The sequence below is a fragment of the Hoplias malabaricus genome, chromosome 4 (genome assembly GCF_029633855.1).
Source record: "Hoplias malabaricus isolate fHopMal1 chromosome 4, fHopMal1.hap1, whole genome shotgun sequence".
Classification (NCBI taxonomy): domain Eukaryota; kingdom Metazoa; phylum Chordata; class Actinopteri; order Characiformes; family Erythrinidae; genus Hoplias; species Hoplias malabaricus.
This window is the reverse complement of record NC_089803.1, coordinates 35,806,393-35,878,481: the sequence shown is the minus strand read 5'-3', so window position 1 is coordinate 35,878,481 and position 72,089 is coordinate 35,806,393. Positions and strand designations below refer to the sequence as shown.

Genomic DNA, 72,089 nt, shown 5'->3' with positions numbered 1-72,089 from the left:
ATGTCTATTTGTGCAATCACATTGTAGTCTGCCAAAGCTGTGTGTGTTCTGTTCTAACCCTCCTGTGTAGTCCAGTGGGCTACAGTGTGGTCTAATTAATTTTAGGCCAATTTTCAGCAGTGCCATAATACCAAGAATCCACTGTGAGCAATTTTTATTATATATGATCTTTTGGAAATTGCAGTTTAACAGAAAAATGTAGAATGTTTACCATTAGAGAGGGCACATTGAATTATTATGACTATTTCTATTTAAAAAATTAATAAAGCATTTCTAGACAGCGGGGGCTCACAACCAAGAAAGATAAAGGCCATAGTATGTAAGATATTAAATTGCTGTACTCATAAGACATTGTCCTGGAATACTCTGCTCCTATACAGTAATGGTCAGATCTCAGAATTGAATATCTGAAGCCCAGTCACAGACATCAGAAAGCCTATGGGGCAAAATCACAAAACTGTTAAGATCAGATTGCTCTTTCTGTAATTCTTTTTAAAAGTGAATACATACACCACATCTCCCTCCACCTCTTCAAGTATAAAATAGACACTCTGATCAAATTTCTATGTAATTTTTACATTCTTGCTTTTCAAATAGCCTAGGCCTTGTTGTGATTGTTGTGACCAGTCTTCCAAGTAGTGTCCAGAAGGTAAGTTCATAATAATTATTCTCAAAGTGGTTTTGCTTTAGTAGAGCATAATTGTGTAAGTTGGCCAGTTGTCAGTAACAAGATGGTGGTATGGTATTGATGAAATAGCAGACTGGTATGGATGTTTCACAGTACCACATTAACAAGGGTAATTTTTATTTTTTATTTTTATACTGTAATATGCTATATATCATTATCTACTTTCCTCTCACACTATGAAGCACCTCTCCCTTCTTCCCAGCCCATTCTGTCTGACCTTCCCAGTACTGCTTGCATCTTCATAATTGAGGTCACGGCTGAAACAAAAGCAAAATTATGGGTCTGGTTTGGCTTGGTGCAGGAGGAGTGACCCTGGCATGCGGTTGCTTGAGCCAGACCGGGGAGAGGTGAGGTGGAGAGAGGAATTTGTGTGAATCTACTGAGTATTTGAAGAAAGCACAACCACAGCTAAATTAAATGTGTTATTAACAGAAGGTTGATCTAAACTGGTTCTGGCGCAGGACTCAGGAAAAGCCACATATTCCTAAAGACATCCCATTTTTCCTCATTTGTTGAGCGACTCAGAGGGCAGCGGTGAGGAGCCCTCCCATCCCCAGTGAATCTGCTGTACTTAACACATCATAAAATATTACTTTACCCATCAAGCATGGCATATTACTGTATCCTAATTGAGTTGTCACTCCAATAATGGCTTTTGCTGCCCATAGGAAAAAGCTTACCAAGACATTTCACAGGGATGACAAACCTACTACATTTTTGAGATGCCATTTTAAGGAGGAATGTAATCCTTTTTGGGAAGCAGCAAGGTCACAGCCACAAAAGAACATCCCATGCGATTAGTGCCAGAAATAGATATGATTTCAAAACATCAGGAATTCACTGTAAATACTGTATTTAACTTACTGTCAGATGGCAAAGTAGAAAGAGGTTTTAATGAAGACCCTTGCCACACTAGAGATTTAAAAATGCATACCCATCCCCTTTCTTAAACACACGCTTAAACACACAGACAGATGGTATAGTGTCAGAATGTGTGGTCTTCCAATCCTATTTGTATCCTGTGGGTGACCACAGCTCAATTAGCTCGCTACACTTCGTGCAGGAGGAAACCAGTGAAATTCCCAGCGGATGGAATACCCTCCACATGTTTACATCTGTCCGGGAAAACCAGCTGATCCCCAAGGTTTTGAGGTGACTGCATGATATGAATAGTATCAAGATCATTCCATATGACAATGATGTTTAAGTGCTTTTAGTACAGCCACATTTGTGGATTTGTTTTATTTTATTTTATTTTATTTTATTTTATTTTATTTTATTTTATTCTTCTTCTTTTTTTTTTGTTTATTATTTATTTATTTATTAGTTAGAGTAGCTATATAGCCTTGAGTACTGAAGCCCACTGTACACTTTGATGAAAGAACTATTGCAGATTATTAATTTTCACTTTCATTGCAGATTTCATTCATTTTTGATTGCCACAGCAGTCCATGTACATGGTCAGAAGAAAAAACTACTATATAAGTATTTTTATTTTGTTTATGTAAATATATCATTCAGATTCTAAATATTACACTGCAATAGCTTTTCTGGCTCAAGGGGCAAGTTTCAGTAAATTAACTAAAGACCTACTGAAGAGACTGTCAATGCAGTGACATGGGTGCCACCAGAGTGACAGTCAGATCAAATTTTTTTCTGAATGTAAAAGAAGAACCTGGTGTTCATTTATTAAAGTGGTGATGGCTGTAACAATAGGATCTCTTATCATTCTTGTCCATTAAAATTTAATTAAAGTTTCACAGCATTTTCTCCCAAAACTGCATATTTGTTATTATCTATACCTTAGATATAAGTTAGATATAACATAGATATATAAAACAATAAGCCTTAAATAATTAATTAAAGTATTTTTTCTCAAGAATTCTGAAAATTTTTTTCATTAAAATGTAAACAAAGCCATGCAGAGAGGCTTGATTTTGGATTTTAGAAGAAATATTTTAAAATATGTTAATAGATATATGTATGCTCATGTCTTCAATAATTTTAGATCAAGGCAGTTGTCATAGTCTATTGCGGTTTTGTGTTGCCTTGGTTAAATGACTTCTGTGCCTTGAAAAAATAATATGAATCTAGACAGCATATTTTTCCTGAAAGTGATGGAAGCAAACATTGTAAAAGTTTAGTGCTTCAACATACTACACCACGAGTTATTACATAATGGTTATGAATATACTGTCTGATGCTTAAAACGTTGTCTTATAATAATTGTGTGATCAGGTTTTGGCCCAAAACGTGTTTTTTTTAATACGAGCAGAATGGGAAAATACAAAAAAAAAAAAAAAACGTTGAAAGGCAAAATTGTACCCAAAGAAAACGTTATACTTTACCATTATCTTATCATTACCAATATTGCATGTAGAACCAAGAAGACGCGTGTAGGTTTACTGCTGGTTTTGGACTATCAACAAAATGGCTATAATTTTGTTGCAGACATTGATCCCCCTGCTTCCTATTACCAGTATTAGAACGAAATCAGGGTCTGTTTCTCTACAGTGAAGCATTTCATATTGAAACACTCTACAATGCTTGTTTACATCTCACTGATTGAATTATGCTGAAATTTGGAAAAATTGCTGGAATTCCCCTGTAAATGCTCCTTCTGGTTTAACAAGGAGATTAAAGTGGAAGAGCCATGGTTGGCTATTTTTTAATTGCGGAAAGTGTGGTGTCATGCCAGAGCTTTGTAAACATTGTGGTCGTGTTAATCAAAGCCATTTCAGAGAAAAAAATGGCATATCCAGTGCCATCCCATTCTCTATCCCTTTCAAGCCTGCAAACCATAGAAATGGCAGTGTTATCAACTGGGACTTCAGAAGTAGCCATAGTATTTGTTGTGACATGTGAGTCTAACAATGTGTTTACATTTTAAACAGAGTTGCTAGAGGCAGAAGAACTAACATTTGATTTTGAGGCAACCATAAAGCCACATCATTTTGAAGCGGAGGCAGAGTTTAGCCTGGGTTATATTTGTGTGTCATGAAGATCACAAAGTTTAAACAGACAGCAAAATTGCTCTATAGTTTGTGCAGTTGTAACATTAATAAAATTTGCAGTTGAATTTTATGTTCTAATCCAGTCAAGACATATCTGTATTGTATTACAAGCACAGATAGGACATTTTGCAGATATGAAAAGTTTCAGAAAAGTTTTTTAACTATGAGGGTCTGAAAATATTATGAGAATCCATGTTTTAATATTTGTATTAGCACCTAAAATGTGTTAGTTTTTTCTGTAGTGTTGTGCATTTTAAATAGATATTTTTCACAGAGGGCCACCTAGTGAATAGTGTGCAGAATATTGCTGCTTCACTTGTAAGGCTGTAAAAATGAGTATTAAGTGCTTTTGTTAGCAGGGACCATGTCTAAATTATATTGTATACATAAATATATGAATAAATGTCTGCGTATGTGCAGATTCAAGGAAATGAGTTGCAGGCTGAATGACTAAGATGGAGTATGGCTGAGTGTTGATCAAGGCATTCATCTGTGGGACAGAATCTCTTCTTTCAAAAGTGTGTGACAGTTGTACTCCATGAAAGATGTCCTGTCAACAATTATTATGCATTACTTACATCAGTAAACCATGAGGCATTGGTGTAGCCACTGTTGCTGTGTCAGTAAGAACCACCAAGACACCAATTACCAAAGAGGAGCAACTGGAGTAAACAATTGTGAATATGTACTAAAGCAAAGAGAAACTAGGCAAGCCTAGTTTTGCCGGACCATCATTAGCTACAAAGCCATTGTCACAGAGGTTTTTCTACCATTTCCAAAACAGAAAATGCCCAGAATACAAACTCTTGTCATTGAAAGGTCTGTAGAAGCATTGGTGCTTCATATCAATGTCTTTGTTTACATGTGGTTTTTATTATGTGTTTGTGTTGTACAGAAAATATGGAGGCCAGGACTAATAAATGCAGAAATGAAAAAAGGAGCACAAAGATTTGTTCATAATATATAATAGAGTTCCAAGCCTTCCTGCTGCGTTTGTGAGCTAACCAACATAGAGCCAACGCTCTGGCCAACGCTCTGGGGTCGCATCAAACATAGCCTCAGAAACACACACAAATGGAGCATGTTCCTGTATTATTTTCTACATTAGCCACGGCTAATGTTAAAGAACCTACTGTTCCTTGGTTTCTGTTTTTTTTCTGGTTGACAAGCCAGTTTATATCGGTGGAAATGCGCCGAACGGTTCCAAATTTAGTTCATGAACTGGAATGTGAAATATGGCTGAACTAACAGTTCCTACTCTCGCATGTACATTTCAACATAGGAATCAGTCAGTCAGTAAGCGAAAATGCCTCTTCTATGCCTGCCCAGTAGGAGGTCTATCAAAAATGATGTCCATGATTTAAACTGGTCATTGGACTTGGACTCTACCAGTAAATTCACAGTCTGTGGATCATCAGCTGTCCTTCAAGCAATTTTCTGTCCTAACTCAGTGGATTATTTTGGCGGAGTTGTTGGTGTTGGCTGAAGAGGGCAGCCTGAAAGTGACCAGAAAGCCCTGACTGCTGACCACCATCACTCATGCCGGTCTGAGGCCAGTGAGCATGGGCCAGAACGTGCCTGGAGCAAGATAATGTGTGTGGTCCTCACCGGTCCGAAGTCAGTGCAGGCCTTGGGCCAAATACGAAGGAAGATTCCAAAAGTAATGACACTTTCTCAGGTTCAGAAATCATAATTTTGGAGAGTCATAAAGATATTTCAGCTGAGTTTATGAAAAGGGACCTCAGGCTATAATTATCCAGGCCTGTGTTTGCACCTCGGCCTACCCTGCCCTGCATGACATGGACATGGACATTATACTTTAAATATTACACCATGTTAGACCTGAATAAAGATTTAAATTTCTGGCAGCAAGGACCTGAATGTTTTCTTAGGCGGTAGATCTTAAGGCTTTCATCAGATAATGAGGAATATTCCAGAGTAGACTTAATAACCAAACTGCATTCATCTTGATGTGTCTTAATGAAAAGTTTATGGTTGGTAGTTACATAATTGCTTACCCATGCTATGAACCAGCCCTCAGGATGTCAGCAACTTGTGCAGTCTGAGAGACAAAACCAGCCTGCACTCAATTGTGGTAAAGAAGAACTGGTGCGAGTTTCTTTCTTCTGAAACAAAAAAAAAAAGGCTACAGTAGTTTAGGCAGACAGGATTTTCCAGCCACAGAACAAAACTCTACTTAGAATCATTGTCCAGGAATTTGAGAAATACCAAAAACCCCTGAGTCGCTTTAGAGGACTCATCTATATGGACAAACAGATGCAGAAAAACAATCATTCTCTTTAATTGAGATGGCAGATGTTTCTACTAGAGCTTAGACTTTCAAGGACAGTCATAGAAGGTCTGAAAGACAAAGCGTCTGGGAACAGACCATGACTCTCCTGTGTTGGTGTTCTCATTTTAAAATGGGGGTCTAGGACTGGAACCCACAACACTCAGCCAAGCTCTGAATGGGTTTGAAGTGGGTCATACATGCAGCTGCGGAGCAGCCATCTTCAGGGTCATGCTCTGTTTTCCATTTATCAGTGTTGTATGTTTTGAGGGTTTTTTGCCATAAGACAAACAGCCCATAAGATTTAATGCCTCTACAGGAACCAGCATGATGAATGAATATTCATTTATGTCTAATAATGAACAAAATGTTCACATAATTACAGCCATGAAAACGGTCATATCCATTGACTCATATATATTGCATGTATTCCAGTGATTCTAAACACATTTTTGCCTAAACGTGTAAGTATGCAGAACTGTGGCAAGCATAATTGAAGTTTCCTTTCTTGTGAGTTCTCTTTAACTAACGTCCACTCTTTATGATGTTAGAGGCACCCAAGGTATGGGTGGCTTGGTCCAGAGTAGGTCACTTTGTTCTTTTGTTCAAGAGGGACACAGGAATGTGGTTGCTCCAAAGCCAGTCTGAGTCAACAGAGTGCTAGTTCAGAGTTCCAATGCCAGACAACAGGGAGGAAGTGATGGAGTACCCGGCCCCAGTGAGTTTTAATAATGAGGTTAAGCATTAACTAGTCTGCCCCTGTGCAAACCGGTACCAAAATAAAAACATATTGATGGATATAGTTTGGCTTCAGCACAACAAAAGAAACCTGGACAACTTTACAAAAGCGGCAGTATATCAATAATCATTGGCCGTGGCATGCCAAGGCTTTGTTTTGGCGAGGCAATTATTCATGGCTGTTTGTTGGCTTCAAAGGGCCTGGGGTTCACATATAGCAAAAATACAGACCATGCCTCTGTCTCTGTGTGGTGACTGGATCAACCAATAAAGACAAGGTTATGGTCCTGTGAATAATGGCATAGGGCAGCTAAAGCTAGAGCAATGGAAGAGAAAATAAGAGAGAGAGAGAGTGAGAGAGAGAGATTCTATCAGTGATACAAGCCTGGGTCTCTGTCAGTGTACCAGCATTGCTACATTGGACAGCTTCCTCTCCCAGCATTCTTAGCCAGCCTGAACTCTTCTTGAGCTCCAGCTTGAGGTGAATTCAGAGACAGTGTGATGAAATATATTACGCTCAACTTTCAATGACTGCTTATCCTTGGCTGAATAGATCTGCATGTATTATACCTTTCAGTACAGAGTAAAATTCAAATGACATTACTCGTGTTTTTTCTTCCCCGTTTAAATTCTTCCATCTCAAACCCAAATTACACTCTCTAAAATGTGCAATTAATTCACTGAAGTTGCTTTTTTTGAAGAAGAGAACTGAGTGATTAATACAATGTTACGAGACGATTTTAAATCTGTTAACTGTTAACTGGCAGGATTGAGTTACTCATATGACCAGTTTATCTTACAAATATGTTTTATTTTTCTCTGTGCTTCTTTGTTTTACTATGTCATATGTCTCAATGCAGACTGTGTAAATCTGTGCAATGAGAAAGCACAGTACAGATTAGCATTTCCACTATTTTAACATCTTGCTAAAGTGACATGCCTGTGCTGTAATTGGTGGCAAGGTGGTGCAGCAGGTTGTGTTCTGAGGTTGTGGGTTCAAGCCCCTTCTCATGTCACTGTCTGTGAGGAGTTTGGTGTGTTCTCCGTGTGTCTGTGGGGGTTTCCCCTGGGTGCTCCAGTTTTCTTCCAAAAGTCCAAAATCACCTTTGAGTAGTGTCCATAGGTGTGAACGTGTTAGTGAATACCTGAATGTGTGGTGCCCTGTGATATCCAGACTCCCCATCCAGGTTGCTGAACATTTTGTGTTGGTCATCCTCTAGTCCTTTATCAGTGAACACAGAACACTACCCACAGGACTGTGTTGGCTGGATAATTTTGGACTATACAGGGATTAAAAACACCTGCAGAAGTTCCACTTGCACCAACATAGAACAAAACACCACAGTCATGTCAGGTTGTTTACCTGTTGTGTTTCTTTGAACTTCATAATATATTTTTCTCTAAAACTATTTTAAAACAGGAGTAAAATATGATATCATTGTATAGGAGTAATATGATATATTTTTTTCCTGTTCTGTAATGGGGATGTGCAGGGTTGGTGTTAGGCTCATTTTCTGGTGGATCAAATTAAATATGCTGGCCATCTTTGACCCACAGGCCACAGGTTGTATTGTAATATTGTAATAAAACAGCTCTAAAACAAGAGTGGCAAGAGTACTGGCAATAAATCCCAGTTCCTTCTTTTGAATAGTTGTAGTTTGTCTGGTACCATAGGCCATGCCCCCACCTACAAAGAGCAGGAAAAAACAAACTTCCACATACACACTCACTCCTCCTCACCACACAGCAAGCTCTATTGTAAATAAGTGGCAAATCACTCCACACTAGCAGAAAGTGCAAAACAGCTGTACTTAAAGCTTGCAAAGAAACCACAGCAGGGGAGAAAACTCTTGCACCAAAAAGTGGCCTAGCTCTTTAAGCATAAAGTGGAGAAAATAAACATACAGCAGCTAATAAAAGTAAAATAAAACAAAAGGAAAATACGTATTAACTCTCCATATAAATGTTTAAAACCATGGCTGGCATGGTGCTCTCTCTCTCTCTCTCTCTCTCTCTCTCTCTCTCTCTCTCTCTCCTTTCTCTCTCTCTCTCTCTCTCTCTCTCTCTCTCTATATATATATATATATATATATATATATATATATATATATATATATATATATATTATACATATATATATATATATATATACACAGTTATGTTATGGAAGGTAAATACTGTTGTTCATTTGATTCACAGTTAAGCCAGTAGTTATGAGTGGTGTAAAAACACGTCTAAGCAAGGGCTTATCTTTGTGATCTGCTCAACAACTCGCACTTGCTCCTGGGTTCAGCTGGGTCCTCTTGCCAGTAATTGTTTTGGATTTGTAATGGATAACTTAATGCCATTTCACTCACTCACTGCACCAATTGCAGAAGGGTAGGTTTTCTGGGTAGGTGCACAGTCAGTTTAAAACAATTTCACACCTGACATGAAATATCAAAACAAACTGTATGTAATAGACTCACTGAAAGCGATCGTCTGAACATGGCTGTACTGTTCACTGTTCTGCCCAGGCCCTCGATTTCCTACACTGAAAACTGGAGCCGCAAGCCCTCCTGAGACAAGACACACAACCCCAGGGAAGACAACTGGGTGTGTATTTACCGGCACAGACAAAACAACACTCTCACACTGCTGAGTTTTCTTTTTACACAAGAAAAACTAGAACTGTAGGGTCAAAAGGTTTGGTGATGTCAGAATAAGTGAGAAAGAGAGAAAGACCAACAGCAGGGTGGATCTCAAACACATTACTGAAATCCCCCCAAAGCGCCTTGCTTTTTCAGTACATACACAGTGTATCATTGCAATTAAAACTTATAGAACCATTCTCTTTAGGATGCACTGTAGGGAGAAAAACATAAAATTCAATAACTGCTGTTCCAGCGAGAAAAAAACCCCCAAGGCATACTTTTGGGAAGCATTAATTCGTTATTCTAAACAGACCCCCTCTTTGTATCTTTTGAAGTGCCATTTTCCATTATTGCACATTCACAAACCTTTTTCAGCCAGTTCGTCATCTGAAACATGGCTTTCTTCAGTAAGCAATGTGCTTTTCATTCTTTTAACAAACACACTTGTTTTGAATGTTACCCTCAGCCATAAAAGACAAATAAATATGTGCCATAAATAAAGTAATTTTAAAGTCATCCGTCAAGTCCTCAAATGAAAAGCAACTTTTACAATCTGATGTCACACTCTATTTCTAGACACTTGTGACTGTGTGAGGTGGAGGGCCTCATCTTTCCACTTGATTATTTAGTATTTGACCACACAAACCTCAGGGACGTCAAAAAAATGTCCTGTGAAATGAAGGGCCAGCGCTCTGGCCTTCCATTCAGAGGCTGCAGGAACATCAAAAGAAAGCCAATCTTTTCAAACACTTTGAATTTTCATGAGTGTGGGCTATGCCCCAGTAGCCTTCACCGCCTCTCGTGATGGGTCTAGTGTGTATTCTGGCATGCATGAAGCACAGGGCTGGTTAGAGCTGAAGCTATAAGTTATGTAGAGGTACATATTTTATTGGAGTGCATCACATTTGGGTCAAGGTGGAGCCCTTGGTCAGAGCTCTTTCCGCCAGTCGTGGAAACCTCTATGAATTTCACTGATCACTTAAAGAGCAACATTGAAAGTGTCATTCAGGGTTCTTCTAAACTGTTTCACAAAGATGTAAATAGCCTTTCATTTGACATGGAGGGTAGTGTTGTAGTTCTTGAGTATAGAGATCTATTATCACTCTCTTTAACAACCAGTGAAGCCAAAAGAAAGACTTAGTGCTGTGTGTGTCTGCCCCCTATTGGACTGCCATGAAATATCATCACTCATTCAAACCCTTGCTAGATCACATGATATAAAATCTCATTCATGTAAGTTCTAACACCTCCATCAGTACTGACTCTGCTCTGTACTCACACTGTACTCCTGTCATCCTGGTATTCACAAAGTGTTTCATGTAAATCAGTTTCTTCTCTCTTCTGGACATGGTTAATGACAAAGTACACAATCCAGTTCTTGAGTGAAAGTAGAGATTCACTGTGTGCGATTTAAGTGTTATTACTTACTTAAGTTGAAGTAAATTTATAAAATATAAAAGTACTCTAACTGAACAATTTAATTAAAAAACTAAATCTGCACAATGTAAAAGACATTTAATTCATTCTACAATAATAAAGTTCTCCAGAGCTAGCTGCAGTTTCTAAACTATAACTGATCAGGGAAGGATTAAGTGAAAGGCTTGTGTTATGACTGGTTTGATTTATCGGTAATATGGCTACATCAATTATTTTTACATATGGTTGGAAACAAACAAACAAACAAACAAGTGATTACAGCCAATCCTATTGCTAAAAGATTGTGGATCACTCATCACAAAGGTAAATTAGCCCAGTACCAAAGGCTTTACAACACTCTGGCTACTCCTGAGCCTTCAATTTCATTTGAATTCTTTCTTTTCTACCGTTCATTACTACTGCCTGTGAAAAATGTAACTATACAGACTGCGTCCAGATATATGGTCAGTTGAGTATATCATTTTAAAACACTTCACTACTCTAGATTTAAGCAGAACCATTCTATTACACTTCTGAACAAGGACTACACAAAAAACGCTAATAATGTAAAACCTTTGTAACCATATGCTTTGATGGACATAGCTGTGACTTCACTGTCAAGTATTGAGGAGGCAGGACACACGAGTGCAGCATGTGTCTGAAGCACTTCCATCAAGGCAGCATTTTTGTGTTCAGCATAATGAGAAACAATGCTTAGTAAAACCAGAGAGAAGAAATACCCCCGCATTTTTATTAAAAGAACTCACTTATATCTTAAAACATGTGTTGCGGTAGAGGACAGGGGCTCTGGCCAGGAAAAAGCACAGGGCAAGGAGTGTGAGTTTGTTTGTGGAATGCGTGTCTCTTTTTTTTTTTTGTGTGTGTGTGTGTGTGTGTGTGTGTGAAATGGGCCTTTTTCCCAAGTGACCCTGGCAGGACTGGCCCTCACTCACCCTCATCCCTCCTTCCTCCTCCTCTCCAATCCATCTCTCTCTCTCTCTTTCTTTTTCACCTCTCTCCACAGCCAAAGAGCCTCCCTTTCTCCCGGGGTCTGACCACCACCCTGCCACAGCACAGTCCAAATACACAAACGCACACACACACGCCTACACACACATGCCCTGACCACCATCTGGCCACAGCAAAATCCCAATGCATATACACACACACAGTCACACGAACACACGTGCAACCAGCAGGTTTAACTGCACTGTAGTTACATTACTCCGACTCTGATCCAGTGACAATTTGATTCCCCCCGTGGCAGCTACCAGAGGCTTGAGGCATGGCAGAAGGATTGAGAATTTGGCTCTGTTCTACTCCACATGTGGCCTTTTTTTTTTTTTTTTGGTAGTAGCAGTGGTAATGGAAGGGGGGGGGGTCTACTTCTGCTGGCTGAGGTCATATGCATTTGTGGTTTACTGTTTAGTGTCATGTTACAGATGTAAGAGACGAGGGTTTCTTACAGGAGAAAAGAGGAAATCTGAACAGAACGAAGCATCACTGCAGTAGAATGAACTGTGTAGTCCCTTGCCATCTTGAAAACTCTTAGTTCCAGTGACCCAAAGCAAGTACATATTATCACTGGCTTATGTCCAGATGTACTATGTACATACATGACCACACACTATATATCCTTCAAGCATGTGATGTCACCTACTCTAATGTGCCCCTTTGTGCACACACAGTTTATAATCCTAGAATCTTAAACGAAAAATATGAAATGAACGGAACATTAGAGCATATGCACATGAGCCTAAGGACACCACACGTAATACCAAACGCTGGCTAAAGGCATGTAAAGGTTCCTGGGACTAGGCTGTGGAATTCTTTTCTGGAGTCATCCAGGATCTTAGTAATGAGTTGGAGTGGCATTTGTGATCCAGAACTAATCATCCAATATCAGCACCTGACCTCATTGATGCAACTGTGGCTGAAAGCAAAAAAAATAAATAAAATAATGATAATCCTAACAGCGATATTCCAGATTTTGTGATATGGTTTATGAAATACTCCAAGTTAAGGACATTTTCCCTGGTATAGTTAAAAGAACCCCTGGCATAACCATGCCATAAAAATGCCACAATAAATGTCACATGAAGACAAAATTTGTCAAGATATATAGTTTTTCTTTAATGTTTGGTACCTGCTTCATCCTGATCAGAGGCCTATCTGTGTAATTATTGGGCACTAGGCAAGAACACACCCTGGACAGGGCACCAGTCCATCACAGGGCTTCACACACTCACACCTGTGAAGACCTGAGGCTGATATTGAACCCACAACCACAGAACCCTGGAGCTGTGTGGCAGTGACACTGCCTGCAGCACCACTGTGCCCCTCCTACAATGTTATATTACCAGTAAAAGTAATCTTTTGAGGATGGTTAAATTATGTAGTCTGAGATATACCGAGGACTTTCTGCTGCCCCAATGTGTTTAAAGCAATGTTTCTGTCCCAACCACAGTGATGATTAACCAGCTGTTCAGGCCAGTCCCTCCATCTGCTCAAATGAGCTGGAGCTGCTTGCCTCATGTCCCCTGACGTTGAGAAAAGACAGTTTCGCTTCAGTGGACTCTGCTGGAAAGGATGTGGTCACCCATAAGCTTTCTGACCCTTCTGTGCTGTATGCATTTTCCAGCTCAAAAAATACCCTGCTTCATAATATGAATTATGCCATGAGTTTATATACAACAGGAGCTGATGAACTTATCCTGGCACTACTGTATGGCTTAAATTGACCAATGAAAGAAAGAAAGAAAAAAAAGACTTTTATTTGTGAAGGCAACCAAGCCAAGTTACATGGAAAGGTTGATTTACTAATGACTTGAAACAACCCAACCTAATTATGGTCAAATCATAAGCATGCAAAATAATTGAATTACTCATTTCTACCAGGGAAACTAATGCTATAGACCCATTTGGATTCGGTTTGTTTTAGCATGTCGTGGCAGTAGCTTACAGAAAGGCAAAGTTTGACTCCTACAGCTTGGAAATAAAGTATTTAATTACACACTTTGTGTTTCATACAAACATATTAAAATGAATAATTACTGTGTACAAAAGAGTACAATCAGTGAATGCTTGATCCACTACTTGTTCATACAATGGTTGTCTCGGATCCTCTTTCCAGAAATATAAACTCTCAATCAACTCTCAGTGCCTTCACTTTTATACCCAAAGGCAAATGCAGCAAAGACATGCAATACAAAATTCTAAAAATATATTCATATTTAAAAAAAATAAAAATCAGGACATGTGCTTTTTGTTCATACTATGAAAAGCAACAGAGCAGCAAAAAGGTGGCTTCTCACCTAAGAAGATTAAAGCATGGTGGTTTCTATGTCAGGATGAAACATGTGTGCATGCAATCTTCATTTCTGACCTGTATTCATATTTTTGTTGTGATAAATTGCTTGTGGTGAAGTGATTTATTTATATATTTTAGGTATCCATTTACAGATTCACAAGCAAGAATACTCACAGAAATCTGCAGCCAGTGATGAATTTGTAGATGTAATGGCATACAAACAAGGAGATTACATGAGTTAAAGCTTTAGACATGGACACCTAAAATTAGAACTGATGGTGTGGTTTATTTAAAACCAGAACTCAGAAACAAAGATGTGGACGTTGATGATGTTCCGATGAGAGATGACTCCATTGGTGACATAATTCATCGCCAGCTTCAACACTGTGCTCACTGGGCCAACCAGAGGCTTCACCTGTCTGACAACACCTGAATAGAGCACAATCACATGGTCAAAGCAAGGAAAGGAGATTCAAACTAACAAACATTGTAAATATATTATTATTATATGTTGTTTCACAGCAAAGCCTTTGTGAACTGGTAACTTTATAAATGCTTAAATAAAAAAGGGGGCTTTTCAAACTTGTTGGTGCAGGTACCTGCTCACCTTAAGAACACATTTTCATACATTAATAAAGCAAAACCTTTTTATTTTCCTTTTTTTTTCTTCAGTGTACTGACTTCTGCCTATATTTACATAAGTTTCTGTTTTTTTATTATTATATTTATATTATTATATTACAAACAATATTAACCCGTCATACCATATTTTACCTCTCTCTCTCCATTTCCTTAAATTATTGTTTTATTATCAGGCGAGACTGCTCAGCTAGCTCAGACAGCCTCCCAATTCCCTTATTTCACTGACAGTAATGAAGGAAAATATGTTCTACTTTCCACTTTATATTGACTTGAATGTATGTTTATTAACTAGATTTTACTGTAAAAGATATCGAGATAACAAATAAGTAAGATAAGGGATTTTGGACTATTTCTATGGTGATTCATCATGAAATGTTTTGACAGTGTATAAAAGATGGAGTAACAAGGATTTAATATGACATCAGCCAATGCACTAGTTATAATTTAGAATTTACAATATATTTCCTCTTCATACAGGAACAACAAAGAACGTATAGTTCAGCTTGAGTTCACGACTGCATCATAATGAACAGTTATATTGCAGCTGTGATGTAAGGGCTCATGAAGCTGATAAGAATTTAAGTAGAATGACTTTCATCAAAAATATATGATGTAAGAGAGCCTTAAGTACATTATTACTGAAACAACGGCAAAGACCTCTGCTCCTTGAGGACACCAGACACCCTCCATCATGGAAAGAAGAGAACACACCCATTCTGAGGATGAGCCAATGAGCCAAGAATGTGTCGGAAAAATCTTTTTAAAGTGAACATGCGATTGTAAGGAGGAGAAAATGCACTGTTTATCCAGGCTGTCAGCAACTTCTCTTTTTTGTGGACGACTGGTGACACTATATACCTCTGTCCTGTTGCACAGACTTCATCACTCTACACTGAGCACTCCACTTTTTTTCTTGCTCCTCTCTCACTCCCTCTCTCTCTCTCTCTCTCTCTCTTTCACTCTCCATCCCATTCTTTCTGTTCTGAACAAAAATTCTTATTGTAAAGGAAAAATATATAAAGTAATGGAAACTACTATAGCTGTAACATTATTACACAGTACATAATCTACTAAATTACTACAAACAACTGAAAGAGAGTAGGCTAGTTAGAAAGTAGGTAGCATATTAGCATACTGGAAGGCAGATCTTCTCAGCTCTGATGTGTGTGGAAAAGCTGGGTAAATGAGGCCCATCTGTTGCAGTCACACCATGCACTCAGGCAGGCATTCCCCCCCTGTTGTCATCGTCAATTCTCCATCTTTACTGAGCTGTGAATGAGCACACTGCTCTTACTGGGCGCTAGACACGCTTGACAAAAATCAAGATCTCTGGAATTAGAATCCTCTACTTCGTGAACATTCTTCCCGTTATAGTCTTGAAGCACTGCATCATTTGCTAAGACAATAGCACAAACTTTCAAATGTTATTTTGAGGCCATAATAGCCATTTTTGCTCCACAGCTATAACTATGGACAGAAAATTATAAGGTTTGAATTAAGAACAGTTTTGGGATACTGAGGATGAAAAAATTGTACTTTTGAAATCTTTTATTTAGCACATTTATATTTCACATCTTAACGAACATACTAGCTTGTTGGTTGGTTTGCATCAAGGAAAGTAGTTAATTGAGTGGCTAACTAAAACATAGAAAAAATATGTAAATACCTACTTTTAGAGAAAACTAGAGAAGGTTGTACAGAGAGATAATTGTATCACCAGCTTAGTGACAGCTTACAGCAGTGGTCACCAACTTTTTACATGTAAGATCACCTTTTTAAATCTAACAACCTAACAGCATAAACGCTTAGGCTACTTAAAACCAAATCTATATATGTCCCCATAGCCTCAAATAACAAAATGAATTGTGGGATATGAACTCAGTGCCTGAGGCTGCACACTGACTGCAAGTGCTTTATAAACAGTCGTTCTGATAAGTTGTAATATATCGATACCTATACTACCTAGCAACTCTGCACATGCTCAGACCCACAATTTTTTCATGCTTTTCGTGGTGAATCTGTTTTCCTTTGGTGCATTACACAATCTTAGTTTACTGTATTTCCTTCAGTGTTCCAAAATAGTAAATGTTGACAAATGTAAAAAAAAACATATAAAACTATTTATCACTGCAATTACCTTATCTTCCCCCTCATACAGGGATATAGTGTGTGCTACTTATTTTAGCCTATATAATTATCCTACCTACTGTTTTATTTAGTCGGCTTTACTAATAATATGGTAGCACATTTCGACAAGCACATCTTGATAGAACACCAGTATAGAGTGTGACTCTCACTTCTGTTGTATATTGTAATCTGCATTAAATATTTGTATAATACCACAACTCTAAAAACTGCTGCCATGTTGGCCTAGACAGAGCAGAAACAGTGCAGAGCAGCAGTACTGGTCAGGGACATGAATTCAAGTGTCAGTATTCACGGACACATGCCTTGTTTGACTGCAGCTTTATATGTCCCTGCTTAACTAGCTATCGAACCACTAACCGATACAGAAAGCTGTAATGTAAATGGAATAACTGAAGCAGCCATATGCTTTAACGATCGTCTTCCATGGCCTTGGATATTGATTTGTTTATTATGATCAACTGGTTGGCGACCACTGGCTTACAGACAAACTTAAATATTGGTAAAAAAAAAAAATGGACACACTTCATATAAATATGATGATATTATTTAAAGGCGAGTTTTAATTTGCTTCTCTGCATGTAACAATAATATTAACGGGCTTATGCTCATAACTTCAGAAACAACAGTATGGATTGCTGTGTCTGTTCTGATTTTAGCATACAAGCACCTTCATGATTAGTTATATTCAGTCATAAAATTATATCTGTGCAGTTATCTGATTGAACAGTGCTGTAAAGGGATATAGAACAATACATCCAACATTTGATTACTATTCAAATTGCACTTTTATGGAAATAGAAAGTTGTAGTTATGGTGGTTGGTCACAGAGTGACCTTAAGCTTAAGCTAAATGTGACAGATGAGCTTAAAGCTTAGTTGGACCACATCAGTGTAGGCTTTCAAAACCACAGAACGGTCAGGGATCAGAGGGATGAAAGGGTGGCCATAGAGGGACAAAAACAAACCTCGAAACCTCTAAGGATTTTTCCTCTGACCAAATCAGACCTCATAAAAAGGTCAAACTGTGAACTTGAAACCGTAAACTACATGTTTAATGTTTTGAAATGACCCTTTAATGCTGGCAGAAAAGCCCGTGCTCAAGAGGGTCTCCCCTGCTGTGCGACAGTAACATCAATCCTTCTTGAACGCAGATACAGCCAGTTTAGTGAATAGTTGATTTGCCTGGGATGAGTGTCTCTTCATGCTCGAATGGTCATGCTAATCATTTAATGGTTATGTATATGGAATTCAAAGTCTATGCCATTACTTCCTCTCAACTAATTATTTACCTCCCCATATAGTCAGACCATATGGAGATACTGCTCATGTGACAAATTTGGCTGCTTGGTGAGTTTTAACACAGTAGTTTAATGTCTTTTTGTCTATTAGCTAGGGTGACCAGATCTGAGATGGTGAAAAAGAGGACATGTCTCCTGGGGCGGGGGGGATTTTAGGCTACTTCACCATGCCCCCTTCTCACTCAAGCAAACCAAATGGAGTGGGGGGGGGGGTGGGGGGGGGCTAGTTTGTGAACGAAACACTTCTCAAAATTTTATATAAGCCCTAGAAAAACTAAATCCCGGACGTTTGTGAAATTCCGCCCAGACATTTTTTTATGTCTAAAAAAGAGGACATATCCGGGACGTCTGGTCACCCTACTATTAGTTACTATTCTAAATGTAAATATAGTTTTAATGACAGTTTACTTGCATCATGGTTCATATTACTCATTTTTCTTGAGGTCTGTCTCCACAAAGGCCTACCTATATTGTCCTACTTAGCCCATGATACCATAGAGCAGTTTTTAAAACAATGCCTGGTTGTAGTATAAAATACTTGCCACAGATAGAATTAGGTGAATGCCAGGAAGCGTTTGTTATTTTCAATGTCTATACACGCTTCAGTATTGAAGGCTTACAAGTAAACAGTACAATTTTTGGTTTTATGGTTACAGCAGCTAAGGGAAGAAATGTGTGACAGCATCTGTAATGAGAAGGTTTAACACTACGGACAAATGTGAAGTATGAGTCGCCTGACCACTGTATTGGATAATGATATGCTAGCCAATGTGTTATCCACTAAAGGGTGTTGGAAAAAGCCCAAACGACAAATACCATGGCTCAATCTACAATTGGAAGCCCAGTAAGCTTACCCCCAGTGGGACACCACAGTAGGGTACAGAAGGCCTGGCTAGCTGGACTAGGAGCAGTGTGGCTGCTTTACACAAATACCACTCAGCAACTGTAAAAGGGACATATCTTTTGCCTGTTCATTCTAAAATGCCAGAAGCGTGGTTTGGTGTCTCAAGCTCAATTAGCAATGAATCATAATGACTAACTCCACTGCACATGCAGAAATCAGGGTGTTCAGTGTTCATCAGCGTGCTATGAAGTTTTGCTATGAATGTTTGTTCGTCTTGATCACAACATGAAACCAGATATTTCCTCATATCAGTGATGTAAAAATGAAAAATGATGCAACAGTTTTATAATGTGGATAATTTGGAATGAATATATAGTATATAATATATATATATATTTTGGGGGTGTTTTCTGTTTGCATTGCTTTATGTTTTGATTAACATGTCACATGCTGTCCCATCATATAAATGGGAGATTTGTAAAACATGCGTATTATACCATTCATCTGTATCATTTAAATTACTTTTACTGTCATGTTTTATATGTTACCATATTTTGGGTATTCCATGCTAAGAAACTATAGGTAAGCAGCAGAAGGGAGGAAATACCCTTACTACACACACACAAGCACACACAAGCACCACCCACAAACTCAAATGTCTAACACGCTTGGCTAAAATTCCTCTGGTGTGTGTGAAGGACAGTAGCTACTGCCAGTGACACATACCTGAACACAGACAAACCGTCTCTTCATTCACTTTCCACTACTATGCCAATTGAATCATAGCAAATTATTTCATTATTTGGAGTCAGTTCAGACCACAGGTGCATATCCCTACCAGATGTTTAATGCGGTCAGGAGTTTTTATCAATTTTTTTTTTATCTTGGCTTTTCTAAGCTAAATAAGCTAAATGCAGGTTGACATGTAGTCAATCTGAGAATCTGTCAAGCAAAGATGCCACTGCTTTAATTTCTCCAACAATTGTTCCTTCAGAGGTTGGCAAATTCCCCTCATGTTAGTGAGGGAAAACACCACAGATCACTGTTTCTTCTAGCCGGCATTTTTGCAGGGGTTACATCACTGTGGGAACCAGCCAAAGTTTCATGCAGGCCACCAAAGTGTGATATGAGCGCCATCTCTTAGTCTGAGGGAAGATGGCCTGATACAACAGACAGTAACTCTGGATTTTCTAACATAGTATCAGAGGGGGCACTACTGAACATAGATTAAGTAGACAGATAAATTGGTTCCATAGTATATACAGATGATGCATCCAAATAGTACTTTGTACGTTTTATGCATTGCAAAGCAACTCCCAGCATTTCCTACAAGCTCTGGGCACTTTTATGAAGGCTTGTTATAGATTTACTGTTCAACATATAGCATTTAGGCCTTAGAGGACTAGGCTGTCCTTGCATTCTTTGTCACTGATGAGGTGTATTTATGACAAATATTACAAATATAAAATGTCTTACCTTCAATTTTTTATTTATATAGTGAATTAGGAATAGTACAGAATCTTTAATTTTTTTTATATTTTTTAATTTTATAATTTATAACTTTTTTTTTATTATTATTGTTATTTTAAAATGTTCTAATTCCTTAAACCCAACTGTATTCAGAAAGAATCTTTTACAGAGTTTACTTAAAAAACCTACTTTAAAGCACTGTCCATATTAAATGTGACTAGTCTGGTAATGGTCTTTTAATCCTGAGTCAGACTCATCTAGGGCTGGTACCTCCGCCAGGCTGAAATGTGATGTGTTTGTTCTGACCATTGCTGCTGCCAGTGTTTTCACTCAGATGTGAGGGCCATGAGAAAGCTGGCTATGGACAGTGATGGATGCGTGAGGAAAACTGATGCGCTCTCTCCCTCAGTGTGCTACTCAGCGTGAGGGCAACCCAAACAAACAAAGCAGCAGAATACCTCTCAGCTACATCCATCTGTGACCAACAACTGTCACTACATGAATTTCTATAGGAGTGTCTTTCACATTAACGCAGGGAACACTCCTGAAGGTCCAATTGTGTAATAACCTCCAGTAAATTACATTTGCATTTCTTTTTGTTTTTCTGTTAATTGACTCATTTACATATGGATAACTGCATTGACATCACAGAGGTTGAATTGCCGAAAGTAAAATGAGTAAAATGTAATGTTTGTTTCCAGTTAAAATATATTTCATTAATTTTTTAATGTACAAATATAACTTTATTTTACATCTTATCTTATGTTTTGTATTTTTCTTGAAACATAACAGGTTTCTCAAAGGAAGAAAGAATAACTAGGCTGTTTATGGTTAGTGAATCTCTGCCATAATTTGGACAAACCACTGATACTGATAAATTTACATATATAAGTGTACATCAAATTACCTCTGCACTGAGAACAAGTTTGTCACAGTTTAATGCACACTTACTGTTTATTTGCTGAATAGTGCATACACAAAATATTTAAACATAAAAAATAGCATGGAAAGCTATTCTAAAAATCTCAGAATAATTCAGATAAAAAATCTCAGAATAATTCTGAGAATATTCTCGGAATAATTCCCTGCGTGTAATGGAGCAGACACACAGTGTAACTGTGGAATGCACTGTGTTGCTGAAGTCATGCTATGATATAGATTTCAGGAATAAACCCTCAGTTCTCTTCCACATCAAGACCATGGTGTGATTAGTATATAAACCCTGAATCAATGCACGAACCCATGGCATGTAGTTTCACATGATACAATTAATGATCACAAAAATGATGGATCCAGAGCGAGTGGAACTCCGGCGTGGTCACGAGGCTCCATCGCGTTATGGCTTGGACTCGTACAAAAAACTAAAGCCTTATGCTTCACAGTCAGGGGCATGTCGTGGATGCGTTTAATAAATAATTCTGTTCACTTCACTGACTGCTTCTTTCACAACTCACTCATGGTGCACATGTCTGTCTACATATTATAATAAATAATAACCCAAACACTGTTTCTCTACATATTCTTATTATATTTTCGAAATTATAGAGACCTTTTATACAGACCCTCAATTATTCCGAGATTTTTTCTCTGAATTATTCTGAGAATATTCTCAGAATTCTCACTTTATTCTCGGAATCTTGTTTTTTTTTTGTTTGTTTGTTTTTTTTAACGCCGTGGCCCTAAAACTCTGTTGTACAATACACAGATGCTCAAGCACAAATTAAAAAATTAAAGAAGTCAGTTACCACAGTCATCTAGACTAAGTAAATTCATCTGCTAAAAATCTAGACCATCTGAATTTGAATCACGTTTGTCTGACCGACACAGGACTTTACTGTCCTGTGCTGTGACTATTCCAGAACACCGGCTTATATTAATTACCTAAAGTCATCTTAGTTTAACAAACAAATTTCAGGCAATAAAATTCTAATGATATTGTGCAAGAATTGCAGTGAGTAATTGCCTTGTCAATGGAAAATTATTTCATGCATCCCTTTGTCTGACATCTTGGAAGCGTTCTACGATTTTTCAACATTATCCGGGCAGCCCATTCACATCTGAGTATGAGCAAGCATTGTCTTTATAGTGACACAACTCATAAATGAGATTAAGTCCTTAGTCTCTTCAAATACTCAAGAGATACAGGATGGAAGACATTCTGTGCAAGCCTACAAATTTGTCCCAGATGCTTTCTCATGACTGATACTGCTCAGTTGTTTTAGAGCTGGGCAGTGTCTGACTGCTTTGGCCACTGTAGGGTTCTCCTCCTTGTGGAGACAAAGGGCCGCAGCTCACTCTGCTTGAGCGCTGGGACTTTGCATGTGGGGAATTGTTCTGGAAGAGTCGTCTTCAGCTAACAAGAAGTTCTTTGCAAGTAATGTTAAAAAAGGCTTTCATGTGGTACCCCATTTTACAGCTCGAGTGCCAAGCCAGACACAACTGAGGACTAGAGGGAACAATATGAAACAATGAGCAACTGCATGAATCATCAACAAGTTTTTTTGCGTGCACACATGCGCACACACACAAACACACACACACACATATGTCTCATGACATGATGTTAGCATTCCACCGAACCATGTCTGCCTGCCGTCTGCATTCCTTGTGTGGCGCTGGTCGGAGATGACTATACCAAAAGCATAATTCATGCTCATTTCCGTGTCCAAGTGTTAGCACACTGCTCAGTACACAAAAGTACAAAGCAATAAACATCTACAGAGAGCATGAGATGTACATATTAATGGGTGTAGGGATGTTTTTCTAAAAATTATTTTGTCAAATATAGTAATGTTTGTCTTGACCAGAATTGGCACTACACGGATGAGCTAATAGTACAGTATTTAATGTTTTGTAAGTAACAACTGAACAATTTATAAGAAAACCATACAATATTATTATATCATGACATCTCAACTTATACTAGTCACTTTCTCTACCACTTTAACGGCCATTTTACTTTATTCATCTACTGTGTGAATTACCATGTTCCTTTAAAAGATTTTGTCTGCATTCTGGTCTCCTGTCCACATGCAAATTTGCATTTTAGGTCACTGAAAATGTAGGTTTTCAGAAATGCTAAACATTTTAATCAGTGGTGTCATGTTTATGGGCAATACAGTGCTTTTTCAAAAATGCTGATGTCATAAGTGTGCCTGTTTGTGGCCGAAAAAAAGGCACTCATACAATGGCCAATACCTCCTTTAGAGATGCATATGTATAAGGGGTTCTCTCTGAAATTAGACAACATTCTGAAACAAACAGTGACTCATATACTAAAAGCTCAAGTGTCTATGTCCTCTGGGTTTTTCTTGTCAGCCTCAACCACATTCACCTCAATACGCTTAGTATCCTTTGCCCTTCCAATTCCTCTTGTACGAAGACATAACAACAATAACCTTTGGTCAGTGAAAACCTTTCTGTGATCTTTCCAAACATCCTTGGATAAACAAAGCAAGCACAAGTCAGAGTCATGTAAAATCAGTGCTGCCACAAGAGAGAGAAAAAATAAGTCCTTATACTTAGTGAGTGAACAAAAAAAGACTCATTCATCTAAAAAGATGAACAGAACATGAACAACTTTCCTCCAGAAGGGCAGTGTAAATGCTGAGATGACCACAAAAGATGCAAGAGACTCTTAAGGGCTATCATCAGTTGAACCAACACTGGAAGACTGGTGTCACAAACACCTAAGTGGAATAAGCATCTACACGCAGTTTCCAAGCTTTCCAGTCGCTTTCCAGTCGCTTTCCAGTCTTGTCTTCTTTCTCTCTCACACAGAGACACATATGCAACTGGTTTGTTAAAGGCGGGAGAATCTTTCGTAATGCAAAATTAGGTCGGAAAACCACTCAAGACAAATTCAGTTTCCAGATTGGGGCCCCAGGATTCAGTCTATATTGCCTAGGCATTGTTAGCCAGATGCCAGAGTGCCACTCACCCACAATCATACCATGCTCCGAACGCTTAATGATGTCGAAGGAGTTCTGAATGTTTCCCTCTTGAATGTCATAGATGATTTCTGGGGAGCCAATATGTGGATAATGAGTTGGTGTAACAGATCTCAGGAAAACAATTTCTGTTAAGAGAAAGAAGAACAAAAGACATACTATAGTGAGTTCCATTGCATAGATGTATTGTATACCATAGTTTATATATGATATACAAAATGAGAGTTTTTAAAGCATTGGATTGTATATGGGATAAAATATGATATCATTTAAGATAAAGGAGATTATAACAAGGCCCAGGATGATAATATCCAATGAAAACAAAGGCTGATATATAATATTAATTACTGGTGATGATTAAATCTGATTCGCTCACGCTGCTCCAGTAGCAATGAGAATTATTGGCTCAACTTGCTAAGCCAATGGCTTCCTAAGCCATTCAGAATCATAATTTTGTAAAACTTTTACTGTACCCTCTGGTTTGGTGAAGTCTCTGAATGTGGGCAGGGAGATGACTGTGTGTGAGACTGAGTGAACAGGGTCCAGCACACAGGAGATGTCATTGGGCTGGCAGGACTTTATACAGCGGATGGTATCAGAGGGATGAATCCGTGCCGTGCTGAAAGAAAAGGGAAAAGTAGGCCTTCACAATGCACTGCACAGGACCAAACTGATCTAGTGCAGATACTTATTCTGTCGTTATCAATCTTGGTTTCCTGCAACAACACATAAGAACACGATTCCTGATTGCAGCTGATGACGGAATGAAAAAAATCCTTTTAAAACTGGGGGCACAAAACAGCGGGGAGCCTTCCAGTGCAACTCACCACAGAACCCTATGCCCAGCAGGCGAGTGAAATGTCCACTACATAAATATTATCTGCACAAATAGTGGGCATTCTTAAAATGGGACTTGCACGTTAGACAATCATGTTTTGGGGGTAGGAATCAGAATAGAATCAAACAAGAGGCCAAAAATCACACCAGGAAAGAGACTTTGGTGGTCAGGTTTCCTGTTAGCCACTCATAGTTTCGATGCATTTTGCCTGTCAGGGTGAAGCCCTGACACTGATCTAAAGCCTGTTCAAGAAAATATTTGGTTTTGTGGAGCGGTCCCAGTGTTCATATCCAATAATCTCATGTGTAGGATTTATGGGCAGAGGGAGTTTTATATCCTTGGAGAGCTTGACTAGACAACTCCCCTGTCTTTGCAGGGCCTGTGTAATGGGCTTATTTAAGACTTTGTTTGTTTCTCAGGATAATCCAAGGCAGCTCTGGTAGTAGAAAGTTGGGACAGTGTTAGAGAAAATGGCCATCAATGCATGTCTCAGAGGAATAGGGGGTCCTCCTATTGAGGCTGAACAGTTAAAGCTTTATATATGTTTGGAGTGCAGTGTTAAAATTGCTGGGCCTGGGGCTCAGTTTAAGTGGTGTAGCAGCTAAGCATTGTCCCTATGTCATCAAGATGTTCTGAGTGTGATCCCTGGTGATGCCCCAGCCATGTAACTAGCTCTCTTTTTGTGGATAGTATGGTCTTCTGCTTATGATGCTAGCTAGTACATTCATCATCGGTCAGCTGATGTGATAGAACTGGACAGCTGGCATTTTCTTTTGGACTGGGGGAGACTCACTGAATGGTGGAATTGGTGACACTCTCATAAAGCTGTCACTGGTGGTACCCTCAGGGGTATATATTCAGTACCTTTAGTTAGGAAACATAGCTGTAACATATTCTATAACTACTGTAGATTGGAAGGTTTTGCTGGTTTCATGCACCCCCTTTTTATTTAAAAAATTATTATGTTCTTTTATTTTGCACTGTTCAACAATAAAAGATGGCAAATCTTCACAAAACCTTCTGGGAGAGCGACTTTAAAGTATTTATAGGGAACAAAACCAGCATTTAAAACCACAGTTGTACCTTTAAAGGTGAATGTTATTGTGCACACTTTGTATCTTTAGTGATTATAATGCATCTGTACAGTACCTTTTTTATGAGAAAGTGACAATGAATAATTACAGAGAACATTCAGCAAAACCTGGGGGAAAAAATTAAAAAACATCACACGAAGTACGCAATTTTAAATAGAAACTATCCATTAATCCATAGAAGCATCTAAACATTTTGATTTTGGTAAATGACAACTCAGCTACAACTGGCATGATACCAGCATACTTCCAGACACTCAATCTTCTGAGCTGATGCCATCCTGAAACGGTGTGTTTGTATGAGCTATGTGATTAGTGCAGGCCTTCCTTGGATCATCTTCCATTAAATAGTTTGTAACATGCACATATGTAAAAGCATGTGGTTCATTGGCTTTTAACAGACAAAGGAACGTGCTCAGTGTTCCACTGGTGTGAGGCTGTGATGTCTCAGAGCCACTGTGATTAGTTATCCTTCCATCACTGCTTTCTTTCATCGAGCTGCAAGGAGCTGCAGCTAAACCCCAAGGCCTGGATTGGGTTACGGGCCTTCTTTCATGCTGAGAGGGGAGAAGCCCCTGACAGAAAAGTCAAGCCACCACTGGGCATGGACTTGTAATTAGCAATTAGCGGGCGGGTCCACGTTTTGCTTAGAGCCCAGCCAAAACCACAAGATGTTCTCCTCACTTATAATAGCGCGCCTCGTGCACGGCACGCACAGGAGAGTCCAGCGGCTTCTACAGAGAGAAACGTCACAATGGACCTTGAGCTGGATTCACGAGGACATAAACTGCCACTTTGAAGCCAATGTCTGTAACATGAAAAGTTGAAATCAAAAGGCAGGTCAAAATCATTGGGGGTTGATTATGGCTCACAACACACAGGGCCATCAACACAAATTCTCCATCTCTGCTTCTTGAAGAAAAAAAAAATTTTTTTTTGGACAGGAGTCCTTATGGTCAAGCAGGAGTTGTTTTTTTTTCTTCCCCTCTCTGGTAATTATTATTTATAGTCAGCGTGTTGATAAAGCCCCAACACAAACTCTGCGGGCCTTCATTCTTGGTGCACAGTGGTGATGCTGCTGCGCCACAAATTGGTGCAGACCACCGTCCAGAACCCAGAGGCCCATAACTCACTGTCAGAAAGTAAGCGGGGGAAAAAAAGGGGAGCACAGCCATGTTTTTTAAAAAACTGCATTTTAAGGACATGGCCCTGGCTGACAGTGAGAAGAGCACCTCTCTGTGGTGTGATGGCCCTACACCCCAGTGAACCTGAGTGCTGATGTGATTTATGGTCCTCAGAACTCAGCCTCAGCTCTTTTTCACTCAACAAGTCTTTCAAGTGCTCCATCACTTCAGACAGGCCTTTCCTGCTCCATTATCCTGGATGAGTGCGATCATTATTGCTGAAGCTATTCACTGCAGTCCAGTTAGAAACCAGTCCAGTCCATCTTATTGTTCTGGATTTCAACTCTCCTACCTTATATGTTCTACTGAAAAACTTGAGGCTTAGTTATTTAATGCAGATTTCTAACCAGTCCAATTTTATTTTACTTGAATAGAATCTCACAGTTATTTATCTAAACTGGTTTCCAGTAGAATTGACTACAGACAAAGACTTAACTCCAGTATCACCAGAGAAACAGACCACACTGGAATACTTGTTTTTCCCAAAAGCTCCACCTAGTGGCTCCAAGTCAGGACACAGGCAATGTTTAAAGGATAGACACTACATTACACTGATGGTGACGTTTCCCTTTTCACAGTCTTAAAGTCTTCCTTGGGATTCCTTTATATTCTAGCGGCCTTGGAATCTCTAGGTGAAGCTTTTGGTCAAAGCAAGTTCTCTATTGATATGGAGGAATTGGAATATAATTTGACTTTGTTGTTTTATGAATTTAAAGAAAAGAATTTCAATCAGAGTGGACTGAATAGACCTACTAGATTCTCTGACACTACATAAAGACAGAATAAGATACACTTCTATGGCTCAATTACTGTATTTATGAGTGCTAAAGGCAAAAATGTCTAGAAGAAATATATTTTATTTGCAAAAAGGGAATGATAAAGCAGCAGGACAACACAGACAACAATAGATTGAAAGCACTAAATGTTCTCAGAAATCCTATAAGAAACATAGAAATAAAAATCTGAAATTAAATGCAGGTAATGAACATTGTAATTATGCCAACATTGTATCAGTGTCAAGACATTTGCAAAACTCACCTGTTTTAATCAAATTACCAGTGTGACATGGCTCAAAGGCTACTGATTATCAACAAATCTACCAGTGAATGTAACATGTATAACAGTAGGTCACACACAGTAAAGAGAATTTCTTTAAATTAACTAATCAGGATAATCAAGTAACTAATCAGTATTAAAAAAAAATTCAATTTAACTGAAAGTCTAATAGTAAGTTAATATATGAGAATCTGTTAATGTTCTATTAACTGATTATGTGGTGTTTAATTCACTAATACTTTTAATGCAGCCTGGATACTAACCTTCTTAAGTTAGTGAACTTGTACTAGCCAATTTCAAACTTGCTGTTTTTACAAGGAAGTTATACTAAAGCTCTTGCTAGATATCAGAATTTATAAATGAGAATAAAGTTTCCTTTCATTTCATTCGAGGATTGCATTGCTCAGATCTTCTTGTGTTACGAAGACTCGTATTTTGGACAGGAATTTGCTGACAGTTCCATAGCGCCTGAGATTCATTTCCAGCGAGATCTCAAAGTCCTGAGGCACAGTGATGGGCTTCTGGACCACCATCACGCCTCCGCCCTCTTGGCTCTGTGTGCCAAAGTAGCCAGCTTCATTCCCGTCCACTATGGCCACTTGGAGGTTGTCTCCAGGCACAGTGTTGGAAGGGCCCATGCGGAAGATGTTGGTGGGTACAGGGATGTTGGTGGGGAAAGTGAGGTGGTAGTAGGTTATTCTCACAGGCAAGGCCAGGCACTCATTATTCTGATTGCAAGGCAAGCGTTCACAGCGACTGCAAATGGGAGACACAGAGATGGAGGGAAGGGGAGAAAGAGAGGAGAAAGGGAAGAGTTAGAGTGATGCAGTTACTGACATGCGGTGAAGGATGGGGGAGGGGATTGGCATACACACTGACTTGCAGTCTCCTGACTAGTTCTAGTGCCAAGCCGAAGGTTTTGATTGACCCATTCATTCACCACCCACAAATGTGTTCCTTTGTAGAAACTGAGGTTGGAAGAGAAGTTATTTTTGCTAAATACCTATGTTTATACTGTATTAATATTCTCAGTTGACATTGATTTTGTGTAAGATCACATGATTATGTTCTGTTGGATTTTTTTTTTTTTGGTAAGACGCAATAAAAACAAAATCTGTGATTTATTACTTCTTTGAAACCTTTATTTAACTGACAAATCTATGAAGAATAGACGTCCAATGTTTCTGATGCTGCATTCAAGTGGTGTCGGTTTTATCGGAAAAACCAGTTTCCCATCAGGAGGCACCATGAACTGCCCGAGTTGTGACGTAAACACTGTTTCCGACGCGGCAGAACAGTATATCAGCAGTAAAACATCAAATAATAATGTACAATTTTTAATCGATTCTAAGAGTAATGTCATTTTTAAATATCTACAATGAACACATATGTTGTTTTGTTATATTTATGTTCAAAAACACCAATAGAAAGGCTAAAATCAACGTAAGCATCCATGTCTTTTTTTAAAATTCAAACAAAAACCACATGAACCTGACCAATCGGGGAAAGAGTTCGACCAGCAGTGTAAAAATGAGATTGATTTTGTTTTGTAAACATAAACAAATTTTGATTTGATGCCTGAAACACACTCCAAAAAATGCTGGGAGAGAAAAATATTCACCTATGAAAGTCACACTTGCTATGGGCACTAAAGTACCCCCATACCATGACATGGCTTTGGCATCTTTTGCTTATAACAGTCCGGACGGTCCTTTTCGCACAGGTGTCAGTTTTGTTCTAGAAAATAAACTGAACCATGGACTGATTTCAATGTCTTTCAGACAATCTGAGAAGCTCTTTTAACCTCTGAACGTCACTTTCAGGGTTGCATGTTTTGATGAAGTGATTCTTTGCAACCTTATGTAGTTTTTGCACTTTTTTTTTTTGCTAGTGCAAGCATGAGCCTTTGGATTATGTTCCTTTTATACCTAATCATAATATACCCACCTCTTAGCAATTCACCTGCTCATTGTGGAATGTATCAGAACAGTGTAAGATTAATATTTTATGAACTCATTTTATGCTACTTTTTTAAGTGTGTTGTAGACATCAAACTGTGAATTTGCATTTATTTACAAAAGCAATCATGCTTATTAGCCAAATCATATTTTCTTTGTCATTTTGTCATTTATGTAAATTTTCAAGGGAATTAACAAAACACTGAATGTTCTATTGCATTTTACAGAGTGAGTGTGTGGGAGTGTGTATGTGTAAACCAGTGGTTCTCAAACTAGGGTCTGTGCGAGGTGCTAAGTGGAAACACAGTAATCTTTGATGTTATATATTTTTGTTATTTAAGTGTTTAAATAGTCTATTTGTTGAAAAATATGTGGAACTCCTGAGTAGTGATTTCACCTATTTTAAGGTGCCCTGTGTTCTCAGCCGTGATCAAGTTTAATTCAATATCTTTGGAACAAGTTGGAGTGGATTTTATGATCCAAAACCAATTATTCATTCATTGTCTGTAACCCTTATCCAGTTCAGGGTTGCGTTGGGTCCGGAGCCTACCCGAAATCATTGAGTGCAAAGCAGGAATACACCCTGGATGGGGCGCCAGGACTTCACAGGGCAACACACACACACACCTATGGACACTTTTGAGTCACCAATCCACCTACTAACATGTGTTTTTGGACCATCACCCACAGCAGGAACCCACAACCGCCAGGTCCCTGTGTGACTGTGACACTACCTGCTGCACCACAGTGCCACCTCAAAACCAATCATCCAATATCAGTTCCTGTCTTACTATTGAATGTAATGACTCAGTGTGATTAAATCCCCAAAGGAATATTCCAACATCTAGTGCAAGCCTTCACAGAGAAGCAGAAGCAGCAGTCAGTGGGAAATATCATATTAAAACCTTTTATTAGATATAATGAATTATTTGTGTCACATTAGTTGCTATTAAACATCATGTGTGGACAGGTCAACCGTAACTTAATGCTAAGTTGCATGGCACAGTATGACTTGCATGTCACTCTAGTGCACTATGAATGTAGTTATTGCTCAACATGCTATGTGTGACTGGCAGATTTCTTGAACCATTTTAATGTGTCCATGTTTTCCATTTTCTAGCTTTGAAGCCATTAGAAGAACACATTAGGTACCATTCCATTCCATGCAGTGTTTCAATGTACAAGGGGTACAAATGGACTGCATTGAGGCCTTGACCATTTTCATAATAAAGTTTTTAACACTTACGTTTCACCAGAGCGCCTGTAGTTGGGAGGACAATCAAAATTCAGGCATCTGAATCCTCCCTGCACATTGAAGCAGCTCTCTGTCTCTGAGCAACTGTGTGTCCCTGTCACACACTCATCTACATCTATTAATGGAGGAAAAACAAAGCAAATAAGAGAGCTCCAAATTTATGAGGGTTTCATTATTAATAGTAGAATATAAGTTGAGAACTGAAGAGAAAATTTGATTGAACTGTTCCCGTTTCAAGTAAGCACTATAAAATTATGTTCTTATGTAGTTTGCACAAATAAATAGAGCTCGAGTGGCAAACTGTGTCTGTGAATTTAACCTCAGTAAGGCCACTGCCATCTCCACCTATCAAAACAGAACTGGGAAGTGCTGAACTGACGTTGCATTGGGGCATTTTGAAAATAAGCAAAACCATGTGCTAGCTTGTACAGTCTATGATCAGTAAGGGTTCTTTACCCTGACAGCTGCGACCATTAGGGGCGAGGGTGTAGCCTTTAGCAGGACACGTGCAGTGGAAGCTGCCTGGTGTATTGTGGCATCGGTAAGAGCATATATGTCCTCCAGTAGGCAAAGCACACTCGTCAATGTCTGAAAAAACAAACAACTCCAGTTAAAGTCTTGTATCATCTATGCATGTCTTGTAAATACAGAATCATACATTACTAATGCTGTCTATCTCGCATACTTTATAACATGTGACCTCTTTTACAAACCTTCACAAGTAATTCCATCCACATCACTCAGCTGATAGCCTCGGCGGCAGTAACACTGGTAAGAGCCGTAAACATTGGCACACTCTTGACTGCAGGGATTATTGTCACACTCATTAACATCTGCATGGTACAGAGGGAAATATTGAGAATAGTTAAGTCCTTCACGAGAGTGATCCTATCCAAAAATTTCCTCAGAGTCACAACTCATATATCTACAAAACATCTGATGTTAATCTTTTGTATTATTTTATATTATATTACATTAGGATTTAAAATAAACCCAGGAACAAATATCTATCATTCGTTACCATCACAATTTCTGCCATCACTCGCCAGCTTGAAGCCTGTTGTGCAGCTGCACTTGTAGGACCCCAAAATATTGTCACACTTGTGTGCACAAAGGCGTCCAGGAAAATGCCTGCACTCGTTGATATCTGAATTTCAAAACAGAGAGAGCACATATGGTATGCAAGTCCATGTTGAAAAACAAATAGAAGTCAAATGGATTAATATATTTTTATAGGAGGTTTATATAAGCTATTTTGTCATCTGTCCTGGTATAAAAGAAACACAGTGCTGCCTTTATTTCATCTTGCCTCACTACCTCACATGCCAAAGATGAGGTTAGGTTGATACCTTGGACAGATTTGTTGGTACCTCTAGAAAAGATGATAAATTATCAGATTATAGTGATGTTTCAGACTAACTGTTTTCTTTATTTAGTATCACCCATGTGACATATCTTACAGTCAGCCATTCAGCCTCTTTTGATGGAGAAAAGTAGTTGCTCTGATGCTGGCACACTGAATATGAAACATAGAAAGGGGTTTAATTGATGGCTGGAGCAGGTCTTTAAGAAGTTTAAGCTCCATGGGACTGTAGCCAACCTCCATAGACATGGCCACAAGAGGAAATTTGGCCTCAGACTGATCAGAGGGATAGTGTGAGCGGTACACAAAAGGCCAAGAAAAACTTTCAGACACCACTGAACATCAGTGTCTGATCACGCCATCCTTGGCTTTTTAAGTGTAAGTGGGCTCCATGGAAGAAGACCCAGGAGGACTCCGCAGCTGAAGGAAAAACAAAAAAGCCAGACTAGAATTTGCTACACTGTATACTGATAGGCCACAGACAGTGCTTCTGGGAGAATTTTCTTTGGACAAACGAGACACAACTGAAGCTTTTTGGTAAGACACATCAATTATATGTTCACCGACAAATAAATTAAGCTTTCATAAAAGTAGAAAAAACCTACAGTGAAACACAGTGTAGGTTAGTTATAACGTTGTGCCACTTTTACTGTGTCTGGAACGGGACATCTTTAATCTTTTAAAGTCTTTAAAGTGCACAATGAAATCTCAAAACTATTAAGGCATTCTGGTGAGAAACATACTGTCTTCTGCCAGAGACTGAGGCTCTGCCTCAGTCGTGGGTTATGGTTCCTTCAACAGGACAATGGACCAAGCAGAGAGCTAAAGGCACCACAAATATTGGCTAAATTACATAACATCTGTTTATTCTGCAGTGGCCTGCAGTGCATGAGTCGTGATCTTAATCCACGTTGAACACCTTTTCAAAGAACTGAAACCTAGTGTCTAAAAAGACTACTATAAAACCTTAGACAGCTGGAGCCATTGAATATCAAAAGAATAATCTTATTTTTATTACATATGGCATAAACAGTAATGGGTGGCAATAATTGTTGTCAATTTAGTTGTTTCAGAGTAAGCTGTGGGTTCATATTTTTAATGGAAATGTACCAACAAATTTGGTGTATTGGAGAATGGACATATGATCATCAAATTCAGATGTTAACTTCATCCAATCTATAATACTAGGGTTGTGTCCCTGAGATATAGAGAAAGAGAACGTGTGGCGTGTATTATGTAACTCATTATGTGAATATTTTGGACACTCACCCTCACAGACCCTGGTGATGCTGTTGAAAGTGAAGCCACTTCGGCATTCACAGCGATAAGAGCCCACCAAGTTAATACAACCGTGGCCAGCACATGCATTATCTGGCCCTGAGCACTCATCGATATCTGACAAACATAAACAACAACAGAGCTCAGAAACCGTTGCGTTTGTTGAAAATGGATTGATCTACTGGTCAGTTTTGGCCATACCCACGCAGCGTGTGCCCTCCGCATTGAGGTGGTAGCCACGTCCACAGCTGACCGAGTGTCTCTGGCAGGTGAAAGAGCCAACAGTGTTAAGACACACTTGCCCAGGTGGACATGGCCCTGTCATGCTCAGACATTCATTTATATCTGAAACAGACAGACAAATAAATATGAGACATGAAATATGACATTTTATGTTCATGTTTTATAGCTGATTTACACTGATTATTTCATGCAATACAATATTTACATTAGTTTACATTTCTACATAAATTGAGCACATCACCTGTCCTTTACATTGTGCTGAAATTAATAATGAACAAACCAATTTAAAGGCTTTAAATGCAATTAAATCCTTTTTTACTTTTTCCATGTAGGTGCTATATTGGACAGTAAAAAAATGTTTTTCTAACTCTATGACAGTTGCTGTGTCGAAAACTGCATTACTATATGTAAAGATTTGTGAATATGATTCAGTCACCAATGCAGCTGCCCAGAGCGTCCTGTATGAATCCTGCTGTGCACTGAGACTTGGGTCGACAGCGGAAAGAGCCTGGTGTGTTCTGACAGACAAAATCTGCAGGACAGTTATGAGTTCCTGTCTCACACTCATCAATATCTGGAAAAAAAAAACAGATAAAAACTGGTATCTATTTTAAATTCATTTTAAGGTTAAGTGAAGGTTAAAAAAAATAAAAATAAAAAATAAAAACTCAAATATTTCACACAGTCTGAATTGTTACGGTCAGTTTCGCCATTTAGCCCCTTAGACTGTGGGTCTTTTAATAATCAGTCAGTTAGGTCTTGTCAGTTAGGAGGTATTGCAGTGAAAACATCTTTTAGTTGGTGACGGATTTGTTTGCAAAATAAATAAAAAAGGACAGTCTCTGATTTGACCACAGAACTATAGGTAAACATTTTCAAATCATGCTGAAAAGCAGGATATACAGCAGCTAAAAGGGCAGTGGAGTGTATGACCTTTGCAGTTATTGTTGTCTGTGAGCTCGTATCCTGTGCCACAGCTGACCTCCCTCTGACAGCGGTATGAGCCCAGAGTGTTAATACAGCGCTCACCAGGACGACAAAGATAAGACCCCAGCAAACACTCATTAATGTCTAGAGAGAGAGAGAGAGAGAGAGAGAGAGGCAGGGAGAGAGACAGACAGACAGGTCTTTTGATTATATTGTAATGATTCTTCTGAGCAAAATTTTTAAAATATTACTTCAGATGTATGTAATTTAATGTTCGAAGCCATGTATGTAATTTAATGTTTGAAGCCAAATTCATGAACTAAATTATTTTAACTTTACATTTTTTAAAAATACACACTCTAAAAAAGGTGGGACATGGGGCTATTTAACACAAGAAAGTCCACCTACCAACGTGTGTTTTTGGGACTGTGGGTGGAAACCGGAGCACTCCTCACAGACAGTCACCCGGAGCGGGAATCGAACCCCCAACCTCCAGGTAACTGGAGCTGTGTGACTGCAACAGTACAGCGCCTCCGTGATATCTATCTTTAAATATGGATTTTAAAAGTTTTTTATAAGGTATGGTGTTAAATGTTGTGTTTTGTAACTATCCTTTTCACATACAATCATCCTTTTTTTAAATTGAGGTTTATAGTATGAAAATGATTTGACTGTCATTAAATGAGATTTTAGTGAAGTGGGGTTATTTTTGCTGGTTTTACCTTCACAGTTTTTTCCATCTGGCTTCAGCTTGTACCCAGCAAAACACACACAGGTGTTATTTCCAACACAGCGATGAGCACAGTAGCCAGCTCCAACTGCAGACACACACACACACACACGCACACACACACACACACACACACACACACACACACACACACACACACACACACAGAGGTCAATATGTCTACATAGATTGCTTTAAAATGAAACAGAACATGTTTCACCACTCACCTCTGCAATGAACACTTGGTTTGGACAGTGCTCCTTCGCTAGAACTTCCCTCTGGAGCTGAGATAATGTGAATAAATTCAGCACATAAGATACAAACATGACTTTCATCTGCAGAAGAGAGGCAGGTTGTGATATACTGATTCTACACACTACTAATACTCAGTTGTCCCCAATGAAGGTACGGTACTGTGCAAAATCCCCTTTTTTATTGTAATAACAACATTTAACACTACAACAGTTAGTAGTAATATTCTGTATGTGAAAATATGCGTATGCTTCTATGTGTTGGTTTAAGCCTTTCCGAATCTCTCCTCATGGCAGTCCAGTACTATTTGAGGTTATCACCAAATACCTAGTGTTACTGGTTAATAAATATTTATTATGTTAAATCAAGTGTGCTGCTGATATAACAAATCCATACAATCAGGGAGAACATTTGGAAACAAACTTCACCCACGTTCACTACACATCTACTACTGTTTTAAAACAATAATAATTTTACTTTATGTTTTTGTATTTATTGTAATTATTTATCATTTTATACATGCACAACACTATTGAGAAAATAAATTATCATTAAATAAGACTCTCAGGTGCCTAAGACGTTTGCACAGTGATGTACATGCAGTGATGTACAAAAGATTGTACAGAATCAACAGAGTGAAACTTAAAAGAATATAAATAGTGAGGTACAATTATGTTCCCTTACTAAACATACAAAATACAGACTCTTAAGGGGCAAACACAGTAACGTTAGGGGTACCACCCCAGTGAAAGTCCAGTACTTGTGTCTGAGCTCACAGATCACATCATGCTGCTGAGAGACCACTAGGGGGCAGCAGAGGTCTTGCTGATAGATTACGTGCACTCATAATTAAGTGCCCACCACGATTAACTAACTATAGGTCAGTGGTTCCTATCGCTAACCGAGTAGGCCTGTCCTGATTGGTTAATCTAGCCCACCCACTTCAACTCAGGAAGTGGCTGCAAACGTCAGATGAGAGCACAGAAAACAACACATAAATACTACGCAGTGAAGCTATATCCACTGTTCTCCATGACCTACTGGTTTTATTGGTTTTATTAACTTATAAGAGCCCAGACTTCGATTAATTTTAACTTAATTATTTTAGGCTAAAACAACAATGTAACATAAACATCATAACAATAATTTTGTAACTTGTATTTCAACATTTTTAATAGAACCAGAATGGACTGTATGTAACGAGTTACTAAAGCATTTAATTTTTTATTTTTTATTTTAAGTTGGAACACACCTTTTAGAAACAGAAATATATTATTTTTAAAATAAGCATTTCTATGGTCTCTGTGTCCTCACCAAGCACACCCTCATTCTGTAAATGAGGTCACACACAAACTCACTAAAGGTCATGTGACTGCATCCAGGATGTTCAGTAAATGTCCCTTAGGGACTTCATGATTTAAAGTGAGGGATGAAGCTGTGTAGGGAACTTTCCAGACCTTATAAAGTGTTTGTGACACATCTGTCACCATGGGCTCTTACAGGATACAGGCAAATAAATTCCTTCATTTTCAACAAGTAAAGCTGATATTTCAAACTGAATAGGCCATATTTTTCATTAATCCAGATATACCCGAGCAGTGCAGATTAATCTCTCACTCATCATTCTTCAGTGTAGTCACAGTAAAGGTACTGTAGTGTTTACACTAACCTGGTGTGGAGTTAACCTCGCTCTGTGGAGACTTGTTCATACAGCAGGCTCTAGACACCAGGCCACACTGATAACTGATCGATAAACTGAAGTCACAGGTCAGACCCTGCTCTTCTGCTGCCCGGCCCAGCAAACAGCACTCACAACATGTCTTCAAAACACACACGCAGGGAGAGGAAGAGATGCATAAAACATTTAATAATAATAATAACAATAATAATTACAATAAACATTATAATTTTGGTGTAGTTCCCGCAGAACTGACAGTGTGTTGCGGTGGTTGCAAAACTTTAATGCAGATTGTTCACAGAAACACACCTAAGACTCAGACTTAGAAAAGCAGAAACACATTATTCACACATAAAATGACCCTGCAATGTTTGTCGGTTCTAGTTTTAATGCTGTAGGAGTTAAAATGGTTACTAAGGTGTCTATATTATGACTCTGAATTAGTCTTCATGTGTCTGAATCTGTGTGCACTGCATGTGAGTGTCTGTGCTCACCCAATCATTTCCTATGGGAAACCATAACACATTTCTATGAACGCTGTACAAAAACCATCCACAGAATCGCTTAGAAAAACAGAGCACAGTTTTTAGGTATAGGAGCTACAATCCTGCAATTTTGGTGTTTCTAACTTGAAAGCTGAAAGAGAAGTAGCTGTGTAAACTTTGAGATATAAGTAACAAACATGTCTCATTAGAATGAATTGGGAAATCCTAATTCAGCTGATATTCCTCACTACAAACAAATGCTCACGGCTTTGAAGATATTTCCCAAATGGCTAAAATAATGACATTATTCAAGCAAGGACGCTTTGACGATTGATTTAGTGCAATAACTATGTTGTTTAAAAAAATGTTTTAATAGCCTCTGCACAATCTTGAAAATTTAACATTAAACTTTTCAAGTTTACAGGTCTTAGAAAGTTTTTTGTTGTTGTTGTTGAATATATATAAGGACTTTAGAAGAAAATATTTTGCTGAAAAAAGGTAATTGAAACGTTTTTCACTGAGAGCTGTCATGGTAATGACATCGATTTAAGGCACCTCCATTAGCAAAAATGGAAAACAGAAAAGTGGAGGAAACGGTGGAGAAGGCAGAAGGCTATTTGTGCTGATGTCACCAGGTCTGACCAAGTGAATTATGATGGGTGAAAACTGAATGAATCAGAGCAGTTATAAATTCTCCATAGAAATGAATGGGTGAAAACAGAGTGCAGCAGGAGAATTAATGAATATTTCCAAAAGCTCTGTAAAAGTACAATATTCCAGATGAATATGTTGGAGTTGATACATTGACAATTATTGTAGTTCTAAAATAAAACCACCATAAATAAACAAAAAATGAAACATGTATGACATTTGCTGTTTAAAATATGAATAATTACAATTATTTTGACTATTTAAAGGGTTAAAACATAGTTATTCCATTATTATATTTACCTTTCCAGAGTATTCCAGCAAGGAAAAAACTCAAACATTCATTTAATTTCATTCATTATCTGTAAGCGTTTTTCTAGTTCAGGGGCGCAGTGGGTCCAGAGCCTTCCTGGAATCATTGGGCGCAAGGAGGGAATACACCCTGGAGGGGGCGCCAGTCCTTCACAGGGCAACACAGACAGTCGCCAATCCACCTACCAAGGAGGAAACCCACGCGGACACGGGGAGAACACACCAACTCCTCACAGACAGTCACCCGGAGTGGGAATCGAACCCACAACCTCCAGATCCCTAAAGCTTTGTGACTGCGACACTACCTGCATTGTATGTAACCATTTATCCAGTTCAGGGTCATGGTGGGTCCAGACCTTACTTGGAATCAATGGGCGCAAGACGGGAACACACCCTGGAGGGGGCACCACTCCAGAAACTCCACACACTCAGACATTCACTCACTCATTCACAACTATGGACACTGTTGAGTCACCAATTCACCTACCAACGTGTGTTTTTGGACTGTAAGAGAAAACCGGAGCACCGGAGGAAACCCACGTGGACACGGGGAGAACACCCCTGACAGTCACCTGGAGCAGGGGTCCCAACCAGTTTTGAGAATTAAAATTCTTGAAGATATACTGTGGATACATCTGGTTAATGTTATCTGATCTACTGCATTTCTCAGATGAGGTATATACAAGTACACACAAGCTCAGTACAGACTGCTGGTGATATCACATAGGCATCTGTTCCTCCCATACAACAGGAATGAGGTGATAGGCCAGTCAAAATATGGTTCTGACTAATGTAAAGCAGTTTGATTAGAACACGCCATAGAAGTTTCAAATAGACACATGCAAATATATCACTTTTTTTAATCTAATTATAGATTTACAAATGTTCCACAATAATAATTCTAAGCTTTCATTTAATTAAATTATAATTTAATCACACCATAAGTTTTGAGCATGTGCTCCTTCAGCATTTTTACTTTTACTTTATTTATTTTTACTTTATTTATTTATAGGTAGTACTTTTAGAATTTGTTGCAGCAACTGCTCCCACTCCTCAGAGAAGGTTTTACAATAGATGCTATTAACATTATTAATCAAATATTTAATATTGACAGAAAACCTGTCCCAGCTGTTTCAGAAATTCCAGTGAAAAGCTTGGGCCAATGGTATGATGCAAAACTCAAGGACAGAAAGCAATTTGAGCAACTGAAAAAGGATAAAATCACGTACACAGATCATATCAATAAGATTTGTTGCCAGGAAAAACTTGAGCTGTGGTGCTTCCAGTTCATTTTGTTTTCCAGTCTACTCCCAAAATCATGGTCTTTAATAGTGTATCAGCAAGGTAAAAAATATGGAAAGAGTTATCAGCGGCTTGTGAAACAGTGTCTTGGACTTTTCTTAGATTATACGGGAACAGCAAATTAGAATTACCAATTGTAAGTCTGGTGGAAGAATTAAAATCCACCAAAATATGGTTCATTATGACCATCACTGAATCTGAAGACAATGTTATTCATACAGCGTGGCGCCATGGTGGAAGTGGACCAAATCAAATGTTAGGTCATCTCTTTTCTTCAGTGATGCAGTAGGCCAAATCCAACATGGGACAGTCGGTTTTAGGCTTACCCCAAAAAGTCCCTCAATGAAACAAGGCCATATCAGTGCCTAAAAGAGACAGCTCATGGTGGGGGTGAGAAGACAAGGGGGCAGAGCAACATGACAAGTCCTTCTCAGTGGCCAAGCAGGGCCCATGAACTAACACTAAGTTGGTTTGACATCTGGAAGTTGGAGTGTTTTATAGTCTGCTATACCATAGAACCTGAAGCAGGGGTTGGGAGAAGACATGGGTTGCACTTTTTGTGAAATTCCTGATCCACAAAGGCATATTTTAACAGGATGGAAAATGAGCCTCAACAAAGGGCTTTACTCTTAACAGCAAAACCAAGTTCTTAAACAGGTGGCCTCAATCTTCGAACAGAGGCGACCCACACATACATTGACAGGAAATGTCCACTTCACACCATTTGTTCCTAGAGGCCACCTCCAAAGCACCATATAACATCAAAGGATACAAGCATTTTGCAGGTGGCTCTGGAATATACTGGACTTGGGGATTAAAAAATAAAAGGAAAAAAAGCTTGTTATAAAAAAGCTCCTGATATTGTAGCTATAACACTCTGGCCAGACCTGTTCTGTGATCCACTGCAGCCAAGCTGGCTTACACTGTGGAATTGACAGTATCATGGGAAAATGATGCAGAAGAAGCTCATGAGTGGAAAAAGTCCAAGTACTCTGAACTGGCAATGGAAGCCAGCTAGAACAATGATGATGAAGATTCCTATTTTTCCTGTATAAGTATGATGCAGAGGTTTTGTTGCTATATATATGACCAGTCTGTTGAAGAAGATGGGGGTAAGAGGTTTCCTCCAACAATCAATCAAATCCTTGTCAAATGAGGGAGAAAACAGCACTCATTATTCATTCCATTACAATGAAGGAACTGTGCTGCAAGACACAAGCAGGAGGGTTTGTATTTTAGTGTGACATTGTACCTGGGATGACGGAGGGGTCATGGGCTTATAAACAAATCAATAAGGAATGAGGGTGCCCACCTCATTCATCTCATTCGATCAATGACTGATTTACCCTGCCTCTCTTCACTCCAATCCCAATGGCAACACCAACGCCGATTTAAGAAACAGATAGAAACATTGAGTTTCATCGCAGATACTGAATATCTACATTAGTTACTATTAATAAATTATATTTTTGATGTCCAGCAACTGCCAGAAACTGTAAAAAGTAAAAATCCATTCATGACAGTAAGGTGTGAATTTGCAAGATTCTTTTGCTGTATTTTACACAGTACTGACTCCAAGAAATGTTCTCTGTTCTGAGTCACCTGTTAGGCACACGAGCACTTTCCCCAGAGCACATTCGCGCAAAAAAACACCACCCCAAGATACAGGAAAAGTAGTAAATCCCAAAATAACACCCCAGACATGTTCCTAAATGGGAATTCCATCCATATACTTGTTATATATGCATTATATACAATTATACATATATATGTATAATTGTGTTTTAAGATTAAAACAAAGTCATTCTGAGAAATTAGTTCAGAATTCAAAGTCAGAATGGTGGTGATATAAAGCAGACGTCTGAGGATGAGACCCAGGTTGGCCATTTTTAGAATATATATATATATATATATATATATATATTAATACCAGGGTGGCATGGTGGTGCAGCAGGTAGTGTCGCAGTCACACAGCTCCAGGGACATGGACCTGTCTGTGAGGAGTTGGTGTGTTCTCTCTGTGTCCATGTGGGTTTCGTCCGGGTGCTCCGGTTTCCTCCCACAGTCCATAAACACACGTTGGTAGGTGGGTTGACGACTCAAAAGTGTCCGTAGGTGTGAGTGTATGAGTGAATGTGTGAGTATGTGTCGCCCTGTGAAAAACTGGTGCCCCCTCCAGGGTTTGTTCCTGCCTTGCGTCCAGTGATTCCAGGTAGGCTCCGGACCCACGGCGACCCTGAACTGGATAAGCGGTTACAGACAATGAATGACTATAAATACTACTATTTTAACTCTATTTTATGGTGTGTTTGAACAGTGAATAGAATAGCTACATGTGTGTTGTAGTGACCGGTGTGTTTCAGCCTCGCCTCAGGTCACTATATGTGTTGACTTGTGTGTTTTCTCCCTGCCTCTAACAGTAAGCCTTTGGGGTTAAACTTGGGGACTCCTGATGCTGGTCCCAGGACTGAAATGGGAGTGTTTCATCAGGGGTAGCATCAAGTGTAAATCTGCTTCAACTCAAACCACACCGAATGGCTTTCTTTAAATCCCAGTTAAATTATAGCAGAAATATTTAACTTGGTGGTATTCCACAACATAAGACAAAAACGTACAGAAACAATGGCAAGTATAGTTATAAATCACACCAGTTTGGATCACTTACCTCTGTGAAGATTTAGACATGTATTTTAAATGCCCTGATCACCAGATCATGCTCAAGTGAAAAAATATAAAACGATTCTCAGACAACAATGTGTCCTTGATTTCCACTGCTGGTGAGGAGAAAAATTTCTAATCTGTATATTTGATGTCACTGAGACAACACATCAAACATCTCATATCTATGGTTAAGATAACTGCCATGAAAACATCTTCTATCACTCCTCTGACAAGCAGGTTACTTTTGATCTTTTAAGATCAGCCAAAAAACAACTACTAGGGTGGTTAAAGGTCACTCTGCCGTCAAAGCAGGGCACTGATTTAAAATTCAAATCTGGAACATTCTGATCTCAGTAATAAAATATGGCTCCGTCTCTTTAAGACCACATGACATGGCCATTTCTGTGAAAAACACCTCTCCCATTACTAACACAGCACATTCAATACACTCCCAGTAATTGCTTAATGTTTACTATGAATCATTTCAGTGGCTCAAAATATTACTCCTGACAGGAGTTTATTGGATGTGTGACAGCCGTTGAAAGCTGGCTGATATTTTTTGTGAAGTTTCAATGAGAGAAACACCTGCTGAGCATTTGAAAGGCACTCAGGCGTGTACAGACTGTTACATTATAACAAATCTGGCATGAGTTCCAAGATGGCCTTATCCTTGTGGAATTAATCCACTAGCAGCATGGTGCATTCCACCTAATTGTAAACAGTGTAGAGAATTCTCCCTCTCTGTCTGTCTCTATTTCTGTCTCTCATTTTATTTGTCTCACTTTGTTTTTCTGTCTCCCTCATTCTCTCTTTCTCTCTCTCAATGGCTGTTTCTCTGTGTCAGTCTCACTTTCATTCTCTCTCTCTCTCTCTCTCTCTCTCCTCAATGATTGTTTCTCAGTCTGTCTGTCTCTCCCTTTCTCTGTGTCTGTCTCTGTCACATTGATTTTTAAAATGTTTAACTTGTAATGTATTTTGGTGACTCCCTCAAACTTGCTTTTCCCAGATTCAAACATCAAAAATTCATCAGCAACATGTAACAGGTGTGCCACTCAATAACATTAAATATACTCAGCCACGTCTATTAGCAGGTTTACAAAAAACTACTGCAACCAAGGGAGCTTTAGCCAAATACTGATATTAAGAATATTATAATTATTGCACTCTAGTAAATCAGAGAACTTAATGGTATTTACTTAAAGTACTTAGTTACTTAAAAGTACAGCACCAGGTTCATCTGTTTTGGCATGACTTATTACATAAGGCTGAAAGATTAATCCCTTTTTAAAGAAATGCAATTTTCACATTTCAAGAGCTGCAGTTTTAACTGGAGTGTGTGGTTCCTGTAAAAGCTGTCAGAGTCCTGTGGTGACTGCAGAATTTTAATACCGACTGTTACACAGACACAGAGCAAGCACATTTTTCAGGCACAGTGTCTATGATTCTACAAGGCTTGTTGGTTCCAGCTTTAAAATGTAAAAGGAGAAACAGCTCTTTTATAAGTGTGTGTGTGTGTGTGTGTGATGTTCATGTGAATGATTATATGAGAGATGTGAATTAGTCTGTATACGTGTGAGCCTAAGGCCAAAAAATAAATAAAGGCAGGCATTCTGATTTTGTGCTGTGTCTTACATAGCAGACACTTCAGACCTTTCCTGCCGGCTCCTCTGAGTATCTCCAGTCCAAAGACAAATTTGAACAGTGCAAAAAACACAATGAGTGTGGAGGACTATGTGCACTGATTAGATAAATATGGCAAAATGAGAATGGAAAATAAGGAGAACTAAGTGAGAAAACCCAGCCTTCCTGCTCAGCGCACCTCAATACTGGGGCCTTGAGTTTGGCTTAAACAGAGGCTCATTCTCAACAGGCACTGAAACCGGCTGTTCTGAAGAGCCGTTTTAGACTGGGTGGGTAAAGTGCGATATGGTTTGATCCTTGTGGTATTTTGAACAAAACATGTCACAGATATTTTATTAACACACAGAGAACTTGTGGAAAATGGCTGTAATATTTGATATCATGTTCCCTTTAAAACACATGAAAATGTTTGAAAAGCCTCTGCTCAAAATTACATTGAACTCTGTGGAGCAGTGTACTTCCCTGTGCTGAAGAAACTCATATCTCCAAAACTACATTACGGAATTATATCACAATTACAGCTCTATCAAGTTTGAAATAAGCTTCTAAGTTAAAGTACTCTACATTCATGCTCAAAATTACAGACAGATCTTCCTGTATAAAAAAAAAACATTCCTGGACATTCATTTACAGTAAATAAGTGAATGTTTTTTATTCTGTTTATCCTCAAGCATTTGCTGAATTTTCTCCACATTTATTAATCATATCATATTCCAAACCATCAGCGAGTCTCCCACAAACACATACACAGTGCCAACAACCTTGAGAGAGTCTCCTTTGAGACAGGAAAGTTCAACCAACCAATTCGTTTGAACTGCTGCTCAGTGAAGGAGAACAAAAACTGCCCAGGTCTGTCACATCAGCTAATAGACCCCTGTGCTAGCTAGCAACACGAGCAGAGGATAACTGCAGTTTAAAACAACAATCCCAATATTGGTGGGAAAAAAACACAAATATATATTTACTCTAGTGGAAATGCAATAAAGTTGCGCACACACAGATACAGTACCTTAGCAGTTTTATTCTCGCAGGTGCTCCCAGATAGAAGTGCATGACACGTGCCCTGGTCCTTGGCCATATTGATACCAATAGAACAGACACTGTCCTCCTGGACTGCAGCACAGCACTGTTCCTGGGCTATCCTATTACAAACAACACAGACAGTGATGAAAACTCCCATATGGCAGCAGCCATGCATTGTTAATCAACTCAAACTGTCTTTTAACTTCCAACGTCAGACCACAATACTTTTTTTTATTATTATTATGCAAGAATAATGTAGTGGAGGGTAGCAGGAAACATTAAAATATGGCCTAACATTTTTCCCATTCATTAGTAAATGTCTGGAAAATCATAGTCTAGTCATTACATTTGGATTGCACAAGGACCCTGTATTTATTTTCTTATGAACTTACTCTTCACTTCATCACTCTCTCCCCTGAGAGCATTAGAACCACAGGACTGCTATTTAAAAGTGGGCAGAGGAACTGAAGGTGGTCTCTCCACTATTTATCACTTATCCATTCCTCTTTCAGCTGGGACAGATTTTGAGACAACACAAGGCACAAGGCAACATTTACAGTAAGACACCCCCCCTCCCCCCAACCACCAGCACCTCACACACACACACACACACACACACATTTATGCAGGTTGTAACTGAACAGAGAGAGAGAGTCAACTCCACATTTTTAAGTCATCCACTTAATTCATTCCCCTTACAGGAAACAAATGTTACCCCACATTCGTCTCCCATCATCCACTGCTGCAGTGCCTTTTAAGGGCACTCTCCTTTCTCTCTCCTATTCTTGGGTGTTTCTTTTTTCTTTTGGTGTCTGAAATAATCCACAGATTTCCTGTTATTCCTCCCCTTCTCTTCAGCGTCTGACTATAGTTTCACCTCAGTGGTATTTCCTGGATTTGGAAATACCCCTTGCCTAAGATTGCCCATCACCCACCTCCCCCCTTACCACCACCACCCCCAAACCCCAAACCATCTCAGCCATCTCACACTCTCTAATTTGAACAAATTCTGGATCTCCTGACTTGCCAAAACAAACACATTTGCCTTTGGACGGGCAGACAGGGTAACCCATATGATTTGAATGGCACTGGATCTATGGCATCGCACCTCCTTCTCTTACACTATTGTAACTGTTACTGCCCGTCCTGCTCTGGCAAGTGCTCAGCACTAGCCTTTTTAAAGAATCTAACACAACCACCAGATCCTGCTTTTATGAATATGCATTTCTGTCGGAGACACTGCTATTTTAGCAACAGTTACATATTAAATTTAGTCATTTGAGAAATCCCTTTAAGTACCTCCCTAAGTAATCTATCATTTCCCACCCAAACTGAGGTAAGATCAAGCCACAGTGTGGTAACTGTGTATTAAGGTCTAGCAAAGCGTCCTCAGATGGATCTTTTCAAATTGCCAGCCACAAAACTTTGCCAAAGCCTTCTGGGTGCTTGAAGCACAAGGCTAATAAATGCTTCACTCTGTCATTTGACCATGCAGACACCCTTTTGGCTGGAGCAGAGATTCTCCTGGTCATGAGTAACAACTGCCAAAATAACACGTGTCATGCAAAAAGTATGTTTTGAATGATGATGTACATTGTTAATAATTTGATTGGTGTTGTTTTGTAAGTGAAATGATTGTCCTCCTTTCAGAATACTTTGGTTCAAAGAACGCTGCACCAGTCCTTAGGCAAGACACCCTTCACTGATTTAGTGTACACTTACATTTGTAACATGATTAAACTGTATGTCCCTGTTGAAAAGAACATCAGATGATGCCATAAATGTAACAAAATGTAAAGCAAATGTAATGAAAGGGAAAGACTGGAGAAGCAGTAGTGTATTCTAACCTGCAGGTGGTGGACTCTGATATGAGAGGAAGTTGTGTACAGTCTTGTGAGTCCTGGCCCTTCTCTTTGCCGTCTTTACAGCAGTCTTCCAGTGATATCGGGTCTGTTGTCTCTGAGGAATAAGCACAGTTACACAGTCACATATTGTGCAAATAAAAGATTGCTATGCAAATACAGTCCATTAAGAGCCAGTCCGGGGGACCAGTTATATTTTATTTGTGATCATACATATTGCACAACAGTCTATTTAAGGGGAGGAGGTCATAAACATAGTTTTAAATAATTAAATAATAATGGGGTAATAATAATAATAATAATAATAATAATAATAATAATAATAATAATAATAATGGCTTAATCCTATTGACAGGTTCTAAAAATATCCCAAGAAACAATCTCTGGATCTCAAGTTAGAGGATCTGGGCTTTCATACAAAACACTGGAGTGGTCCGACCCACCCCCATAAAACATCACCACAGACGAAGCGTCCAGCTCCCAGTCCCTGAGCGGAACTCCACGGGCCGGCGCTCTACATTCCACTGCATTCTATTAGAACACTGCATTCTAACATTCCATTAAAGCTCATTAACACCGCCTGGAGACAGTGGTCCCTCACGCAGGAGCTCCCTCCACTGATCAGAGATACATTTTAAATCTGAGGCACACTGAGACCCACTCTGTAGAAACAAACTGGATTTGAATTCTCAGTGAGTTAACTTGTGTTGAGCAACTCTTGGAAATTCAGATAGACCCTCAAAACTTTAAGGCAACCTAGATAGTTTTGTAAGTTAAAGCCATCTTTAAAACAGTGGCGTTATCACTATAATACTGGTAGTTGAATTAATGAATATTGATGTGCTGGTGTGCTCTAAGCTATAAAGCTGTATTACCTTTTGTACATATATAGAAAAAGAAACACCTGGATAAAACATTTAAACGTTATGCCCATCTACTGTAAGAAATGAGAAAAACATGAGGTGATTTTGGTGATCATCATGAGTCATGCAATGACATCTGGGTGGAGATATGTGGAAGCCAATGTGGAGGAATCAGACTGTCCGAGCTCAACATCCATCCACTGTTGTGCAAAAGTGCTTCATCATTCTTTCTTTAGAACAATCAAATATTTACTCTCTGCTTTGAGAAAGACCAGAATGGATAAGAAATTGATAAACAAATAGAAATTTGGAGGAGTCCCTAAATCATGCTTTCATTCATTTGCAGTTTGTCAGAGTAACGGGATTTATTCAATTGTTATGAGTGCACAGTTCAAAAGTCAGCATTCATCATGATGTGTGATGGGAGGCATCAGTGCACATGGCGTAGATGACCTCCACATCTGTTAATGCCGAACAATATTTACAGGTTTTGGATTTGATCGTTTCCCAAACATTGTTTTGTTAAAAAAAAGGGTTGATGCAATAAACATGTCCCTATCCCAACATTAGTTGTAACATGTTGCTTGCCTCCAATTTAAATTGTCCAACTTAATTATAGTCTTTAAATTATTGTACATCATTGCATTTTGTTTTTATTTACATTTTGCTTTGATTCCACTGTGGTAATGCAGTTAAGTTAAGACATTTAAGTTTGTGCACTCCCTCTTATAACAGGGAGATATATATGCATATAAACCATATTTATGCATATAAACCAATGGTAAGCAGCTGAAAAAATGAATGGATACTACAGTTTAGCAATTCTGTGGATTCTTCAACAAAAGGCTCTCCAGGTTCCAGCACTGTGTAAGAATTCATACAATTGTCTTCTTTTATTAAAGCAACAATGGTGTTGGATAAGGCTGGAGAGGTATATAAAGTGCTAAAAGATGAAGACACTTACAGCACACATTTAAATCCAGTGTAGACAGTAAGAGTGTAATTATTTTTTGTTCTTTTTATGTTTTGTTGCTACTTTTGACTGCGGTGTCTGTCTTTTCCACTAAATAAGAGCATAGAAATAATGTCAAGATCCCTAAACAATGACTAGCTGTCTCGATTTGATCAAAAACATTAATTTCCCTGTTGTTTGTGTAATCTGCCAGACACGAAATACCTTTGGCAGTCAAGTTCTTTGGCTTTCTTCTTCTTCAGGCTTTAGCATGCAGCAAGCTGCCAAGGTAGTTTTATGCATGTTAATTCTTCTAAATGAAGACCAGGGCCAGAAGAGTTTTGTTTACTAGACATGATGAAATATTTGAGACCCTGACAAGTCCAGCAGTTATACAGATTAAAGTGCTTTCAAGATGAATTGTAGCTTAAAACAGAAACTGAAACTTAATTCACAAAATGTTACAGATAGAAGTATTTACAACATTTACTATGTAAACCACTGAAATCTTAAACACCAAAGATGGTCAAAAGTGGTGTACTGTTTCAGTGGCAAGTGCCAGGACACCAAATAACTCTTTCTTATTTTATCCTTTGTCCATTGAATGCACTCCAGTAGGTGTGTTTATGGTTATTCCATCATATCACTGGTTACCTAATGGTAAAAATCCTATGTTCTGGGATTCAGGCTTTTTTGTAAAATGCAATAAAACAATCTGTGATTTTTTTAATTGAACATTATTTAACTGTGAAAAGTAGAAAGAGCAGATGTCCACTGAAAAAGTTTTAAATGCATTTAAAACAAATTTAAAATTTGATGTCAGCAATGCACTTAAAAAAAAGTTGGCACAATGCCATAATAATAAGTGAAGGCTTTACACCATTTTTTTTAACAAAAATTCCAGTTTTGAGACATTGAGATATTCCAGTATAAGAAGTATAAATGGATTTCAAAGTTTTAAAAGGAGCATTCAAAAAGGCTCAGTGTTTTTGCCACTCACCACTCTGACAGAACTGTTGAACATTTAAAAACAACCTTCTCACAAATGCAAGATTGCACAGTATTGAGGAGTTTTACCACCTGCCGTACATTCATTCATTCATACATTTGTGTAACAAATACATCCTGATCAGTGTCCCAGAGATCCAAAACCTGTACTGAATCACTAGGCACAAAAAAGAAACACATCCTGGACAGGGTACCAGTCCATTGCAGCCTGCTATATATCAAGTTTGTGTAGAGAAAAAGAAATCTGGAGAAACCTCAGTCCATGTAAGACAAGGAAACTCTAAATGCTGAAAAAAGCATGACCTTCAAACCCACAGACAACACTGCATGGGAAACCATCATGTTCCTCTAATAAATATAGCCACATAGGCTTGAGTGCACTTTGTAAAACTCACAGAAAACGATCTCTGGGCCTGAACTCATGTCTGATGGTCTGAAGGACAGTGGAAACATGTGCTGTGAGCACATTTTATGTCATAGTGTGCACGGAGAAAGAATGGGAAAAGCACTATCCATTGCCAATGAGGCAACGCTAGCCACTTAAGTAAGTAAACACCGGCCGTGTGCTGTATGTGTGAGACAAAATTGCTTTCTAAAATGAGCATTTCAATAATCTGCCTCATGAGGACAGATGTCAGTTAGAATGTTGCTGACTTAAACATCTAGTTACATAGTTATTGCCTACTTTGGCAGCTCACTCAGTTTTGGGACAGACCCCATATTTCACCTTGTTTTTGGGTAAAAAACAGACTTCTGTTTATCTGTGCCAAATCCAGAAAGGCCATCCAGACTTTTGTCGGCAAAAGGAGCAAAAGCCAACCTCTGTCATGATAAGGGGTGCACCAGTGCTCACGTCATGAATGACTTGTAAAGGTACCATTGATGTGGAGCCATATGCTGAGATTTTAGAGAAGCATTCTGCCATCAATGTGACGTCTTTTTTCCTGGCAGTGCAGTTTTGAAAACACTGAATGTTCAGGCTTGAATGGCCAGACTGCAGTCCAGATCTGTGTTCCATGTCACATCACTGTGAAAATTTTGTGGAGAATTAGACAGCAGTGACCAGCTTTTATGAAAATTACACTTTACAAAACAGTCACGGTTTTCTCCTCAGTTCACAAACAATGAAAATATAATTGAATGTTGATGTGACAGTGGTAAGTATGCCTCTGTCCCAACTTCAAATTGTTTGTTTAAAAAAGAAAAACAATTATATTTAATTGTTGAAAACATTGGAAATATTTTCTTTGTGCTTTTGTCAGTTAAATAAACATTCAAGAAAATAATGAATCACAGATTCTTGTTTATACTACATTTTATAAAATTTCCCAACCTTTCCTGTAACAGCATTTTATTTGAAATGAAAACATGAGGTTCCCTAGAATAGGGCGTAGATGTCAAGGTAAGGTCCACCAGAAACAGGCTTGTTTTCAACATGGGTGCATAAGTATTCAGTCAGCCCTCCTCTAATCTGTTAGCACGATTGCCTGCTTCTTGTGGTCCATTGTGATTCATATAGAGGTTCCAAACAGACAGACAGTGAGGGGTGGGGTGGAAAAGATACAATGGGGGAGGAAGATGGATAGAAATAAAGAGAGAGGTGGAGAAATAGGGAGAGAGATTTAGAGATATGAAGATAAAGGGAGAGAGAGATATGATGAGAGAGAGAGAGAGACAGAGACAAGTGACAGGCACCAACCCAGGCAGACAAACATCTTTCTGGCTGATGTTGAGCAGTAACATTAGGGAGCTCTATCCTTTAGCTGATAAGTGAAAGACCCCCAGTTTTTCCTAATCCCACCTTACTCAGCCTGTCAAATCCCGTTCCCCTCTCCCTACTGTGACAGTCCACAGCCGTGCGCAATTACACCAGGAGGCCAGCTTTAAAAAACATCTCTGCTCCTGTTATTTTATCAGTCCAGACACTGCATCCAGCTCCAATGGCTCTCCCAGGCGTCCCCCTCCCTTCCCCAATGCTTCGTCTCCTTCTCTTAAAGCCTGATTGCTGTCTTGGAACACATCAGTGTCTGGGGGAGAACTGAGGACTGAGCCCAAAAAACGTAAACCAGGCTTAATGAGTCTGAGTCTGGCTCTGCCACAGTCCTCCCTCCACGCCAGCCACACACTGCAAAAAAAAAAAAAAAAAAAAAAAAAAAAAAAAAAAAAAGACATTTTAAATCCACTCGATATATCTATCTTGACACATTAAGGGATTATGAGAAAGATATTGTGAGATGATTCAACTTATTTTAGGCTCTTCTACCTGTTTTAAGTGATCTGATCTAGATCATGTGTCTTATTCTATAATTCAAGTCTTATTTCTCGAAATGCCAAATTACCTGTCAAATGAATAAGTTGATATTCTTACATCAGACAAAATGTACTGTAAAAGGTATTGTAGTGAATAGATGTAAGATGATTCCACTTGCTAAGATATCATTTTCACAGTGTCCTGCATCAGCCTTCCAAATAAAAGCCTGCACTGGGACAGAGCCAGGTCCAGAGACAGCGTCAGATCCTTCAGGGTGTTTGGAGTTCACCCTTTCTCCACTGGATACAGAATGAGAGAGACAGTAAGTTTGCTCTTAAGTTGTAGACCTGGTAATAAAGCTAACATGTAAGTACTAGCAAACAATGAATCAGCACAGACTGCCAGTCTGCCAAATTACAGAGGTGGCCTTGTAAATTACAGGGTTTTTATAATCAAAAGTACACCACAACTTCAGTGATGGGAATTCTGGCAATTAAAGAACAGTTTTTAAATGAACAGTAACATGACTGCTGATAAATCACTTATGAGATACACTGTCACCACAAATGTCTGACAACCTCTGGTCATTGTTATAATTAATAGATTGTTGCTATCAGAATACAACCATGTATCTTAATTTTTTAAGGCACTTTGTCAAAATTCCAACATTTCCAGTTGCCCTTATACATTATAGATAAATTATTATTGTTTACGTAAATGTCTCCACGGGGTTCTGACATGTTGATTAATTGTCACTGAAACCTCTGCTTTACACAAGAGATGGATGACATTCCTCATCCTGACTCCTGCTTTTAAAGCATGTCACCTTAGGAAACCTATAAAGGTTTCACCATGTGTCTTCAGCAGTCACCAACTAAAAAGTCCATGCTTCTGTAACTCCTACCATTAAGAATAAATCAGTTTCCAGAGATCACTGGGGTAGAGTCTCACATCACACACCCACTAATCTGCCTCAGACCCATTTTCCTGGTAGATTCATTTTAAGTGTACTGTGGCATCCACAATAGTCCCTATGCATCAGTGGGGTGTCAAAAGGGGTGGGGACATGCAAAGTGGCTCTCAGTGTGCACTCAGCCTGGTAAAGGACTTTGTAGTGTCATTTGTTATTGTTGAAGAAGTGTTTTTGTTGTGTTGTTTCATTTGCAAGGACAGTAATTTGGGTGTTGGTTTCAGTGATTCACCATCACTTTAACTCTCTCCCATATTTATGACCTCCTCCTGCATTCTGGTGTGTTGAGTAAATGAAAAAAGACTACAGGAACTGCCTGTTCAATAACGTGCACAATAGTATTTATTCTATTTTTTAGATGTATTTAGGCACGGTGGTTCAGCAGGTAGTGCCGAGGTCAGACAGCTCCAGGGTCCTGGAGGTTGTGGGTTCGAGCCCAGCTCTGGGTGACTGTCTGTGAAGAGTTTGTTGTGTTCTCCCTGTGTCTGTGTGGGTTTCCTCCGGGTGCTCCGGTTTCTTCCCGCGGTCCAAAAACACACGTTGGTAGGTGGATTGGCGACTCAAAGTGTCCATAGGTGTGTGAGTGAATGTGCGAGTGTGTGTCACCCTGCAAGGGACTGGCGCCCCCCTCCAGGGTGTGTTCCTGTCTTGCAGTGATTCTGGGTAGGCTCCAGACCTTTAACTGGATAAGGGGATTACTGATAATGAATGAATGAATCCAGAGACATATTTATTGCCTTTGTGTGTCTGGAGGAAAAGAGATTTCCTGCAAGACATTTTCATAATACACAATACACATCATGACACACACGTAAGGCACTAATAGGTCCACATTTTAAAACCTGACACCAAAGAAGGTTCAGCACTAATTATATTTCTATGTAATTTTACCTAAATTGGTTAGTGTTCAGAATAGGGTAAGCACACTACACTCCTAATGACACATGAGCCTACGTCTCTAATATGATTAAGTTTAAGGTGTCTACCAAATGCCCTAAATTTATCAGTACAATAAAAATGTGGTCAGAGGTATCAGTGTAGTCTCTGAGGTCCAAAGTCCGAAGTCAAGTAACAAATAAGCAATGCTTTGACCAGCTGCAGAAACTTGTCTCTCATATTATTCTAATTCACCAAAAGAAGAGAAGGTAGAGCTGTTTAATAAAGTCCCACTGTAAGCAAGGACTGCTCGGTAAATTACTGGGTAATCTGAAACGCGCAGCATGCATTTCTTCTCTTAAGTTGATCAAAACCTCCCAGAACGAGCATTTCTGCGGATTCCTGTATGAAAAGACTCCTGATTTTGAACACAGCAGTGCCTGTGGTGATCGATAGTGAAAGGGTTACTTACGTTGGCTGTGTACGAAGCCGTACAAATAGAAGAGGATGACCAGCCTGGGACCCATGGTTCCTGGAGCTTCAAAAGCGCGTACGAGGTATCTGATGGAGCAGTGTGAAGATCCGACGGTGTGTGTGGTGCGGCGGTCGGAGAGGTGTTTCTGAAAGCCTGTTCAGTTTGGCGCGGTTCAGCGTGTCACGATAGAGCACATAGAGAGGGGGTGGAGAGCACGAGTTTCACAGACCCTACTCTACTGCCCTCGCCGTCGCTAAGGGGGGAGCATTACGGGATGTGCCCCCCATGTTGGTCGAAGTTAGGTTTTTTTTTTTTTTTTTGCTTGTTTGTTTTAAAGTTACCATTGCACTTTAAACGGACCACCACAACATTACTGCCTCACCATGTAAGAATGTACAAGTTATTTATTTATTTATTTATTTATTTATTTATTTATTTTTTGAGAAGCAGTTCACGGAGCTGCTCGCCAAGTGATCGGACCCCATTTGGTTCGCTATTTTTTATTTTTTTTTGGTCTTGTGCGAAAAGTAAGTAAGTTTCTCAAATGCCAAACCTAAAATAATGTTGGCGAAGGCCGTGCTGTCCATTCACAAATTACTTTTGCTAGGCCATGAGTGATTGACCAGGACCTCATTAACAGGTAATTTTGATCTTTATTAGCTAACTGTAACCAGACGTGCGCAAAATCTGGTACCGGGGGGAAATAGCATTTTGTTGATTTTACTCTCTACAATGACATAAACATGGCCCTTTTATATCATTTGAATGCATGTCAGTGTGTTCTCAATACCCAGTAAACATTTAGCCGTTGATTCAACGTTGAAATAACGTAATGACTGCCGTTTAATCAACGTTCTCTTAAGGTTGAAAATGAACGTTGAAAAGACGTCCAAACACAGACATTGAAAAGACGACTATTAGACGTGTTTTGGACGTCCATTGACGTTATTAATTGGTCCCGAAATAAATTACTTGTATAAAACGCATTTTGGACGTCCACTGACGTGGTCACCACTTAACTAACTTATTAAGATGGATTTTGGACGTCCATTTACGTTTAAAATATGCCCTTGACGGACAGACTACTTTTAGACCTATTTTGAACGTCCAGGGATGTTCCTTGTTTACTGGGTAGTATATTGAATTCATGATGGCTCCCTACTCCCACTGTTTATTCTGTGTGTGCCATACACTGAGGTCACTGCACCCAAACAGTGCACTGAGAACCGGTCAGTTCATGCCTGAATGGCTTTGTTTTAGACATGTGTAGCACTGTTTTGAATGCAGAAGCCGTTATTTCTACACCGTGCGGAGTAGGGGACCATTAAAAATGTTAAGCGTTAGAAAGTCACGCTCAGATTTGAGAAAGTGCGGTGAAGTGAGCTGTGTTGTTTGTTGTGGCCACTCTTGTGTAAGAGCCTGAGGAAGCTGCCCACTGGGGAAGCGGCTTGATTTAGCAGAATCCTTTCCGACGACGTCCCTGGTGTGAGTTTTCTGGTTTCGTTGAACCAAATAACAAGTCAACAACAGAGGCTTTATCTCTCTTTCAGACGAAAGGGGGGCTTCACTAGATTCTAGCGAGGAGCACCCGACTCTTTTCAGTGACTCAGCTCACTAAAAAGAATCGACTCTTTCTACTTCTGACTCTCCAAGCATTGTCCGTTACTCAGTTATTCAAACTCAGCCAAATGTAGTAATATTACGCAGTACGATGTCATATTTCTCTTTATTTATAACTAAATTATTAAGTAGTTTATTTTCTACCTCATGACTTAAAAATACAATTACATGAATTTGTCAGCATGACTTAGGTTTGTCACATCTGAGTAGCGGGAAAACCAGGACGCTCGGGGTGTGGTGGGGTGTGGGGTGCAGAGATTGGTGACTAACGCTAAAAAAAGAGAACAATCCGGGGGAAACCAGGACGTGTGGCAACACTAGCATGACTTCCAGACTAGGCTAAACTGGTTAATACTGGTCTGTGCTGATGAAGATGATCACATACTGTGTTCAATTAGGTTCACAATCATATAAACGTCCAAAACCCAAAATACACTGGTGTTGGTGAACACCAATGCTGGTTTATGCTGCGTTTTCTTGTAGCAAGGAAGTTCTTTTTAAAGAAGCCTTAGGGAATCTCAACCTTTTCACTTGCAATCTGTTTGCATTTGTTACAGAATTGTTAAAGCAGTGTGTTCACCAGATGTCAGAGTTTGAGTTCATCGAAATATCTTAAAGTTGTTTATATCTAATATAAATAAAATTATATTTAAAGTGACCACAACCCTGAACTGGACAAGCAGTTACAGACAATGAATGAATGAATGAATACATTTAAAGTGTGTCATAGGATATTGGTCTGCCTTGAAAGCAGCTCATCAAAAAGAGCCAGCCCACTTAAAAGTCTGTTCACTTAAAAGAGCTGACAAGTTTACTAATGACACACCACTAGGTTCCTCTTCTACATTCTCCTTTTCAGCACATGGTTTTTGATGTGGGCAGAGTCTCACCTCTGTTTTTCAAAGTATGTTCATCATAAAAGAACAGACAAGCAATGAGATAAACAAGAAGCATGTGGTTGCATCTGAGTTTAGGGCCAAAGTTTGTTTGAAAGGTCCTAAAAAAGACCCCCAGTTCCCTCTTCCAAAGCATTCCCAATACCCCCCCCCCCCTCCCCACACCAGTCTAATTCCCTGAAATTAGCAAGAATGAGCAAAAATAATTGCCAGACGACATAAACATTTGTGTGCCAGCTGCCAGACTAGGCTTTCTGCTGTTTCAATCACTGCTGCCGGGCAGAACCAGAGAGGTAAAAGAGCCGCTAATCAAAGCCACATGCATTCTTCAAGAAGAAGCCACTCGGGGAATACATCCATTAAGTCACTCTGCACACAGAATATACAGCACAAACAGGACTGCTGGATATGTACATGCCAAATTCCATAAATCTAGCAAAAATGTTATTTTTTTATACTTGGGATGGGCTGTTGGATACTTTAGCACACTGAAGACTGAAGACTTATTTATGCCTTTACTATAGTCACTGTGATTGATGCCCATTTGATCAATTTGAGAGAGGGCTGGAGACTTTTGGGGAAGTGTTAAAAACCCCCAAGGAGTTGATCTGAGTAGTCTGAAATACATTTTCAACTCAGTAATTAATAATCAGGCTATACCTGCATCAATAAATATTAATAGCACAAATCTAGCTTATAAAAAGCAAAATCTAAAATCTCAATAATTAAACGGCACTGGAATGGTACGCATATGTTATGCATATTACAGTGTATTGCAGTGACAGGGCTTCTGAATACCTTAATCTTGTATAGTGCTGCAGTTGCTAGGTTATTGCCATTTTTGTGCTGAGATGTATATGTGTGCTGAGGACTGATTTAAGGGGAAACTGCTGCCTTATTAATTTTCTCATCTTAAGGCTCGATTTATTCCTGCGGCTGTCTCAATCTGTACATTCTACCTAACTATCTCTCTTTCCCTCATTCCTTCAGTCTTAAGGGTTTAACAAAAAGCAGAGAGAACCTCTGTCTGCTCCTAGGCAAAGGAAATTACCAGTACAGAGACCATCTTAAATGACAGTAATCTTCCAGAGGGCACGCACTTTCTTTTGAACTTAGAGCAGATTTGTCCTTTCATGACTGTCTTACTCAGTAGTTGTTCACCAAAAAACACTCCATGGAGGGTCTTGAACAGTGATGCTTTAAAAGAGGCTCAACATTGCCTCAGGATAATAGGGCTAGTCCTGGCTAGTTCTATCTTGCCCTTTAAAAGGTTACTTAGACTTATCACTGTTACAATGAAAACTTCTATCTACAAATGTCCACTCCAGTGGCACAGAATATTTGCTGAACCCAACATTTGTGTGATACTTATTCCTCCGTGCTCCTTGTGTTTGTGGGTTGGTAAGTGCTCCAGATTCCTACATAAATGTAAACATGTAAAAGTGATTTATTTTTCAATAATATGCCAAAAAGTCTTGATCATGAATACTTGATGTAACTAATATTATTAAATAAATAAGCAACATTAAACCTTTTACCATGTGGGAAATGAAACTTGCATTGCATTTAAAAACATTTTAAAACTTAAGTTATGGCTTAAACAATAAAGAAATACACATGAATCAAGTGCTTTCAGACCTTGATCAGAATGTGTAGCAATGCGTTTAATCACAGTTCTTTAACTGGGATTATCTTGATTAGGTCAGGTGTGATATGGATGTAGACGGCTTTTCTGGAGTTACAACAGATAACAAGGCGCAGTCATGACTTCTGACCTCACACTTGACCTCAGAAACTGTGGTGACCCTGTAAATCTTGTTCCCGGGGCTTTCAAAATGAAACTTAATTTACAGATGGAAATGACTGACCGGCCATGCACAGAGCAATATTCTTACATCTTGTTATTTATATACAGACATATGAACCACTTTGGAACCACTGTTCAATTATAAAGAATTTTTTAATTCTCTATGTGAAGGAATGGATCATATACAGAGAGAACACACGTCTGCTCATTTTAACACACAATCACTGTTTATCTGCATACAAAATGTCATTTCAAAGAGTAACTGTGATTTAAATTTCTATTATCAACTTCCAATGATGTTATAACTTATTTCACATTTAATGCATATACAATGCATTCTACAATAATGTGTGAATGATGAGAAGACAGCTCTCTGGATATCACTGTTGAAAACATTGTAATGTATAAATAGAACAGGCTTCATAAAATCCAACAAATCACATTTGTGAATGTATCCAAAAGTGAGTGGTGTGCATGAGTGTATGGGCACGTCTGTCTCTCTGCTCTTTGTGAAACTTACAAAGTCATCACTGTCTTGTCCCTAAGGCAACTGAGACATCTCAGTACATCTAATTACTCATCTTGGGATATCTAAATAATATAATGGGTTGCCTAAACATGCCTTGAGTGAGATAAGAAAGGAATTTTGGTGTATTTTGGTTAAGACTTTTATCACAGAGATGTATCCAGTCTAAACCGCTTTCACCACAAGTTTCATAAATGTTTGCAAACTTTGATGTCCTTAGTGAACATCAAAGAACTCACAAAGTCTTTCAGCACTTTAGCTCTCTCAAGACTGTCAACATGGTCTTCTGTGGTAACAATTTACAGTGAAAGAAACAATGTGTTTCCAAGATAGCAGGATCGGGTACATTGTATTTTAGGTATCACACTGTTTTACCTAATGTGAATTTGCACAGCATAGGAAATTATCACAGTATTTATCACATCTATCTTTTCTGGACACTCCATGTAGTTACTGGGTGGCTATTTCACAAGAATTTTGTGTCTGCAGCAGCTGAGCAGTGTCATACAAACCTAAGATCACAGTGCACCATTGTCAGCTGGATTAAATCACACCATTGTTGGGCTCTGACTGAGCAACAGAAATACATTCTCTTGAGTGATGAATCGCACTTTACCATCTGGCAGTCTGGTGGAGGAATCTGGGTTTGGCTGATACCAGGAGATCACTACTTGCTCAAACGAATATTGCCAACTGTGAACTTTGGTTGAGAGGGTGTAATGGTCTGGGACTGTTTTGCATTGATTGAACTGGACACCTTAGTAAAGGGTGCTAGAGCATACATCAATACTGAACACACCTATATAAAAGTACATCTTTGTGGCAAGAATTTGAGGCATGCTTTATTTGTTTGTTTATTTATTTCATGACAGTGCCCACACGCTCATACAGAACTCTGAGATAAATCTAACTGATAACTGTTGGGGTGAACTGAAATGCATCCTAAAAACCAGGCCTTATCACACTTTATCAATGCCCAGCCTTACTAATGTGACAGAGTGGAATTAAATTGGTAAGGTAGAACTAAAGATTTGGTAGGGGGTTGTAGTCAGGGACAAAGTAATTGTAACACAGTGCCCTCCTAGAGTCTATATATGTGGGTGTTTAGGAGAAGATGAACCATTTGGCGAGTGGGTGTAATGCTTAGGTGGCTTCAAGTTTCAGACATTTTGTGAGTATGAAGTGCACAAATGTTCAGAAACTAAGTGCGGGAAATTATCCATTTACTCATTACTACTTATTATATATATATATATATATATATATATATATATATATATATATATATATATATATATATATATATTGTATGTATGTTTTAATTGTTTAGCATCTGGTTGTGTGGAGGACTATACACTTGGGCTAGGAAACCAGGCATGGGAAACTTTAAGGTACGTTTTGGGGATTTATGTTACGTATGTTTTTTATAGGATAATGTGGCTGATTTGAAAGCCCTGAAGGCCTTGTGTTTGCGTGACCTAGCTGCAGGCATGTTGGAGAGTCAGTTTTTAGCTTTGTTGTTACTAATATATAATGGGTTATTTCTTTTACTGTATGATGTGAATTTTAGTGTTTATTTAGTGGTTCACAATATTGAGTATATTTAGATTTAGGGTTGCAGTCACTAGTCAGATCAAAGTTGTAACTCTTATTGCCACACTTTTAGCTTATGCTCTCTGTGCAAAATGAAGTATTGTTCCTTTTTTCTATACATGGGTTTTGACTGTGGCCTTACTTTAGATACACTTAGAGGTTACACAAGTGTTGTTGTGGCTCCCTAAAGTCATGTTCCAACAATTGGTTGTTATAATCTGTTAAAAATGAAGGGTGTTAGAAAAACATTTCCAACAAACGCGTTTTGTATAAAGGTATTTGGTATTCCAGTGTTTAGGAGGACCTAGGCTGGCTAGCAGTTCTCTGAAACTGAAGTTTAGCGTCCTCTAGTGGATTGCGTGACTGGCCTGGTGGTGGGCTTTTTGAACCAGGTCAGTGACATGCTGTTGATTTTGGCTGTCGCTGGAATGCTGAGCTTTACTTTTTACTTTAATTTACTTTACTGCCTTTCTGCAAACACCAGTTTAACCTCAGATTAAAACCCCAACTCTAATGTTCACATGCACAGGACCTGTTTAATTGTTTAATAGATACGAACTGTACCTTTTTAGTGAATAGATTGCCAGAAACACAGTTGATGACCTCTGTACTAGGGCAAACAGTTCAACAATATTTGTTTGACATTAGCTTATTTAAAACATCAGGTGTTTCTCATTGGAAGGTTGTATTAAAAATAAGATAATTATTTAATCTTTATTACTTTTTTAAGTTATTTTGTTAGGTAAGTGTTCCATTTGCTTTCAATGTTTCCAGAAAATAATGGGGATAATTTAGCTTTCTTACCAGAAATGATGATTTTAAAATAGCAAAATGATTAGGTTTTTGAAATGTGATTCTGTACTGACCCATGATGCAGTAAAGAAGTTCCTCAAAGTAGCAGCAGCACCATCTTAAAGAACAGACCTTTGATGCACTGTCATTCAGTCCTACTAAGGAAGTCAGTGTAAAAATGTTTCTTCGAAAGCCTAAGAACTGGCAAATGAGCAATATTTCCACAATATATCTAAGTGCTGCAGTTAACGTAAGCAGTAGATCTGCTGAATTACTTGGATCACTCCTCCTGTTCAGATAAGCAGGCTCTATTGTATTTCCATATGGAGAAATAAAATAATAAGACTGAGAGGATTTTGGATTCACATCAGCTCACGCATTATGTTATGGTTTTGAAGAGATGCCTTGACACATTTTTGACCTTGTATACTATTGATATTTATATAATTTATGCAATTCATTTACTTAAGATATCAGTTTTTAAGCAACTGTTTAGTCAGTCAATAATATTTAAGTGACAGTATACATCTGTGTGAATAATTATTTAATAAAGTGCCTGACCCAAAAAAATAAAAAATAAAATAAAAAAATAAAAATTGAACCCATTTGCTCTCTAGTTTAGTCAGTCCCAATACCACCTTCTCAATCACATGGTGCTTATTATACCTTTTGAAATTGCTGCTAAAACATTGCTACTAGATAGCAGAAGACACTTGGAGGAGAACAATATCTTTCCAGTTCTGTCATAATATACCCACCCAGAGAGAATTATTTATCTCTCTTGGACTCATGTTGAATGGCATCACTGGGGTGAAAACTCATGCTCTTTCAATGAAAGGCCCATTATTTATACAGTTGCAACACTTCCCACTCCAATGGCTGACTCTCAACTCCACTATTAAGCAGAATATTACACAAAAGCCTTAGTATCTAAATATCACATGCAGAGTATCAACTTTTACTTTACCTCCAACTCAGCTTCAATTCTGTTCAGTACACTCGCTTTCATCTTATTCAATGCCTCCAAAGTTCAGTCATCTCTCTGTTGCATAGTATTCTGTTTATATTTATATCTATGCTTGTTTTATGTAGCTTTATTAAAGTTTTTGTTGTTTACTTTTATCTTTCAAAGTTTATAATGTAGGGTTTTAGGACTGTTTATTTCTAAATTTGGTTTATTTTAGTGAAGATAATTGCTGAACCTGTACCTAGTCTCTAAACCATTCTACACCTTAAATTTGGGTAATGTTACTTTGTAATATTTCAAATATTTCTTAGAACCTGAAGACATGGAATGTATTGCCTGTCTTAATTTATTTTGGAGCTACATTTTAGCATGTGTTTTTTTTTCCAGATGCACTTCTTTAACAGCTGCTACATTGTCTACACGTAATATAAAACTAAAATTACTGTGCTCTCAAAAAATGCAAAATAATCCCTGAAGAAATATATGAAAATGATTGCACTATTCCCAAAATTGTTTTGGTTTCCAGACTTTTAACTAGAATCATTTGTCCTGATCATACAGCTGTATTTACTTGATGATACATATAATAAATATAGGTTGGCAAAGATAAAGCCCACTAAGGCCTAAGTAAGAGTAAGACTGTTTTGAAACTGTAGTGTAGTCAGTGGTTCTTATTTGTCTCGTGCAGAACGCAGCACAGCCATGTGACGTTGGTTTCACTCTTTTTTGTCTGCAACAGCTTGTTCAAATCAGCATGACGCCATCCAGTTCATGTGTTCACTTGTATTTTAAATCCAAACACCAGAGTGTTCTGTATTGTTCCTTATCCGCCACAAACCAAAGCTTTCTGAACCCAGACAAAAACACCAGGATACTCCTCCAATAACCTTAAGAGCCTGCACAACTGGGAGGAAGCCTAGACTAAACAACTTAACAAAGCAGACGTCAGCACACACTCCTCTCTGCCAGCACGGGTGAGCAGCTGCTCACAATTTCACGCAATTTACAGTGTGATTTCTCTGTGTTTTGCTAAGAGCCTCATGTATGCTTCTCACAGAGCCACACAATGCAGGATTTACTGTGCTTCGGGTTTAGGTGGTTGTCATCTCCATTTGGGACACATCTGCTGTCAGTAGCTGCTATAAACTCCATCTGGTCCTTCTACCTGTGGATAGAGTCTTGTGCTTCATATAAGGAGGGGGTGGGGTTATAACCCTCAGACCCTGCTGAGGCCCAGCAGGGGACCTCAGTGTGAGGCTAATGGAACCAAATATCCATTTGCCATAGCCAGGCCTAAAGATGAGAAAGAGGCCTTATGATATTGTCTGACTTGGAGTAACACAAGTAATGTCTTCTGCTCCAAATGATATGATCTTTGCATTTGCATGAAGTTCTCACGGACTACTAACTATTATCACCAGTAGATTGACCAGAGGAGGATGGGTCACCCCTTGTGAGCCTTGGTTCCTCCCAAGGTTTCTTCCTCAGCTGGGGGAGTTTTTCCTTGCCACTGTTGCCCCTGGCTTGCTCACTTGAGGGTTTTACATTTGTCTTTACATTTCATGTCAAATCTTGTCTTACTGGAATTCTGTGAAGCTGCTTTGTGACAACATCAGTTGTGAAAAGCGCTATATAAATAAATTTGATTTGATTTGATTTGATTTGCAAATAAAGATGTGTAATGACTCACATTTGACAAATTATAAGAGTTATCAAACACTTTAAAGAGAACATTTCTTTTTACATTTCAAGGGGGTTGGAGGTATACCATTATCTGAACATATTGTGGAAAAAAATTGAGAACCCCATGGAAATCTGCATGTGTAGGGCTGTGTAGAAACTGCCGTTAAATGAAATTGGCCTTCAAGCCCTCGGATGGCACTGCAAGTAAAAATATCATGCCATTTTGATAAACATAGCCGTATGGGCTCAGGAGCACTTTGGAAAGCTATTGTTACATAACACAGTCCACCACTGCATCAAGAAATGCATCTGGAAATTCTATTTCACAAGAAACACTTTTGAGTGAGTGGAAACATGCTGTAGTCAGATGAGTCCCCATTTCTGCTGAAAATTGCACTGTTGAACAGCTAAAGTCTATTAAGAAAAATGCAATGCAATTACTGCACTTGCAAGACCTTGTGTCCTCAGTACCCAAATTATTTAAATTATTTAAAAGGAAAGGCAATGTAACAGTGGTAAACATAACTCATTGCAAGCATCAGATTTTTTTTGTTTAAATCTTAAAAAGTCAATCCATCTTTATAAAAAATAGAAATGTTTTTTAGTTAAATAAAGGTTCTTTGCTGTGTATGTATTTGGAGGGCTAATTAATTCTGGACATTAGGAGCAATACCATTTTTCTTGCCCATTCTCTAATTAATCAATTAATTAATCAAATATATCTGGTAAATCCCTATCTAGAATGATAGAAAGTACTAACAGATTCCAAATAAATTCAGCAAAATGGCCATGTTATTGGTTAATTTTTATGCCCTAATGTCAGTTAAAAATGTAACTGAACGAAAAAAAAATTACCTGTACTCTGTAAATTTGTCTTTTTGCTGTCTACCACATATTCACACCTATACATTCACTGGGAGGTTTTGTGAAGTATTAGTCAAAAGGAATAGGAGGAGTGTAAAAGGCATGCAATAGGCTACACACAAATATGATGAGGGAAAAGTTGCCTTGAACCTCGTGCATTCTCTCACCAGTGAAATAATGACTCTCAGACTGACTGTAGAGAATCACTCTGTCCCGTTAAGTGAACGTATGGGGATCCAGTAAGAATCTGCATCTGATAATGCTACAGTATATTCTAATAATAATGTGTTAGAGAAATAAATCAAGTCTGACTGTCATTAGTCCTGTTTGGTCAACAAACTGAGATGCCAGATGTTGTTTTATGAGTTCTTTTCCATGCAAATACATCTGTAATTGCCTTCAGTAACATGCAACACTAAGATAGCATCATATTATATAACTACAGTTGTAAACACACAAACAAAAACTTTCATAATGAGCAATCATCCTCTTAGAGACACCCAAACACACTGCCCGGGAGGCTGCCGCATATAAAACTGGACCTCTGGCAGAATCTATATCTTAAAATTTGTAAAAACTCATTACTGAATTCAGATAGTTTGACTAAGAGGTATTCAAAATATGAAGGTGTCCCACTTTAGGGAGTTAGAAAGGATTGTATGGCGTCAAAATAGTTTCTAAAGGTCTGAGAAGAACTGAGAAAGCTGTCATTAATATTGAGATATACTTCTGTATTTAATCGTCCATTTTGAATATATGTGAGAAAATAAATATTTACTATAATAAATATTCAACTGTCATATACTTGTATTCTACATACACTTTATTTTCATACTCTGTCATTTTCAAATGTTTCACTAATTTAGTAACATTGACTTATTTTTTTATAACAATAAATAGTCAAAATTTGTGTCACATGGGAAATTTAGCATCATGAAATTTAGACTACTTATGGACCAATGGATGGAAATTCTAGAGCAGATTCATATGAGCAGGAGACTCATATGCTGCCTTTCAATAAATTGTTTATTCAGTTAATAATCCATAATATGTATACTGGAAAAATGATTTGATTATGGTTGTTGTATTGGTATAACAAGCCACATTTCACAAGCAAAACTGAAGCACTGAGCAAAATTTGCTCCATCTCATTCTAATGTGTAGTTCTGTTTCTCTGTTCTAGATTCCAGCTGTGGAACACCTTCCATCACCCTGAGCTGGTTAAACCTGCACTACAAAGGACCCTGAAGAATTTACAGCTGGATTATGTTGATTTGTACATTTATAGAGCTTCTCATTGCCTTTAAGGTAAACTTATGCTTGTACTTTTAGAAACTAGATAGGATGTGAGATAGGTCTTGCTTGTTTGGGTGCCATATTGGGACCGATTAGTTTCAGAATGCAGTGCTAATGTAAACAAATGGGAAATATGTATACATCTATGTCATACACAGCTCAGCTTTTACAACACCCAATAGCACAGAAGCCCACCGCTGCTTTATGTCAGATGTGTAAAGGTTTGCAATGTGTAGAATAATAAAGTGGAAAAAGACTGTATCTTTTAGCCACATTAGCATTTTCATCATATGATCTAATATGATCATACTGTGCTAAAAACTGTTAGCACATAAGTCTCTAATGCGTCTCTCTGCCCTTCTGTCTGAATAAGAGTTTTTCATACACAGATCACAAGCTTCAGCTTCAGCTTTGGTTTGGTGTGTAAGAGACTACAGACAAAAGCTACATATTCAGTTGTCTGCATTTTCCCCTGTTTACAGTGTAAATAATTTGATCCTGCTGTCCATGCGCTCTGAGAGTGGAACAGATTTTTGGAGGATAATGTTTTAAAGCGACCGTTTGCCTGAATTATTCCTTTGGTTTGGCTTATAAAGTAGTCCTTCTTGCCTGAAAATGAGTGATCAGCGAGAGGTTTCCATGTCACAGCAAAGCCAAGACAGAATCCCAAATGTCTTCCTACACATTCCGTAGGGCACAGTCGGTCAAAAAATACATTTGTGAACTCGCAGAGTGTGTGATGTCGAGAATAATTTTAGTGAGCTATAAGGGTCAAGTTTCCCTGTCGAATGAACTTCTAATTACAGTCTGTTTTATTAAATTTGTGATATGCACTATATAACAGGGAGTATGATCGCTACTTTGGGATGCAGCCCGAGCTCCTCTACGAACTGACAGGCTGCTGTTTATGAACGTGGCATGGATAAATGGATCAGGGGCCAAGTGTTGTATAAGTGTTGACAGAAACAATAAAACAATTTAAATATCAGTTTTTATTTGAGTGTATTTTATACTCATTGGGCAATATGTAGGTCCCCAATATGGTGAGAAGGGTCTAATTGCAGCACTAACTGAGGGTGTTTCTGTGATGCAAACACGCCCCACCAGGAACGCCCTTTGCGTGACTTCAGTTGTGGGTGGGCTTGGGTTTTAAAGGGACAGTAACATTGCTGAATAAATTAAGGGGTTTTCAGCAGTCCCTATTTTATAGTGTTTCCTTAAAGATATTGATGCCTGTAAGATTATAAGGGATTAGTTTAAAAACATTCCAAACTTCAATTCATTTATTATTATGCAAAATATGTCTTCTGCATGTAACTCAACTGTGGCAGTAAACACATATTAATAATGCACTAGTGGCGGTGAGCAGTGCTTGATTTGTTAATCATGAGGTAAGGCACACAGACTTGGCTGATCCAGCAAGTGCACATGAAAAGAAGTTTCTGATCGGTTCTGCTGAGGAGTTTGCCTCTCCAGTTCACATGGTTTAGGGAGAGTGGATTTCTTAAGCGGCTGAACTCAATTATACAACTGCCGTTGAGAACGGTGCAGGATCCAGGTAAATTCTGGAACACATGCACTATAAATTTGAGAGAGGTTGGACCTTGTTCCTGCAGGATCCGGCTCAAACCATGTACTGCATTTATGATCAATGTGAAATGATCATTGGGTAACATTAAATATAGAAACATTACCAGTTTATAATGAGTAATGTCTGTAGTTTGTAGTCACTGGTTTGTTGCAGTTTCACCTTTAAGTTGCCTCCGCCAATGAAAAGCTTTTTTCTGACATCTGCCAATGAAAGATAAGTGGGCGTTCCTGTTATGGACATTCTTGATTTACAGAAGCGCCTTTCCTTGTAATTGGACTCTATTGGTGTGGAATATGGCAGCTATCCTGTGCTGTGACATCAGACAAGTATTTAAATTAGAAAGGTCTCTCTCACTCACTCACCTTCTCATATATATCTTAGTGTTTCCTCCACTCACACCCTTCCACTGGTTCTCTATATTCAGGCTGTAGAACATACTTTACAGATTCCATAATTGTTTTCCATTTGTCAGTAAGGTAAATAATAGAGATACGCAGATGAGTGCAACATCAGCCCCATCCACACTTTTTCTTTTTCTTGATATCTAGGTTTCTACTTGGCCTATTGATATTAAACAAAAACTGTTGCGGCATCTAAAGCCTGCACTTTTCATGAAACGTGATGGAAATTCTCCATGTGACATTTCACAATCTGGGATGTGACTAATGCCAAAAAAAAGAAGAAAAAAAGAAACATTTTGTTTTAAAAGATAGAGATGGATGAGGTATGAAATGAATGTAAATGCATATGCCACACAATTTTATAAGCTGACTTTAAAGACAAAATGAAAGACAAGGAAGTGAAGAATACAGTTCCTGTAAAACACTTACAGATGTACAGATGAAAGCTCAGATATTGACCAGTTTTTGTTTTTTGTTTTAGCCAGGTGATCAGTTCTACTCAAAAGATAAAAATGGCAAATACATTTACCATAAGACAGACCTGTGTGCTACATGGGAGGTGAGAGATGTTTTAAACTTGTTCCATCATTCCAGCATTCATTCAAGGTCTGTGTCTCACTGGTACTAACTTTCATCATACTTATGATTCACTGCTTGTACCTGTGCACTGTTTCTTTGGGCTTCTGTTTATGTGATTATTCACTCCTGTTCAGACATTGAAATATCGTTTTTTTAAAGCTTTATCACAGCATTTCAGTGCATTACTCTGCAGTTCTGGTGCTTATCTGTGGTTTTTACTTTGCTGTTTTTGTAATGTCTATTGCTGTGATTTTAAACTTTAGACATTTCTATGAATTAAGGCTCCGGCCTGTTGTTTTTGGCCAAGAATCCCAGGACTTGAAGTTTGAATGCTGAGTGTATTGTGACAAGACTACTAATTAGTGGTAGATGTGACATCACAGCCCATGAATGTTTGGTTGCTTCTGATTGGTCCAATTCATGTACAGACAATGGTACAGAGGTGGATGATTTATTAATCCCTTTGGGATCAGATTGTCTATGTCTATAATCTAATGTCTATGTCTGTTATGTTATTCTGTCTATTATTGTGACCCCAATTTATGCATATTCATGTGTCCTTCAATCATATGGAACTAACACAGAAATGTCTAACTACCACAGTGAATTTCGTTCACAATCCTCAGTTATATACGGTTGTAACAACAAGGAAAATCTGAGGGACTGTATTGTATTGGGGGGGAAAATTGTAATTTGCTCATTATTCTAATATCATTTTTTTGTGCATTGCCTATGGTCAGGGTTAACCTGAAGTGTCCCCCACTGTTGGAAGATGAGGATCTGGTCTCCACTGGAAAGAAATACAAAAAGAATGCAGCTCAGGTAGCTCTGAGATACAGTGTTCAAAGAGAAATTGTTGTTATCCCCAGGAGCTTTAGCCCTCAGCACATCAGAGAAAACTCCCAGGTCAGTTTATGATCAGAATTAGAGTTTTTAAGACTTACAAAATGAATATAATGTCTTGTATTTGGACCTACATACATAAATGATTATTATAATAAACTTTAGTGTACCTTAAAATGCTTCTTATTCAAATTAACACATTCTAAAAGAGCCCAAAAGCAAATGTACTAATTATTTTGTTATTAGTGTTTTAATGCTGTGACTCATATTTTTATTGTTTACAGAGGCATTTTTTTAACGTAAAACATCTACACCTTGGAAATCAAATAAAATCTTTATTTGTTTATTTCCTGTGGCAGATCTTTGGCAGAGATTTTTCTCTTACTGATGATGAAATGAAAGTTATTGAAGGACTAAATAAAATATTTGCTTTGTGGAATTCTTATGAGTACCAGCTAATTATAGAACCAGTTTTCTTCTTGTATTTTTACACTATATCTATCAAACACACTTTGAAATCCAGATAATTCAGATACTTCACATGAAAAGATGCTGCTGTGCTTCAGTGAGAAAAGGATTGGTATAAGACTGAATACATGAACTTTCGATCACTCGTTGCACTCTTACAAGCATTTAGTAAATCTGAATGATATGTTAAGCCACTGAATGATAAATGTTAAGACTCTTCTGAATGATATGCCAAGACTCTTTACCTTGTTATATGGTTATACAGATATTCAGATTCTGAGTATCCATTCCATGATGGATAAAATAACTTATATATTTAAAATGACTGATATGTTTCGTCATGTTCATATTGGCCCATTAGAAAGGCCGCTAAGGGGCGCTAATTTACAATTCAATGCATTGCAGTGACCATATTACGAGTCGCCTTTTTACATGTATGATTAATGATTACCCTCTACACGTGTTGTGGAAAAAGCCCATGTTCCCTCATGAGGAACAATAGCTGTTATCATCATTTATATTTTACATGACCTCTATTTCC

The 72,089-nt window shown here is 38.5% G+C and overlaps 2 protein-coding genes across 8 annotated transcripts; one reads left to right on the top strand and one right to left on the bottom strand.

The window, feature by feature from the left end:
• Positions 1–13,767: 13,767 nt before the first annotated feature.
• fbln1 (fibulin 1) lies at positions 13,768–55,863 on the bottom strand. 3 transcript variants are annotated; one of them, XM_066668521.1, is made up of 17 exons: positions 55,620–55,863; positions 48,213–48,324; positions 46,352–46,484; positions 38,285–38,435; positions 36,591–36,647; positions 36,356–36,451; positions 35,640–35,777; positions 35,143–35,280; positions 34,665–34,808; positions 34,455–34,580; positions 32,844–32,969; positions 32,536–32,655; positions 32,279–32,410; positions 31,814–31,937; positions 24,914–25,059; positions 24,443–24,568; positions 13,768–14,518 (listed from the first exon to the last, which is right to left on the bottom strand). In XM_066668521.1, exons 1-17 carry the CDS (start codon positions 55,672–55,674, stop codon positions 14,379–14,381), a joined length of 2,064 nt encoding a protein of 687 aa, XP_066524618.1. In that variant the 5' UTR covers positions 55,675–55,863; the 3' UTR covers positions 13,768–14,378. The 3 variants fall into 3 exon arrangements, with proteins under 3 accessions (XP_066524618.1, XP_066524617.1, XP_066524620.1); XM_066668520.1 differs by having other exon boundaries at positions 13,769–14,518; positions 24,431–24,568; positions 55,620–55,862; XM_066668523.1 differs by lacking the exons at positions 13,768–14,518; positions 24,443–24,568; positions 24,914–25,059 and adding an exon at positions 28,229–29,365 and having other exon boundaries at positions 55,620–55,859.
• A 213-nt stretch (positions 55,864–56,076) lies between these two features.
• On the top strand, positions 56,077–71,380 carry LOC136693685 (aldo-keto reductase family 1 member D1-like). 5 transcript variants are annotated; one of them, XM_066666800.1, is made up of 5 exons: positions 56,077–56,149; positions 67,554–67,678; positions 69,806–69,981; positions 70,140–70,217; positions 70,978–71,380. In XM_066666800.1, the coding sequence occupies exons 3-5, from the start codon at positions 69,977–69,979 to the stop codon at positions 71,153–71,155; spliced, it is 261 nt and encodes an 86-aa protein (XP_066522897.1). In that variant the 5' UTR covers positions 56,077–56,149; positions 67,554–67,678; positions 69,806–69,976; the 3' UTR covers positions 71,156–71,380. The 5 variants fall into 5 exon arrangements, 4 of the variants coding, with proteins under 4 accessions (XP_066522897.1, XP_066522895.1, XP_066522896.1 ...); XM_066666798.1 differs by having other exon boundaries at positions 56,143–56,262; XM_066666799.1 differs by lacking the exon at positions 56,077–56,149 and adding an exon at positions 61,581–61,642.
• The last annotated feature ends 709 nt before the right edge of the window (positions 71,381–72,089 follow it).

Coding starts and splice junctions, on each gene's coding strand:
- fbln1 (XM_066668520.1), bottom strand. CDS start 55,674: ATGGGTCCCAGGCTGGTCATCCTCTTCTATTTGTACGGCTTCGTACAC. Junction 25,060..31,813: donor TACAGGCGCTCTGGTGAAAC/GTAAGTGTTAAA, acceptor CTTTTCTTTCAG/CACGGCACGGATTCATCCCT. Junction 14,519..24,430: donor GGAGCATGGTATGATTGTGG/GTGAGTGGCACT, acceptor TGCTCTATTCAG/GTGTTGTCAGACAGGTGAAG.
- LOC136693685 (XM_066666800.1), top strand. Junction 70,218..70,977: donor ACCTGTGTGCTACATGGGAG/GTGAGAGATGTT, acceptor GCCTATGGTCAG/GGTTAACCTGAAGTGTCCCC.